This window comes from Brassica napus, chromosome C1 (assembly GCF_020379485.1).
Source record: "Brassica napus cultivar Da-Ae chromosome C1, Da-Ae, whole genome shotgun sequence".
Lineage (NCBI taxonomy): Eukaryota > Viridiplantae > Streptophyta > Magnoliopsida > Brassicales > Brassicaceae > Brassica > Brassica napus.
This window is the reverse complement of record NC_063444.1, coordinates 14,883,786-14,955,874: the sequence shown is the minus strand read 5'-3', so window position 1 is coordinate 14,955,874 and position 72,089 is coordinate 14,883,786. Positions and strand designations below refer to the sequence as shown.

Genomic DNA, 72,089 nt, shown 5'->3' with positions numbered 1-72,089 from the left:
ATATAAATATTTATAAACAAATATACTACAATAATTAATTGCTATTTAGTTTTAATTTTAAATTAATTTATATTTTGTATATATAATTTGAATTAATAATAATATATTACTTTAATTTTATATATGATTTTAGACATATTATATCTAATCGATTTTGTTGATTTGACAGTCGATTTAATTATCAGTTGGATATATAAGATTGCATATTTTCTTTGCATTCAACTATAATATTTTTATTCTAAATTTTTTTTTAAAATTTCTTATTTGTATTTAGGTTGGTTGTTGTTTTAGATATGTAAATATACTTTAGAAAGATAATTTATAACTTAAGACATGTTGTTCTTAGAATGAAATAGAGAAGATGAAATAATGTATCAGATTCTAAATTACACAATATAACAATACTATTCTGAAGTCTCATGCATAAATATATATTTTACAAAAGAACTAAACAGTAACAGTTGGTTAATTTTTTTTCATATATTAATATTTTTTGAGTCATCCTAAAATTTATATTTATGTAATTATATATTCTTATTGTATTTAAAGTTATGATTTTAGATATAAGTTGGATTAGTTGATTCACTTATATTGCGAATTTAATTATGTTATACATTCTTTCTAATTTATACTGAAGTACAATTATTTTTATTATAATTAAGTCAGATCAAATTAGTTTTTATTGATCTGTTAAATGTGCATGTATTTCCATAAAATTTAGAAAGATAATTTATAACTTAAGACATGTTGCTCTTAGAATGAAATAGAGAAGATGAAATAATGTATCAGATTCCTTTTTTTTTTTTTGATCAACAATGTATCAGATTCCAAATTACATAATATAACAATACTATTATGAAGTCTCATGCATGAATATATATTTTACAAAAGAACTAAACAGTAACAGTTGGTTAATATTTTGTTTTCATTTGTTAATATTTTTTGAGTCATCCTAAAATTTATATTTATGAAATTATATATTCTTATTGCATTTAAAGTTATGATTTTAGATATAAATTAGATTAGTTGATTCACTTATATTGCAAATTTAATTAAGTTATACATTAATTACTGTTAATTATGTCTTTCTCACCTTGTCAAGGAATTAGAAGACACGTTCTCAGAATCTCAGCAATGGAAGAAGCCAGTTCGCATTATGCCCTCGTCTATATTTTAAGTACAAATTTTATGTTATAAAATGAAAATATTTAAAAAAATAGACATTCCCGCGCTTTTTAGATATTCTCATTACTGTTAATTATGTCTTTCTCACCTTGTCAAGGAATTAGAAGACACGTTCTCTGTTGACATGAAGAATTAAACAAAGGGAAGTAGTGGAGGAAGTGGGAGAAGTGGCCATATCACTTACCAAATGGGGAGGAATGGCTAGTCCACTACTAGTTAGTGGAAGAAGTGGGAGGAGTGGTCATATCACTTACCAAATGGGGAGGAGTGGCTAATCCACTACTAGTTATTTATTCTTCCACCATTGAGTGCTTATTGCTTTTGTTTCCTTTAAATACACCATGTATGTTACACAATTAAACACACAATTCAATACAAACATTTCTTTCATTCTCTCAATCTCACAAATCCTCTCATTCTCTTAAATTCTCAAATTTCTCTTCTCTCTCAAATACTTACGGTTACTTCACTCCTTTTTACTTTGTTCGTGTGCTTCATCACGGTTAAAACACTTAGAAGCTCTCATAATCTCACAAATTATCATGGTATCAGAGCAAGGTTCAATCTTGAAACCTTTCTAAATTCCGCAAAATCAAAACTCTGTTTCTAGTTCTTAAACTCTACCTCTGACCAAGTAAATCCCCAAGATGGAGAACAACAACAACAATAACAACAACCGCATCAGCATACCTGTGACCCTGAAGGGGATTAACTACCTCTTGTGGGCCAGGATGGTGAAGATTGCCCTTGGAGGAAAGGGTTTGTGGAGTCATGTCTCAGCAGAAGCAGCTCCAAAACAAACCACCCAAGGAGAAGATGGACAGGAGATTGTGGTAGCTACTGATGAAGACAAATGGGCTCAGGAAGATCTCATGGTTCTCACAGTGCTCCTTAGCTCCCTAGAACCCGCCATCATGGAGTCTTACTCCTACTGTGAAACTACCAAGCAGCTGTGGGATACACTCTACAAAGTGTATGGAAATACCTCCAACCTTACAAGGGTCTTTGAAGTAAAAAGAGCTATCAATACCCTCAACCAAGGAGATATGGAGTTCCAGCCTCACTTTGGCAAGTTCCGGTCTCTTTGGGCAGAGATGGAACTACTCAGACCACATACTACCGACCCCGCCACTCTCTTAACCAGGCGTGAAGAGGACAGAGTGTTTGGACTACTGCTCACGCTTAATCCATCTTATGGGAGCTTAATCAAGCACATCCTGAGAGCTGACAAGTTACCTGACCTGGATGAAGTATGCGCTCAAATTCAGAAGGAAGAAGGCTCTGTGGGCTTATTTGGAGGCAAGGGAGACTTAAACATGGCACATCAAGCTGAACGAGCCGTGTCAAACAAGGCAGCTTACAAGCTAGATGAGAAGAAAAACTTGACATGCGATCACTGCAAGAAGAAGGGCCACATGAAGGACAAATGCTGGATACTACATCCGCACCTCAAGCCCAACAAATTTAGGGACAACCGCCCTCAATACCAAGATGCAAGAGCCAATTTCTCAACTGATGGTGCTGAGCCAACAACACCAATCACCATGGGTATAAGCAACCTAGGTGTGGGAAGAGCTACTGCCTCCACATCAGGCTATGCCACGCCAAGAGCCAATCTAGATGAGACCATCAAGAAGTCTGACTTAACCGCTCTCATCAAGGCTCTCAAGGAATCTGGTATATCTAAAACTCTTGGTATCTCCCTTAATGCTTCTCACAATGCAAATGGTTCTATGAATAATTTTAAATCGGCTAAGCCCTTAGTTATAGACTCTGGTGCTTCTCATCACATGATAAGTGATTTAGAACTGATTAAGAACATAGAACCGGCTTTAGGAAATGTGATGATAGCAAATGGAGATAAAATTCCAATAAAAGGTGTAGGTGAACTTAGATTGTTTGATAAAGAATCTAAAGCTTTCTATATGCCTACATTTGCCTCAAACCTACTGTCTGTTAAAAAAGTAACTAATGATCTCAATTGTCAAGTTACTTTCACGCCTAACAGTGTATACTTTCAGGATATTGATTCTAGTAAGTTGCTTGGCAAAGGTGTTACCAAGGGAGACTTGTACTTACTTGAGGACACAAGACCTGTATCTCAATTATCGTGTGTGTTTCATTCTGTTTCTGAATTCCCTAAAGATGAAATCTGGCATGCTAGACTAGGACATCCCCATTCTCGTGCCTTGAACATCCTGTTGCCTAGTATTTCTTTTAAAAATGAGTGTGAAGCGTGTATATTAGGAAAACATTGCAGAACTGTGTTTCCTAAATCAAAAACCCAATATGAAAACTGCTTTGATTTGATTCACTCTGATGTGTGGACTGCTCCATGTGTATCTAGAGAACAACATAAATATTTTGTGACATTCATTGATGAAAAATCTAAATACACATGGATCACTTTGTTGCAATCTAAGGATAGGGTGCTAGAAGCATTTAAAAATTTTCAGAACTATATTACTAACCATTTCAATGTTAAGATTAAAATTCTTAGATCAGATAATGGTGGTGAATATACTAGCACAGCCTTCAAACAACATCTAGCCTCACATGGAATCATTCAACAAACCAGCTGTCCTTACACACCCCAACAAAATGGTGTGGCTGAAAGAAAGAATAGACACTTGATGGAAGTGGCAAGGAGTATGATGTTCCATACAAATGTACCCAAGCGGTTTTGGGGGGATGCAGTAGTCACAGCCACCTACCTAATCAACCGCACACCTACAAGAGTCCTCTTTGATGCCACCCCATATGAGGTACTAAACAAATCTAGACCATCAATTGATCATTTGCGTGTGTTTGGGTGTGTGTGCTTTGTTTTGATTCCAGGAGAACTAAGAAACAAACTGGAGGCAAAGAGCACAAAGGCAATGTTCATTGGATACTCTACGCACCAAAAGGGGTACAAATGCTATGTACCAGAGACAAGGAGAGTCCTAGTATCCAGAGATGTTAAGTTCATGGAATCCAAGGCCTATTATGATGAGAAGAGTTGGGAGGAACTCAAAGATCTATCTCATTCTGCCTCGGACAGAGCTAACAACCTGAAGATTCTTATGGAAAGACTCGGCATTAACCTAGAAAAGGAACCAGAGAAAGGCCGGGACACTACTCCTTATAAAGAGACCATGGTTCATAACACTGAAGACTCTCATCCTGACCATGAAGGGGGGAATGAAGATCAACCGGCGCAAGCTCAACCTGAAGAAAACCCAGTATTATCTCATGATCAAGATGAGATGGGACAACCAGACACTGAAGCTCAAGAAGGAGAACCAAGCAGCAGTAATGAACCTGAGCAGACACAAGTCCTAAGGAGAAGTACAAGGATCAGAAGACCAGCCTCAGATTGGGTTAAAAATGATTTTGTTTACTACAATGCTCAAGCTGTGGCACATCCAGAAAGTGGATTATGCTCCCTAGCTCACTATCCAGAAGAACATCAAGTCTTTATGAGTTCATTGGACCTGGAATGGATACCAAGAACATATGCAGAAGCTATGGAAGATGATGAATGGAGGAAATCGGTGGATGATGAAATGAGGGCCATGGAGAAGAACAACACCTGGTATGAGACAGAACTTCCAAAAGGGAAGAAAGCCGTGACCAGCAGACTCATACATACCATTAAGTATCTTGCAAATGGGAAGCCAGAAAGAAAGAAGACCAGACTGGTGGCAAGAGGATACACACAAGTGTATGGAGAGGACTATCTAGACACCTTTGCACCAGTGGCCAAGCTTCATACAATCCGGATTCTACTCTCATTAGCAGTGAACCTAGAATGGGACCTTTGGCAAATGGATGTGAAGAATGCTTTCCTGCAAGGAGAACTAGAAGATGAAGTGTATATGAAACCACCTCCGGGGATGGAAGAAATGGTGAAACCAGGGAATGTTCTTAGACTCAGAAAGGCAATCTATGGCTTGAAGCAATCACCAAGAGCTTGGTACCACAAGCTAAGCACTACATTGAATGGAAGGGGATTTGTGAAGTCTCAAGCGGATCACACACTCTTCACTCTCACCAGCAAGCAAGGAATTACGGTAATTCTAGTCTATGTGGATGACATCATCATCACGGGTAGTGACAAGGAGGGGATCAGTTTAACCAAGACATTTCTCAAGGCCGCATTTGACATCAAAGACCTGGGAGAACTGAAGTACTTCCTTGGCATTGAGATGTGCAGATCAAAGGAAGGATTATTCATGTCCCAAAGAAAGTATACCCTGGACATATTAAAGGAGGCAGGAGATCTTGGAGGAAGACATGCCAAGACACCACTTGAAGAAGGTTACAAGGTATTGCGAGAGGGGGAGTATGAAGACACTCCATTTGAAGATGTCAAGCAGTATAGACGGATGGTTGGGAAGCTGATCTATCTAACCATCACTCGGCCAGATGTGTGTTTCGCAGTTAATCAAGTGAGCCAGCACATGCAAACTCCCAAGGTTCATCACTGGAACATGGTGGAGAGGATTCTAAGATACTTAAGAGAAGCGCCAGGACAAGGTGTATGGATGGCTTGCAACAAGAACACTGAGGTGATAGGATACTGTGATGCAGATTGGGCTGGAGATAGAGTAGACAGAAGGTCAACCACCGGTTATTGTACATTCATTGGAGGGAATCTTGTCACTTGGAAGAGCAAGAAACAGAAAGTAGTATCTTGTTCAAGCGCAGAAGCAGAGTACAGATCAATGAGGAAGCTAACCAGTGAGCTTATCTGGATAAAGGGGCTTTTAGGCGACTTGGGAATTGAGATCACCTCTCCCATGACCATGCACTGTGACAACCAAGCCGCAATACACATTGCATCCAACTCAGTCTTTCATGAAAGGACAAAGCACATAGAAGTAGACTGCCACAAGGTCAGACAAGCAGTGGAGCAGCAAGTGATTCTCCCATGTTATACAAGAAGTGCGGATCAGCTGGCTGACATCTTCACCAAGGCGGCCAGTAGCAAAGTTTGTGAGTCCATTCTTCCAAGACTTGGACTCATAAACCTTCCATGTCAATGATCTCCTCACCGTGGAGTATTCTACTCTTTTTCCTTTGCTTGGTTTTTATCCCAAGTGGTTTTTCCAAGAAAAGTTTTTAATGAGGGAATACTTCATGGCTTTCCAAGCTTGACACTCACTACTGTCAAGCTTGAGGGGGAGTGTTGACATGAAGAATTAAACAAAGGGAAGTAGTGGAGGAAGTGGGAGAAGTGGCCATATCACTTACCAAATGGGGAGGAATGGCTAGTCCACTACTAGTTAGTGGAAGAAGTGGAAGGAGTGGTCATATCACTTACCAAATGGGGAGGAGTGGCTAATCCACTACTAGTTATTTATTCTTCCACCATTGAGTGCTTATTGCTTTTGTTTCCTTTAAATACACCATGTATGTTACACAATTAAACACACAATTCAATACAAACATTTCTTTCATTCTCTCAATCTCACAAATCCTCTCATTCTCTTAAATTCTCAAATTTCTCTTCTCTCTCAAATACTTACGGTTACTTCACTCCTTTTTACTTTGTTCGTGTGCTTCATCACGGTTAAAACACTTAGAAGCTCTCATAATCTCACAAATTATCATTCTCAGCCATGGAAGAAGCCAGTTCGCATTATGCCCTCGTCGTATGTTTCGACAATCAATATTGTCCTTAATCAGTACACAGAAAAAATCATGATAGACGCTTGACCAACAATGTAACAGTAATGAGTATCTTGACCTTCTGTTTACAATCTTCTGATACAGATTCACACTGATCAATATCGATGGTGAAAGCGGTATCACAAAGTCCTGCAACATCATCATTCCTCCATGAGCACAAGTAAGATTAATTCTCTTGACATTGTGTATTCTATCCCCAACATACGGAACTGATCTTGGCGTGCCCTTGCAACTTCGGTCTTGCTCAAAGATTGATTCCTCATCTCTGTTAAACACTGAGCTTTTATAAACACGTTTTGCATGCTGGTGGAACATATTACCCCTTTGGTCAGGATCTGGTGGTTCCTCACACTCCTCTTGAGCTCTTCCGTATGGACAAAGAACTCGAAGAAAACGATTACTGTGACAACCACAACCTAGCTGTTCACATTGATCGTAGGTGACCGAACTCGAGAAATAATAAAGAGAAATATAGATCTCATCTTTAAAAATCTCGACGGTCATCACGTTCAGGATCATCGTCGATACCACATGGTGGAGTGGCTCCACATTGGCTTCTCGATGATGGTTTGTAAAGAAAAATTTGGCACGGCCTCGATCTGGAAGGTCACTATTGATCAACTGGCGCCAACTTGCAAGATTACTAGAAGTCAATGGGTTCCTCATATCGTCCATCATGTCAATTTTATTAATTTTCTCGCAAGATTCTGTCTCGAGTGCCTCCAAGAGATGATGTGAACGTCCTTTGTTGCCTCAAGCTGCACATCTTCCACCACGTGAAGACCAATTTCATAAACGCTCTGTTGCACATGTTCCTCAAGCTGCACATGTACGTCTTCAATTTGAATCAGAACTTCATAATCATAAACATCAAATATTGGATCTCCGATGATCTCTTTGAGAGCATTAACCCCTTCGTCAACCTCATCGCTGAAGAACACGTTATCCGCTTGAGGTGTAGCAGAAAGTCGTTGGTGTATATCTCCAGGAGCTTCACGTTGAATGTGTTTCTCTTGTAGAACTGTGGTTAATGCGTTAGTTACCGACGTTTGTAGTGCTGCTTGTAAATCCAAAGCCTAAGGAAAACAAGGAAGATATATATCCACGCTGCATCAGTAACTCATGGTAAGATGCACGATGAATGTCAGAAAGAAACTGAAGATCACGTTAAAACCAAGTGCTTTAAACCCTGAAGCAACGCAAAGCAATGATTAATGATATAATTGTTGTTTTTTTTTTGGTTTTTCATTGTTTTCTAACAATACCTCTGAATGTCTCCGGCCGATGGGTAGATGATACCAGCACCATCCGGGTCAAAGAAGGCTACATGCTGCTGAAGAACTTGCTTCTCTAGCAATGCAATTTCTGATTTGGATGTTTGTACCTATGATCTATTATATAACAAATTATTTAATTATTTTAGAAGAATTGGGAAATAAGAGCAAGGAAATAAGATTAACATGCAAGGTATAGGCTGGGAAGTGGAAGCTAGTAATAGTTCGAGCCTTCGAGGTCGTGGTAGACTTGAGTGTATCCATGGTTTTAAGCTTGCCAGTTGAATAGTTGATTCTCTCCGGCTCTGATCTCTTGCCTAAATGTGCTTTTAAATGCATTTATGTCTATTGTTTTTCGTAACCTCACATGAAAAAACTAGTCGGGTACGGTGTACCCATTATTTTTAAGTGCATAATGCGAGCCGGCAATGAACAATTTAGCGGACAATGAACAATTTAAACTCTTGGTCTTCAATATTGAATTTTCGTCTCTCACTGGAGCCTAACTTGATAAAAGGTGTTGTGATGAGGTGATGACTTGGGAAGTTAGGTACCAGACTTGAAGAGCAAAGCACCAGACTTGAGGAAGAAGGAGAGCAAGGTTGACAGCCTGTCATGAGCTGGCTTAGTCTACTCTTTGACTTTGAAAACCCTAATGTCTCTACCTATATATATTGTAATCACTCTCATTAATTAAAGACAAGCATTCTAGTCTCTTATAATCTCATCCTCAATCTTTATAATCTCTCTTAATCTCTTATAATCTCTCAATACCAATCTATATTCTTTAAAATCACATGGTATCAGAGCCTGGTTCTCTAAAAAGGGGAGAGTGTGATTTCGTTTGTTTTCATAAAATCTGAGTGTTCTTGAGTGTTCTTGAGGTTTTTCAAGAGCTAGATCTTTGAAAAACTCAAGATTGTTTCTGTTGGTGTTTATTTTGGAGATCCAGCTTCAAGAGAGTTCCTTTAGTTGTTTGACAAACTCAGATGGGTGGTTTAGCTTTGTGAGAAGCTAGATATGTGCCATTGGAGGCAGGTGGTTGCTTTCTTGGAGGTTTTGGAGGTCAGATCTGGTGACTACTATTCAATACAAAGATGGTGCTAAGATCTGGTACAACAACAAGGCATGAAGAAGAGATTGATGAGAGTTGGTCCAAATGGGCAAGAACAACTCTTGAGAGTTATGGGTTGTGGTGTGGCCATGTAAAGGAGGAACCTTTAATGGAAATGGTCATGAAAAAAGGCCAGACAAGAAGTCTGAAAGATGGAGATGAGGCTGCTCAAGAAAACACTATAAAGAGTGGGATTGAAGCAGCTCATGAAGAAAAATCCAAACTTGTGAAGATGTGTGAGGTCAAAGAGTTGATCCACAACTATAAACAAGGGAAGGATGAGATTTTTCAGCTTGTGGGAAAGCTGAGAGAAGTGTGGCTGGAGCTTATGGCAAGGTCAGAAACTATTCAAGAAAGGAGAGAACAAGATGGTGTCTTTAACTTTCTGGTGGCTAAGATATGTGAGTTTGTTCAATACACTTGTGATGTGTATGAGAAAAGGAAGGTATCAACTCAAGTGAGGGGTGGTACTAGTTTTAGAAGAAGAAGATTTAGAAAGCTCTCGAAGGGATGGTTCATGATGAGAAAGACTTGGAGAAGAGACAAGTAGTCAGGTCATCTAAGTGATAAGATGAGCTTGAAAATGATCAAGGAAGCTGCACAAAAGGTGGTGAGGGGAGAGTGTTCTTACTCTGCCTACATCGGGAGCCCATGTGAGGAAAGTATGGTGGTAAGGAAGCAAGAGATCAAAAGAGCAGATGAACTTCCCCCTATGATACCAGATGATCCTATCACAAAGAATGAATGGGATGAATTTGTTAAGTATGTGTATGCTTGGGCTACAACCCGGATTCAAGGAGCTCATGCCTTAGCATCCACAACCAAACCCATCATCATTGATTCTGGTGCAAGCCATCATATGATCAGTGATAGGAATCTGATAAGTGAGGTCAAGGCAGCAACAGGGAGTGTCATGATAGCTAATGGTGATAAAATCCCAATAGAAGGAGTGGGAAAGCTCAAGCTGTTTGAGAAGGATTCAACTGCCTTCTACCTGCCTCGGTTCACTTCAAATTTGTTATCTGTGAAGAAAGCCACTATTGACCTTGATTGTCAAGTAGTATTTAGACCCAATGAAGTTGAGTTTCAAGATCTGAAGACTGGTAGAGTTATTGGTCGAGGAGACAGCAATCATCAGCTATACCATCTTCAAATGGCTAAGAATCCTAAACCCATTGATTCTATGTGCTTGACTAGTACTGCTGATAAATGTGATAGTATTACTTGGCATGCTAGATTAGGACATCCTCATGCTCGTGCAATGGAATTGATCATGCCTAATATGTCATTTAATCACTTGGAATGTGAAGCTTGCATATTAAGAAAGCATTGTAGAACTGTCTTCCCAACATCTGAGACGTTTTATGAAAATTGCTTTGATTTGGTGCACTCAGATGTGTGGACTTCTCCATATGTTTCTAGAGAAAACATGAAGTACTATGTGACATTCATAGATGAAAAGTCCAAGTATACATGGATCACTTTGCTTCCTTCTAAGGATAAAGTGTTTGATGCTTTTGTAAACTTCCAAGCATATGTGACTAACCATTACAATGCTACTGTGAAGGTACTACGGTCTGATAATGGAGGAGAATATACCAATCATACCTTCAAGAATCACTTGGCTAAACATGGGATAGTGCATCAGACCAGTTGTCCTTACACACCTCAACAAAATGGAGTGGCAGAGAGGAAGAACATGCATCTTATGGAGGTAGCAAGAGCTCTCATGTTCCAAACAAGTGTACCAAAGAGATATTGGGGTGATGCTGTATTGGCGGCTTGCTATCTAATCAATAGGACACCAACCAAGATTCTCAAAGGTCAATCACCATTTGAGGTTCTCAACAAGGTTAAACCTATCCTAGATCACTTGAGAGTGTTTGGTTGCGTGTGCTATGTTATGGTGCCAAGGGAGATGAGAAACAAGCTTGAAGCAAGAAGTACTAAAACTATGTTCATTGGATATTCTACTGAACAAAAGGGGTACAAGTGCTTTGATCCAGATGCAAAAAGGGTACTTGTATCAAGAGATGTCAAGTTTATAGAAGAAAAAGGGTACTATGAAGGGAAAAATTGGGCAGAGCTTGAAGATTTGGCTAGACCATCTGATAGAGCTACTAGCTTAAGGAGAGTAATGGAGGGACTTGGTCTCAACATGTCCCCAAATCCTACACCTACACATGGAGCTGAAGAACCAACTCATCTTGATCATGAGGGGGGTAATGAACCTGAACCTGAAGCTGGAGGTCAAGGAGATCAAGGATCAGGTGTGCATGATCAAGATGGAGTAGGAGAAGAGAGTCATGAACCTGAACCTGAAGCTGGAGGTCAAGGAGATCAAGGATCAGGTGTGCATGATCAAGATGGAGTAGGAGAAGAGAGTCATGAACCTGAAGGAGAGGTCAGACTCAAGGAGAAGAAGAACAAGAGGAGGTGCAACTAGAACCAGCTCAAGAGGTTCAAGCGCCAGTCTTAAGGAGGAGCACAAGACAAAGGTATCCTTCCAACTGGGTAAACACGAAAGTATACTACAATGCCCAGGCTGTGGAGCATCCTACCCAAGCTGTGTGTTCTTTTGCTGAGTTTCCAGAAGAGCATCAGTGCTTCATGATCAGTCTAGATCAAAGCTATGTACCAAGAAGTTATGAGGAAGCTATGTTGGTGCAAGAATGGAGAGACTCTGTGGCTGTTGAAGCCAATGCTATGATAAAGAATGATACCTGGTATGAAAGTGAGCTGCCTAAAGGAAAGAAAGCAGTCACTAGCAGATGGATCTTTACCATCAAATACCTTCCAAATGGAAAGATAGATAGGCGCAAGACCAGATTGGTGACTAGAGGATTCACTCAAACTTGGGGAGAAGATTATGTAGATACCTTTGCACCAGTTGCCAAACTCCATACAATCAGAATTGTGTTGTCACTTGCTGTGAATCTTGAATGGGAGCTATGGTAAATGGATGTGAAGAATGCATTTCTTCAAGATGAGCTAGGAGATGAGGTCTATATGCTTCCTCCTCCTGGTCTTGAGCATTTGGTGAAGAAATGAAATGTTTTGAGACTCAAGAAAGCAATCTATGGTCTAAAACAATCTCCTAGAGCTTGGTACCACAAGCTAAGCACTACATTGAATGGAAGAGGTTTTAGAAAGTGCGAGCTGGATCATACTCTCTTCACTCTCACTACAAGCTCAGGCATCATTGTTATCCTTGTGTATGTGGATGATATCATCATCACTGGAAGTGATAAAGATGGTATCAAAGCAACCAAGAATTTCTTAAAATCTATGTTTGAGATTAAAGACTTGGGAGAAATGAAATACTTTCTTGGAATTGAGTTGTGTAGATCCAAGGAAGGTTTGTTCATTTCTCAAAGGAAATATACACATGCATCTTTTATACACTTGATCTTTTGAAAGATGCATGTGTTGATGGAGGCAAGATAACCAAGATGCCCATGGAGGATGGATACAAGGTTCCACGTGAGGGGGAGATAGAAGAAAGCAAGGCTTTCCATGATCCAAAGTTGTATAGGAAGATGGTGGGGAAGCTGATTTACTTGACTATCACAAGGCCAAACATATGCTTTGCTGTGAATCAAGTAAGTCAGCACATGCAAGCACCAAAGGAACATCATTGGCGCATGGTGGAAAGAGTTCTTCATTACTTGAATGGTTCAAGTGGTCTTGGTGTATGGATGGGGAGAAATGCAAGCACTGAAGTGGTAGGCTACTGTGATGCGGATTGGGCTGGAGATAGAGCTGATAGAAGGTCTACAACTGGCTATTGTACATTCATTGGAGGCAACTTGGTGACATGGAAGAGCAAGAAGCAGAAAGTAGTCTCATGTTCTAGTGCGGAGGCAGAGTATAGAGCTATGCTCAAGCTTACTAATGAGCTTGTGTGGATCAAAGGGATCTTAAAGCATTTGGAGGTTGAGCAAGCTACACCCATGACAATGCATTGTGATAACCAGGCGGCTATACACATTGCTACAAACTATGTGTTTCATGAGAGGACAAAGCACATTGAGGTGGGCTGCCATAAGGTGAGGCAAATGATTGTCTTGGGAGTGATCTTGTCATGTTACACGAGGAGTGAGGACCAGTTGGCTGATGTATTCACCAAGGCAGCTTGGCATAAGACAATGGAGTCCATACACATTCGACTTGGGCTCATTAATCTCACTCCTAGCTGGAGCTGATCCCCTTAGTCATGAGGTCTTTACTCTTTTTCCCTCATCAAGGTTTTGTTCTAATGGGTTTTCTTTAGTGAGGTTTTTAATGAGGAAGATCTCATGACTTTCCAAGCTTGACTTGTTTCACATGGTCAAGCTAGAGGGGGAATGTTGAGATGAGGTGATGACTTGAGAAGTTAGGTACCAGACTTGAAGAGCAAAGCACCAGACTTGAAGAGCAAAGCACCAGACTTGAGGAAGAAGGAGAGCAAGGTTGACAGCCTGTCATGAGCTGGCTTAGTCTACTCTTTGACTTTGAAAACCCTAATGTCTCTACCTATATATATTGTAATCACTCTCATTAATTAAAGACAAGCATTCTAGTCTCTTATAATCTCATCCTCAATCTTTATAATCTCTCTTAATCTCTCTTAATCTCTTATAATCTCTCAATACCAATATATATTCCTTAAAATCACAAAAGGTCGTCTAGAATAAGTAAGATTCCTAAAAAAAAATCAGTGACAACAAGAATCATCATAACAATAGAAAATCAGAAAAAATTAAACCAGATCCAAACGATAAAAATAATTACCGCCATATCTTTTCACTCTACTGTACTTATCACTCTCCATTGCAAGTAAAGTAGAGTTTAATACATAATTGGAATCATTCAAATTTGAACACAGGGTGGCATGTATCAGAAGCACTGAGCACATGCTTCAATTTTTTGCACGTCTTACGTCTTTGTTTCAATTTGTCAAGCTGGCCTGGTTCAATGGGATCTTGTTGCAGCAGCGTAATGGACAATACGAAGAAAGCAGTCAACACGAGAGTGTTTCTTCGACAACTCTGTTTCAATCTTTCTCAAAGAATGGAACGTGAGGCGATTTGCTTGAGAAGAAAGTCTCAATAACTTTTTTAATCAAAAACCGAATATAGAAGAACACAAACGTTCTCTATATATATTAGTCTAAAGATAACACCAAAAAGGAAAAAGGACTTATCTAAAATAAAAGACGTGAAAGAATTGGAACATTACTTCAAAACTTTCGATAGCAATAAAAGTAAATAAAATCACCGACAAAAAAGTAACTTCTGCTCCAAGCAAAGATATGCTACATCAGGTCCCCCCAGCTAAGAAAAAATTCGTCCCTGAATTTTCCACATCGTCAGCTGCATGAAATGGAGTAAGATGCTTCACATTGAAAACGTCTGCAGTGTTCATAGTAGCAGGAAGTTGAAGTCGGTATGCGTTAGAATTGATCTTTTCCAGAATCGTCAAAGGCCCAATTTTACGAGGTTTCAACTTGTTGTAAGTTCCAGGAGGGAACCTATCCTTTGTCAACACTGCCCACACCTTGTCGCCAACATTGAACTGAAGCTCGCGACGATGAGAATCCACTGCAGTCTTGTACTTTGCTGTTGCTGCCTCCAAATTATCACGAACTGACCTGTGAAGTTCCACGAAAGCATCGACGAGATCACAGGCACGACCATGGAAGCGAGACCTGTCCGGTGCAAGAGAAAGGTCCAAAGGCCCACGAGGAACCAATCCAAAGACAATGTGAAATGGACTGAAACCAGTACTGCGATTAGTTGCATGATTGTGAGCAAATTCAGCTTGACATAAAACAGAATCCCAAGACTTTATATTATCACCAACAAGGCAACGCAATAAATCACCCAATGCTCAATTAGTTACCTCGGTCTGGCCATCTGTTTGAGGATGGTATGCAGAACTCATGTCCAAACTAGTGCGCAGAAATTTCCAAAGAGATCTCCAGAAGTGACTCAAGAACCGTGAATCACGATCTGACACAATATACTGTGGCAAACCGTGGAGTTTATAAATTTCGCGAAAGAAGAGCCCAGCCACCTGAGTCGCATCAGTAGTCTTTTTACAAGGAACAAACCGAGCCATCTTAGAAAATCGATCGACCACGACCATGATAGAATCATGCCCCCGTTGCGTTCGAGGCAGACCCAGAACGAAGTCAACACTGATGTCAGACCACGGCTGTGATGGAATAGGAAGTGGCAAATAGAGACCGGCTTTGGTGGCATGTCCCTTGGAGGCCTGACAAACAACACAGCGCTGGACATAGCGTTCGACGTCGCGACGCAAAGACGACCAGTAATAAGATGATGAAACCAAGTGGAGTGTCCGATCTCTTCCAACGTGCCCTTCTTCATGTAACTCTTTAATTATCTGCAACCGAAGGCTGCACTCTGGAATGCACAGACGTGTACCACGAAAGAGGAAACCATCGAGTACAAAATAATCAGGACAACGCCCCTCAGAAGCATCCGACCACACCTTACCAAAAACAACTTCGGTAGGATAAAGCTCCGGCAAGACATGAAAACCTGGAACAGAAGTGTGCAATGTCGTAAGAAGTGTTTGACGTCGACTCAGAGCGTCTGCAACCTTATTTAGAACCCCCGCCTTATGCTTGATTACAAATGTAAATTGCTGGAGATACGCAAACCAAGACGCATGGCGAGCTGAAACCTTTTCCTGCGATCCCATATGTTTCAAGGCATCATGATCTGTAAACAAAACAAACTCACGATGAAAAAGGTAGTGACGCCAATGTTTGACGGCTTGAACCACAGCATATAGCTCAACATCATAAGTACTATAGCGCCCTCGAGATCCCGCAATCTTCTCACTGAAGAACGCAATAGGCTTGCCATGTTGGCTTAAAACAGCCCCAGTGCCAGTTTTGGAGGCATTTGAATGGAGCTCAAATGGAATGGCAAAGTTGGGTAAGGCCAGGACGGGAGCTGTAGTGAGTTTGTTCTTTATTTTCTGGAACGCCTCTTCTGCCGCAGGTGACCACACAAACTGACTCAGCTTGATACAATCGGTGATAGGTGACATTATGCTGCTGAAGTGTGCCACAAAACGTCTATAAAATGAGGCCAACCCATGAAAGCTTCGAACATCAGTAACTGACTTAGGCGTCGGCCAATTTCGTATTGTTTCGACCTTAGAGTTATCAACCTCCAAGCCACGACCAGAGATGATGTAACCCAAGAAAAGTACTTCTGCTACACCAAAGGAGCACTTTTTGGTTGCGGCAAATAATTTCTCTCGTCGAAGAACTAGCAACACATCACGAAGATGACCCAAGTGATCGGCCAGAGAGGAGCTGAAAATTGGAATGTCGTCAAAATAGACAACCACAAATCGTCCAATAAAGGGCCTCAAGGCTTGATTCATTACACGCATGAACGTGCTAGGGGCATTAGACAAGCCAAAAGGCATGACCATCCACTCAAAGAGGCCTTCACGCGTCTTAAAAGCTGTTTTCCATTCATCTCCTGGCCGGATACGAATCTGGTGGTAACCGCTCTTGAGATCCAACTTTGTAAATATAGTCGCTGATCCGATTTGATCAAGAAGGTCGTCCAGGCGTGGAATAGGAAAAAGATAACGCACCGTTATCTTATTGATTGCTCTGCTATCCACACACATACGCCACGAACCGTCTTTCTTTGGAATCAATAAGGCTGGGACCGCGCATGGGCTTAAACTTTCACGAACATAGCCTTTAGCCAGCAGGTCCTCAACCTGTCGCCGCAATTCGTCATGCTCCTGTGGGCTCATCCTGTAGTGAGGGCGATTAGGGAGCGGAGACTGAGGAGCGAGATCAATGCGATGTTGTATATCGCGGAGCGGCGGCAAACCCGCCGGGAGTTCATCCGGAAACACGTCTATAAATTCTTGAACCAGTGACTGAAACTCAATAGGGACTGGAAAAAATATAGGTGACATCGGAGGGGAAGCAACGAGAACCAATACCATCTCAGATGTTCGCAATTCTTCTGTGAACTCTGACTTCGAAAGCAGGAATATTGAACGAGTTGGAGGAGTTGGTGGTGGAGGCGTCGGCGTGATGGCTGGTGTTGCAGTAGTAGGAACAGAATCACGTGATGGTACCAAGGTGATGCGCCTATTCTCGAAAGAGAATGAGTAAGTATTTGCACGTCCATCATGTGTAGTGTGACGGTCATACTGCCATGGTCTACCGAGTAACATGTGGCATGCGTCCATGGGGACAACGTCACAGGTCAGCAGATCGTTGTAAGTTGCTCCTACTGAGAAAGGAACTTTTCACTGTCGAGAAATACGAATATCTGTTTGCTTGTTGAGCCATACTAGCTTTAAGGGTTGGGGTGCGGTTCCGCGAACAATGCTAGCTTGGCTACTGCTTCCTCTGAAATAACATTGGTGCAACTCCCAGAGTCTATCATGAACCTACAAACCTTTCCGTGTATTGTGCAAGATGAGCGAAAAATATTTGTTCGGAGCCACGATTCTTGTATCCCTTGGGGGCTCAACAGATTGCGACGAAGTACTAGCAGCTGGCCGATATCCCCATTGACAAGTTCTCTTGTTCTGTTTCGTCTTCCAACACCTCTTCCTCATCATAAATAGGTTCATCATTAGTGATCAAGGCACGCTTGGGACACGAGTTTTGGCGATGACCAATCTCTCCACAATTAAAGCACTTAAAGGTAGCGGGTCGCGCCGTTCTTTGAGCCTGGTCTGGCACGGGAGCAGGCTTTTCTTTGGTCAGCGGGTCAAGAGTAGTTGTTGCGGATTCTGCCGTTGAATTTGTACGAGCTCGTCCGCCGGTGGATTGCCAAGTAGCTTGAGAACGGATGTTTTGTTCGATCAATATGGCCCGTTGATGAGCTTCCGACACACTATTTGGATTGAACAACAAGAGATTGTTCTGTATTTGTTGCTGTAATCCGCCAATGAAGCGTGAGTCCAGTTGGTCCTGTGTTTCCAGAAGTGTATTACGTGAGAGAAGGGTGAAAAATTCCGACGCATAATCATCCACGGTTTTACTTCCTTGTCTCAAATTCTGTAATTGGTTATACACCGTACGTGTGTAATTATAAGGGAAGAACGACTTGCGAAGCATCCGTTTGAGTTTCTCCCATGAATTCACACGCTCTTTGCCTGCTCGGGCTCTCTGTTCTTTGACGTGTTGCCACCAAGCTGATGCCCTTCCCTTGAAGCGAGTAGCCACTAACGGTACACGCATCACATCAGGCACCTGTTTGAACGTAAAGAGTTCTTCCACCGAGCTGATCCAGTCAAGGAGCTCATCTGGCTTTAGACTACCAGTAAATTCAGGCAACTCCAGTCGAAACCCAGATTCCCAGTTGCGATTTTCACCCGAGGGGCTGCCATCACATCACAATTTTGTGGTAGGATTTGCTGCTCTTGCAGTCCCGCAAAAGGGTTCTCATCGGCAAGATCGTCATCTTCCTCCTCTGCAAGGTCTTGTTCCTGGCGACGTTGACGTTGTGGGGCTTGGGGCTGTGCTTCCCGCACCGTGCGCATTGCTGCTTCAATCGAAACCTGTAAGGTTTCTCGGAATTCACGGCGAAGATCAGCCATAGCATCACGAAAAGCTTCTGCTTGATCATCAAGTTGCTTCTGAACATCCCTCTTAGGCGGCATGATAAAGGATTCTTTGGCTCTGATACCAACTGTTGCAGCAGCGTAATGGACAATACGAAGAAAGCAGTCAACACGAGAGTGTTTCTTCGACGACTCTGTTTTAATCTTTCTCAAAGAATGGAACGTGAGGCGATTTGCTTGAGAAGAAAGTCTCAATAACTTTTTTAATCAAAAACCGAATATAGAAGAACACAAACGTTCTCTATATATATTAGTCTAAAGATAACACCAAAAAGGAAAAAGGACTTATCTAAAATAAAAGACGTGAAAGAATTGGAACATTACTCCAAACCTTTCGATAGCAAATAAAAGTAAATAAAATCACCGACAAAAAAGTAACTTGTGCTCCAAGCAAAGATATGCTACATCAGATCTGTAGAGAAAGTTGCATTTTTCAAGCCTCTTGCGTTCTTTAAAATGTATGTAGCCACTTCTTCTTCATTTTCTTTTCTCCAATCATATCTTGTCCAGATGTAACAACAAACATTCAGGGATGTCCTTTGGTTTATTCCATTCCCACCCGGACACACGATGTTTAGTATATTCCTGAGACAAACGAAACAGAGAGGAGAATTTAATGTATACCTAAACTAGACCATTAAAATAGCTACCTGAATAAAAATCAATAAAATGTCTTACGTCAACGAGTTTCAGAACTTGTAGTTTAGGAGAACGTTCGAGCATCCAAGTAAGTAGATCATACCAGTCTGGTTCATGTGTATAGATCTGTAGATATACTAACTGATAGAAGATACATCCACTAGGAGTCTATACATGAGATCAAATTATTAACAATACATACAAAACATTGAGATAACAAAACAAAAAAATCAAGTGGAAATATAAACAATGTTACCTCCGAGGGTGATAAATCCAAGAAAAGACTACTGACTGAAGCGAGAGATTCATTGATTCCAGATGAAACTCCAGCAATATTTGCCTCCACCAGGTCCGGTGCATTCAGAGAAAACTGTGGACATCTTAACTCCTCAATTTTTAAGTATTACAAAGAAGGAGCAACTATCGTATATCCAAAAAACTCTGTGCAAGAGTTGTCATCATAAATCACTAATCTCTTCAAAGAAGGGACTTCAATAGTGAAAAAAGAAACAGTATGCTCGGCAGATCGTCCCACGACCAATTCTTCAAGGATACGACAGCTTGATAAAAGGTTAAGGATAGATTCATCGTTTTGGTACCACGCATATGTATGTAGCGTTTTTAGAGATTTCATCGAGCCGGGTGAAGAGACGTCTACAATAATCATACTCCCGAGTTTCAAAGTCTCAAGTGTATCACAATTACACAACCTACTCGTAAATACGAAGTACTCGTCGTCATCGCTGATAAAATCGAGTACCAATGTACGCAACTGTCGTGCAAACGCAGTGTCAATCCAATTAATGTACAACATCTACTGGATCAACTTGATCTGATCCACAAGTGAGATGAAAGCAGTCTAGAACCGCAGCTTCAGATGAAAAGAAAGACTTGCTAACAACCTCTGGAAAGGTTTGGTGTTCACTCTCGTAATCCTCAGAATTGAACTCAAACTTTGGCACTGACTTCCAACAGTTTTTGTGACTGCCATTCTTTAGACAAAGAACTTGTGGATAAAACAGTTTTTGTTGGAAGTGACGACAATATTTTCAGAATCAAAGCTTCAGGCAGCTGATCTATCATGTCTGACACCTTTAGAAAACTTTTCACTGCAAAAAAAAAAAAATCGAAAATTAAAATAAATATAGATTTATGCGTTAGGGTTGGTATCAGAATACAAAAAGGTATAAGAAAACAAAGAAGCGTACCTTTTTCAATTGTTGCTGCTAATAAAATCCTTCAGTCAATGCAATTTGAGGATATTTCCTATCATCCGCATCGGATATATTTATATGAAATATGTTACATAATTCATAAAGCCAAGATTTGGAAAATATTTATACATTTATTACGCCTTTAAAGTATTTATATCATCTTATACCAAAAAAAGTACTACCTCCGTTCCCAAAAGAAAGATTTTCTAGATTTTAATCTTGTTTCACAAAGATAAATTTTCTATATTTTTAAGGTACTTTTATATACTTTTAAGAAGCATTAATAGTGAATATTTGAATTGATTAAATTTCATTGGTGAATAGTTATTAGAAAGTGTAAAGAAAAATAAATAATAGACTAAAAAGTAAATATTTATTGTGTTCTTAATAAACGTGAAAACTCTAGAAAATCTTATTTTCAGGAACGGAGGTAGTATTTATCATTTGTTACGCCTTTAAAGCGTATTGCCTTGATCTGAATTAAATTATATACACTAATCAGTTACTAAATACGACATTATCTTTTACAATAATTTAGGAGCTCTAATAGACTTACTAGATTTTGACCCGCACGTTTGTGCGGGTGTATTTTTTAAAAAAATATAATGTTATTTTCTTTTTATGTCACTATTTAGAGTTGAGCAAAAAACTCGAATTCGAAGAATCAAACCGATCACAATCCGAATAAGTAGTACTAAATCTGAACCGGAATTGATTAAATATCCGAATTATTCAAAATTTTGGTATTTGAAGAACTGGAACCTAATCCGATCCGAACCGAAATATTTTGGGTATCCAAAATAGATTTATATACTTATATATATTAATTATTTTTAGATTTAATGTATATAAAAACATCCAGAATATATATAATACTTTTAAGTTCACATAAATGCTTGAAAATATTTACAAATAGTTAAATGTAAATATCTTAAATAGTTAAAAAAATACTAAAAACTCAAAAAATACTTAAATAATTATTAATTATCTATCCAAATATTTAAACCAAACTTATTTAAATTGGTTATCCAAATCCGAACCAAATCCTCAAAGATCTGAACTGAATACGAAATCCCAAAAAGACCAGAGAACGAACCCGAACGCCCACCCCTAATCACTATTATATATCCTATATGTGACATCATAGGTTACAAAATATGTGTTATCATATAATTAATTGTATTTTATACGTACCATCAAATAAGTTTTCTTATAATTAATAATATTTTATACGTACAATCATATAAATAATCACATATATTATATTTTAAAATTTAATGTGAAATATAAAAACCATAATTTAAGTTGGTGTTTGAAGTTGAACTTTGTATTGTATTTTATTATATATATTGAAAACATTTTTATAATAGTTATTGGAAAATATGTTAGTAAAAATCAAATTTTGAATATATATATATATTTTTTTTTTTTTTTGAATGAATTTTTTATAAATTAATTTTAAATTATTATTTTGATTTGAATATATATATCAAGTAACATAGACCCATTACTTTTTAATATAATGGACTTCCAATTTTTTTAGTAGTATAAGCCCATTTTTTTTTCTAACTTAGTGCTATCCATGTTTCTAAATAGTACTATTTTTTTAGCTACTATTCATATTGCCAAACAATCCCAATGTGTACTTCAACTTCAACTTTAATGTTAGCAGGCGCGCGGGTGTATATTTTGAAAAATATGTTGATATTTGTTTTTCATGTAATTATTAGGGTTTTACAAAATGAATCCAAGGAACAGAATCGATACCGATCTGAAAATATAGTACCAAACCCGAACATAAATTGATTAAATATTCAAATTATTCGAAATTTTGTTATTTAGAAAACCAAATCTGATCCGAACCGAAGTATTCGGGTACCCGAATTTATCTAAAAATAGATTTATATACTTATATATATATTAATTATTTTTAGATTTAACGTATATAAAACATTAAGAATGATACTTTTAAATTGGTTTAAATACTTGAATATATATATATATATAGTCAAAAGTAAATATCTGCAATAGTTAAAGTATACTCAAATCACCAAAAATACTTAAAATAATTATTGATTTCGTATCCAAAATTTTAAATCAAGCCAATTGATATATCGTATACTGTCATCATATAATTAATCGTATTTTATACGTACCATCATATAAGTAATCATATAATTAATAGTATTTTATACGTACCATCATATAAATAATTACATATATCTATCTTATTAAAACTTAATATGAAATATAAAAACCATAATTTGAGTTGGTATTTCAAATTGGGCTTTGTATTGTATTTTTATTATATATATTGACAACATTTTTTTATAATGGTTATTGAAAAATAGTTTAGTAAAAATCCATTTTTGAATATATGTATTATTTTTTAATCAATTTTTGATATAAATCAAATTTAAATTATTATTTTGATTTGAAATATGTGTATAAATTTTAAATTTTGTTTTATGGTTAGTTTAGAAAAGAAAAAGTTTTAGGCAATTAGATTAACCCATTTTCGTATATTTTAAATCTAGGCCAGATAGATAGTTTCTTATAATATGATGGACTTTTAATTTTTCTTAATAACATAAGCCCATTATTTTTTTTCTTAATACTACTATCTTTGTTTCCAAACAAAATTAATTTTTTAAAAGACTACAATTCATGTTTTCAAACACTCTAAATTTTTTTAATAGCCCTATTAAAGTCTCCAAACACTCCAATTTTGTACTTGAGTTTTAATAAGATAGATGTGTTATATATTGCATTTTGTGTGTTATATATTGTTTACTATACAAGCAACTCATTTGTACTATAGTAGTTGATTGAAATAAAGATTATATAAATACTGAAGTATTTACGAAGATGTCTACCATTCTGCCTCACTTATAAGAAATGAAAATTTCGCTGACAAGAAAAAGGAATGCGGTTATCTCACAGAATCAATAAATTGTAGTATGTTTTAGTTTAAAGAAAAAAAGTTTCCCAGTGACCAGTGTAATTGGGTAACGTAACCGCCAATGGTCTCGAGAATTATGTGGTTGCCGACAATATTAACTTTCCTTTATTATGTGGTTGACAAGAAAAAGGAATGAGATTATCTCACATGATCATTTAATTATGTTTTAGGTTTTAAAAAATTATGTTTCGCAATGTAATTGGGCAACAACCTAAACGACAATGGTCTCGAAAATTATGTGGTTTCCCAATGTATTACTTTTATTTTATTTTGGGAACTAGTGTGTGAACTTCTGTTTTGCTACATAATTAAACGGTTAACGGTGCATGTTCGACCTATTCCTCCGAATGTGCTCCACTGCCACTGGTCAAACAAACGAGAATATTAACCTCTGTGTCTTTTACCAACCAAAAGGCATGAATCCCTATTTATTTTCTTTGATTTTTTTTATATTTCTTTCTGCACTGAAAGGTTTTCTTTGGAAACAGAAAGTTAATATGTTAAGGCTATGCTTATCGCGGTCCTCCGTGTTGGTCTTTCAAATATTTCGGCCCAAAAATAAATCGAAAATGGGCGAAATAGAGTGGGACGGGCTTTAAGTAAGGTCGACGTAAACGGGTCCTTCCTTACCACCTGTCGCGTGGAGACGAAACGAAGTTGGGGAAACACGAGTTTCGGTTTCCAGATCGATCTCGAAGTCTTCATTGTTTCTCTCGACGGCGGCGCAACTGGCGATAAAGGACGCCGGTAATTTTCTCCCGAATCCCTCACGAGATTCAACTCCCGTAGCTCTTCGTGGATCTCCAACCTCATAGTCCGCCGATTTCATCCTCAATCCCTCACGATTTCATCCCCAATCCCTCACGCCGACTCTCTCCCGCATCTTTCCTGAATCCGTCACCAGATTCTCAATAGATTCCCCTCTGGTAGCTCCTGGCGGCTCTCTCCCGCATCTCCAACCTCATTCTCCGCCGATTTCAATCTAAAAGGTAAATGTTCTCTCTTTCGCTTTCTAATCGTTTGGATGTCGTTCTCGATATAGTTCTTCTGCATGTTGGTTTCCTCTGCATTTTGGTTTTGTAGATTTTATGTTGTGATGATTTGTTGGGTAGATTAGTTTGTGTTTGTCGATCTAGTTCCTCCGAGTCAGATGTCAATATGTATTGATGAAATTAAGTTTCTTTACTGATGATGATGATCGGTGATGGTTCGTTTGTTATTGAGAAATTTAGATTTTTTTGTTCTCCGTTGGCTTGTTCCTTTGGCTTGTTTGGTTGATTAAGTATTGTTTCTCGATATGTATAGATGAAATTTCTTATCTTTACTGATGATGATGATCGTGATGGTTCTTTTGTTATTGTTAGAGGAGAATATTTCTTTCTTACAAGTATTGTTTCTCGATATGTATAGATGAAATATTTCTTTCTTACTATTGATGAAACTTGTTGTTTTGGGTGCTGTTATGTAACGAACTATGAATAATATGAAAACTTCCTTCTCAACTTCATAGATTTGTATTGTGTCGAATGGCTGTTGTTTTTGATTATTCTGAAGGAAACTTGTAATCTTTTAGTTATTTTTAGAAGGAACAAAACTTATTTGCTTGAAGTCCAAATAAAAGAATATAGTTATTTGACTTGCATTTTTCTCGGTTGGATTGGAACCAGATTTCCCTTTGTATAGTTATGTTTTGAACATACTTTAACGAGATTTCCATGTTAATAGATTTTGTAGTTGTATGTTATTAATAACTAGAGCTGATAGTTTGTACATAAATTAAATGATTCATTAAACTCTAGCGGATATTGTTGTTTACTAATAACTTCTGATTAGACATAGGTAGATAATGGTTAGGTGGTTATGTAGTTATTACTTATTAAAATTTCTCGTATTAAATCCCCTACACAACACTTCAGCTTTAGTAAAGCCAACTCGTCTTTCTCTTCTCTTTTCCTAAACCCTAAAATATCCCCGTTCTATTGTATCTCTTCTGGTCTTTTTCCAATGGATCCAATGTATCCATGTAGCCAGAATTCAAGTTATATGGGCCTTCTTCAGAACGTACAAAATAATAATGTTCAGGAAAACTTTCCTTATGAAAGTTTTCCTTCCAGTGTGGACATAGGAACCTCTGAAATCTCTCCTTTCAGTTCTCAACAGTCTGAGCCCCATCCCAACCTCAGGACACACATGTGGAGCGTATGGTGAGAAGGAAATGGACGCCGTGTGATGATGAGGTTGTGATAAGTGCATGGCTTAACACTTCAAAGGACCCTATTGTCGGCAATTCTATGAAGCTACGGACCTTCTGGAAACGCGTCGATGAGTTCTTTGCAGCAACGATGAATGAGAAGATAGAGAATGTTCATTGTAAGCAGAGGTGGCACCGAATAAATGATCAGACGAACAAGTTTTGTGTTGCATTCGCTGCTGCAGAGAGACAAGCAACCAGCGGTCAGTGTGACAGAGACATGTTAAAGCGTGCTCATGAAATCTTCTACTCTAATCAGGGACAGAAGTTCACCCTCGAGCACGCGTGGTGTGTCCTGCGCTATGAACAAAAGTGGATAAGCCTGAACACACCTACGCCGGCCGGTTCAAAGAGAAAGAGTGGTGAGACCAGTTCCCAAACTGAAAGCGCACATGTCGTTGAGGACAGCTCCGAAACTCCAAAGCGTCCTGAAGGTATCAAGGCTGCGAAAGCAAGCAGGAACAATAGAAAAGGAAAAGATATTGAGGACTATAAGACCATTATGGAGGGGAAGATGGAAGAACTCGATAAGAAGGAGAAACTGTCGAAGCTGGCGATATTGGATACTCTACTAGCTAAGAAGGATCCACTAAGTGAGAGTGAAGAAACTGTTAAGAACAAGCTGTTGGCCCAACTCTTCTAGTTTCTTAATTCTATGTCTCTTTCTGATGTATTAAAATCTTGCTTGTTGTCGTCGTGTAGGTTTGTGTAATGTGTGCTATGTCTCTGTCTAGTGTAATCTTAGATTTGTCTAATATCTATCGTTTATTAGACTCGTCTATTGATCTGACTGCCGACAATATCGATCGATGTTTTGACAGATTGTATCGATCGATATGTTTGTCGTCGATCAATTACTCTATTTGAGTATCGATCGATATAGCTTCAGATCGAATTGAATATATGTTCACCAAGATCATAGACCGGCTCTCGCTTAACCCTAGAGGATCTCAGCTTATACAAGATGATGTCAGGAGAATGATTTATGAATTAAATCCCTTCCAAGATCATATTCTAGTTAGCTACTCTAGAATAAGCATTAGGGTTCATTAGGGTTCATCAGGATAATGAGTATGCAACTCAACAATCTATAGTTGGAGCTAATCCCTCATAACTATTTGAACCCTAAATCTAACAAAGGAATCTACTCAGACATGGCTAAGTGATTCATAGCATCAAGGTAATAATAGAGATTCATAAGATAGAAGATTAAACAATTAAGTTTCTCTAGATAACAAATCTCTTTGTATCTTCTTCTAGATCTTAGGATTCTATAACCTTTGATGAATAGAGAATGAGATGAAAAGAATACTTTAGATTGATTAATGAAAAGTACTTAGAACAAAGCAAGTAAAAGAATAAGAAGCGTAAAAAGCATACTTTGCCAAAACACATAGGCAAAGGTATAAATACTGAGTTCAATTAGGTTAAAAACTCGTCAGGGGCATTATTGTAATAATGGGAAATCTTGGGCTTCAAGTCGATTGAGAATATTTATTATTCTTCTGCACGCTCGATATCGATCGATAGTACTAGGCGTACATCGATCGATGGGGTATCTCGTCATCGTTTCTTCGGATGCGTCGTCGATCGATTACACAGGATGTGTATCGATCGATATGTATCTCTGGATGTCGACCTTAACGTCTGATTTTATAGTCATCTCGGGAAAACTCTCCTTTAAGCTCCATAATGGCACCTAAAACGTCACTTTACTCCAAAATGCCCTTGAACCTGAAAACATACCTAAAAGACTCCAAAACATAGATATATATAGTAAAATCATAGAAATACAATGGGTAAAAGTGGGTCAAAATCATGGTATATCAATATTAAACCAATGGGTAAGTTGACCAAGCCACTTGCAACACTGTGCATTTTATCCGTTAAATTTGATTCAATTCATTATTCGTTTGGATTTGATCCGAAAACTTTGGATATTCGTAAACTATCGAAGCACAAATACTAAAAATTAATATCCCTTAAAATCGAAGAAAATCACAAATATTAAAAATTTTAAAAGCGGATATCCGATTCGATTCGTCAAAATACATGTATATTTTGACTATATTTAAAATTTTATATGTAAAAATTATATATGAAATATGTAAATTCGCTACTTCTTTTAGTTTTTATCTTATATATCATGTAAACATACATTTTATAATAAAATATTGTAAAAGATTTTTAAGATTATTTATTCTAATCAAAATATATGAAATATCCGTAAGTATTCGTAAATATTCGTAAATATTTATTTATTTTCCAGATACGTTTTTCTTAGTATCTATATTTTTCCGAAGTAAAGCAAATCGGAAAATTAGTTATCTGTAACATATGAAGCAAATCACAAATACCTTCAAAAACCCGGATATCTGATCTGTGCCCAGAGCTACTTTGCATATCTATAGTTTGCGGCATATATGGTTTTTTTCTTCGTTGCCTTGGCCTAGTGGTAAAGGGGCTCCAGCTGACGCTTCCGTCCTTGATTCGAGTAGCATTGACCACCCAGGCTAGCATTAAACCGCAAGAAAATGTGGAGTGCTGTGGGTTTCGTGGGATTAGTCTTTGGACCTAGAAAGCCTTTGCGATCCCACGGTTATAAAAAAAACAATATACAGTAATGAAGCTTGTTGAGACGATGATAGGCAAGTCTCACCGGTAGGCCTGGACATCCAGGTCCTCGGGTCGGGTTCGGGTCTTATCGGGTTCGGGTCCTTGGGTCCTGAAAGTTTAGACCCATATAGGTGCTTATAATTTTTTTGGTCGGTTCCGGGTCGGGTCTTGTCGGATCCGGGTCGGTTCGGATCTATAATTTTAAAACCTGTAAAATAACCATAATTTTTCGGTTCCAGGTCGGGTTCGGGTATTTAGACTCTGAAAAATACATGACATACTCAAACTCACTCAAATTAATCAATATTTGTCATATATATATATATATATATATCTAAATATTTACAAAATAACTTAAATTAAACTATTAATAATTAACATAAAACATATTTAAACTCTAAATTTTATATTTTAAGACTTCATATTACTTAAAAATGTTACAAAGTAATAATAAATATTGTTAACAAAAAATATTTCAATTAAACAAAAATAATATATATATACAAAACAGAACACAACAAAATCATAGTTTTGATTCTTGAATATACATGTTTTTAAGTCGGGTACAAATCGGTTCTTATCGGATCGGGTCTATTCGGGTCGGGTTTTTTCGAATCCGGGTCTGTTCGGGTTGGTTTTTTTCGAGTCCAGATCTGTTCGGGTTGGTTTTCTTTGGGTCCGGGTCTATTCGGATATAAAAAATTGAGATCCAAAAGGTACTTGTAAACTTTTGGGTCGGGTCCGGATCGGATATTTTTGGACCGGTTCCGGGTCGAGTCTTCGGGTCCAGGTTAAAATGCCCAGGCCTACTCACCGGTTCTCAAAACTGGGCTCCAAGTTGTGGGCTTATGATAAAATGACAGATTTTGAAATTATATAAAAGCATAACACTATTAATCGTACCTAGGCATGGCCGTTCGAGTATCTGTTGGCATTCGGGTCGGGTTTTTCGAGTTTTCGGATTTTCAGGTTTACGCTCCTAGGTCTCATACTAAAAATTTATTAGTACGGGTCGGGTTCGGATAATAACACTTCGGGTTCGGTTCAAAATTGTATTGCATCCTATAACCCATAAAGTAATCATATATCGTACGGGTTCGGGTTATATCGGTTCGGTTCGGATATAACCGAAGTAAAAAACAAATATTTTGAAACAAAACATAAAGAAAAATATCTAAATTAAATAAAAATTAATCTATTACACTTAAAATCGATAAAATAGCAATACAATGTTAAATCAACCATGGAAACGAACATCATTTGTAAACAATATGTATTGCCTTATAGAGAGTAGACTTTTAATTTTAATTAGCAAATTATAAAATAATTATTTATAAATAATTGTGTACTTAAAGCATTTATTAAAATTTTAATATTTATTATTATATCTCATATTACCACAAATATTGAATTTAATAATTGAAATACTTATATATATATATTTCAAAATATTTATATTGACTATTAATTTCGGATTTTTCGGGTTACCCGTTCGGGTTCGGTTAATAACACTTCGGGTTCAGATTTTTTTATACCATCCTACAAGATCCATTCGGGTATTTTTATATCTCAGGTCGGATTCGGGTTCGGTTCGGGTTTCGGGTTTCAAATTTTTTTCATACCTCTTAAGATCCTTCTATTCTTCCAATTGTGGGCTTTGGAACAATCATAGATGTTACATATGGTACATAGCCTATATAGCATGAGTCAAAAACATAATACAAAGTTGCTATTTATCTTATTACTAGTATTTTGGCCCATGCTATGGGCATAGTTATAATCCTTAACATTTTCCAATCTAAATTTTAACTGAACACAGATGTTTGTATCTGAATCAAATATTGACTATAGTATTATTAGTTATGAACAAAACATTGATAGAATGAATGGTTACAAATGAAACTGTGAAAATAACAAATTTTGAATAAATAAATTATGTTAATGCACAACTTGTAATAGACTACGAAAAACAAAGCCAACATATTTATTAAGTAACTAAAATATAAATCCATAAACAATGACAAACAATATTATTTAAAGAAGACATAAATTTGTATTTTTTTTTTCTTTAAATAATAATATTAGTTAATTAATCAGTTTTTTTTCTTTTTCAAAAAAATTATTTAAAGAAGACATAAATTTGTATTTTTCTTAAGTTTATATATGATTATATTTGTTATTAAAAAGATCACAGCGTGACAGAACCAGTTACAATCATATGCATTTGTTTATTTTTATTTTCAGATGAAATGAAATGTAAATAGATACTCATACTCAGTTTTTAATAAGAATTTCTTTGCAATTATTATTGAATTTATTAGTGGGTTATTTTTTGACAAATTTTTTATCAGGCTCTTCAGCCACTCTTTGATTAGCTTCTACTCAAAACCAGAAACAATAGTTTGATATCTTTCTCCTACTGACGTGTTGATTGCTTTAAAGAAAATGAAATATAGAAAAATGCTTGAGAGATAAAGGTAATGTTCTATTTCTGCTTTCAATAGTGGAAAGGTAATGTTCAAACAAAAAAGTTGAAAGGTTTTGCATCTGACCTATTAATCAAAACATGAACGGGGAGAGTCTTCATGTAAGTTGCTGTCAACTTCGTGTAATATGGGGGAACACTGATGATTCCTCTGCAAAAAAAAAAGAAAGAATTAAAACAAAAGGAATTCAAACTGCACAACAGAACATAGTTAATTGCTACGACTTAAAATATTTTATCACTTATTCATTAACGAAACTATACACCACCGTTAGACTGAAGATTCATCCAGAGAAGAAAAACAAAGAAGATAGGATCTTGCCGATATCAAAATTAAATTCTGAGAGAGATGAAAGCATTAGTTACTTCATGGGAGAAATTAACAGTTCGAAACCATTTTATAAGCAAATTTGCTCCATAACTGATTTTAATGTAGGATGGTGGAGATCGTGGCAAACAATTTAAAAACTGTTCTTTGTTTACGTTGAGAATAGAGATGAAATCAATTGTTTTGTCTAATTTTTTTTTAATATTTTTTTTGAAAAATGTAATTTCCATATGGCAAACTTTGATTGGTTGAGTGACTTGTGCTTTAGTATATAAGGGATATAAAGCTTAGTTTTCAAAATTACTAATTAACACGATTGCGACACATGGCAGTTATATATTTTAGATTGCGACTGTAAGATCATTATATATATATATGTATATGATCGTACAAGCAACACATATATAAACATTAAAAAGACATTTATATCAGTACGACCTAACATATATGTTGAACGTCATGTTATTGTCCATTGGATTATAGCACATCCTTGTAAATGATTTATTTTTTTTGTTTCAAATCAACCTTTCTTTCAAATTTATGTCATTAAGTGATATACATGCTATAAGTTTGACCAAAAAAAAAGTGATATACATGCTATATACATACATAAGCGTACGTCTCCCTGTGAGCACGTGCTTCTATACATGAAAAGAGGCAATCAAATCGTGAGTCTGTGTACTAAGTATCAAATTTTATGCTATTTTCATTCGGGTAAAGCAAGGAAAAATTAACATGAACGGCTTCTTTCATGCGTCCGTATACGTAAAATCCCCAAAAAACCCTAATTTTTCGAGCCACTTCTTAGGGAACAAACAAATCCACAGTATATATGCAACATACAGGGATAAGATTTGGACTGACGACAGTCGAGATGAAGACGTGAGAATAAGAAAACAAATCTAATTGAAAATCAAGAAAGCAGATAATGGATATATAGGCTCGATGTGAATATAAATAATATAATATGTGGTTTATGGATGAAAATAATTACCAAGAGTCGGTGGAATATTTGAAGAGTTTGCCTTTGGAAGAGAAGATAACGAGAGCAACCTCAGCATCGCAGAGAACAGAGATCTCATGAGCTTTCTTGAGCAAACCAGACCTTCTTTTTGAGAAAGTAACTTGCCTATTGATCTTGTTTTCTATCCTCTCCAGCTGAACCCTACCCCTTCCCATCTCTCTTTCTCCCCTCAAAAAGCTCAAGAGCAAGAGAGAGAAACGACAACCTTGAAATGTCCAAAGGATCTCTCTCTATTAATTCTTTCTTATCTCTCTCTCTCTGGGTATCTTTTATGTTGAATGTGTGATAATTTTTTCATTTCTTTATTATTATTTTCGTGGACTTTTGTTGGGTTTCGCGTGAGTCTACAGTGACTTAAGCGTGTGAACAGTGACGTAAGTGATGTAGGTATAAATACGGTACGTTGATGTGAACACATGGACAATGATATTTGTGGAAACAGAGAAAAAGCCACATAGAAAGTGGAAGAGACCAGAATGGAGATAAAGTTAAGGGCTGTTTGGGAAATAAATAATGTGACTTGTTGTCGAGTTCTCATAGGCTCTTTTCTACTGTAATTACAACTTGTTCGTTAGTTTTGTGCCTCCCCTTTGGCTTACGGTGTTTCCGTACCGTACGGAGTGTTAAATGTAATTGCTTTTAAGGTTACGAACAAATCAGTCAAGAACTAAAATGTTAATGAAGGAAAATACTCCCCTCTGTTTTAATATACATGATGTTTTAATGTTGTGCACAATTATTAAGAAAGTTGTTTTTTTATCTTTATAATATCATTAAAATATAAATTTAAAAATATTTAACCAGTTACAAGCTAGAAAATATCATTGGCTACACAGTTTTTGATAAAGCTAAAAGTACATTGATATATGAAAATATCATCTATTTAGAAACATCAAAAACTATCTAAAACATCATCTATTTAGAAACAGATGGAGTAACAATTAATTCCTTATATGTTTCCACAGTAAAACTATAGTATGTGAAATTATGATATTTTTATGGAGTTATAACACTGTCTCAGTATTTCAAATTTTAAATTGTTTTATATCCTCTCATCATGTGTTATAAACCGTTTATCTTGTGTTCAAGTATCTTGTATCATTACAGAAATGGAAGCTATCAATTGACCCAACTAAAGTTGAATCACAATTAAACTAAAAATTGAATTGTATATAGGCTTTTGGACCAACATGCATATGTACTATAAATAATTCAATTGATATATATATATATATATATATACAGTTTCTCTTTTGACCCAAAAAGTAGCCTATTTATGGGAAGCGAATCTCAAATGTATTTTTACTCTCATTGTTGGAAAAGCTCATTTAAATATTTAGGTCTAATAGACCCATATATAAGATACGGATAGGTGGATAAAAAAAAAGTTAACTTCTTTGCTAATAATTGGTAGTATATTGTTATGGTCACTCTTGTTGTTGTATTACTAAAGTATAACGCGCCCCAAGTATAACACTTGCTATAGTTGTTTTATCAAACACTAGGGCTATCTTTCGCTATAAACAATTTTTTATTTATTGCTAGAGAATAAGGTCGAAAGGTCCGTACATCCTTTAGAGCGAGGCTCAAACCATTTTAAGTCAGTCTTGTTAGTCGAAAAGACTCCTTCCAACGGGAATGAATCCATAACCCCTTATATATCTTCTGGATAGCTATACTAGATAATCTAAGAGTTTTATCTGGTAGGCCAACTCTTTGTTGGTTATAAACTTTTTGTCTCAGCGTTCAACATTTTTTGGTGGTTATGGAATAGTAAACGTGTTCCGATAAGAAGTTCACAAAACAACATTCAAGTCGGTCCCATGACTAAAAAGTATGTCCGACTTCTGCGTGATATACACGAACACCATAAACTGATCAGAAACCAAACTGAGCCAGTGAGATTTATAATTGAATGAATATTGAAATTCTGAAGGATTTATAAGTTAATAACTGATGGAATCACCACAGTTGTGATTTTGACCGTACTTCAGACGTTTAGCATTGGTATTCTATTGTTTGATCAGAGACATTTACATTTCAGTTACAAAAAAAAACATCTAAATTTATGTCAAGAGCCTTCGGAACAATAAATACATAGAAAAAAATAACCGTGAACAGTGCACTTTTATTTCAATGTCAACTTGTCAATGCCTCAATGGTACATTCTGGAGAGAGAAATTTATTCTAAAATTTATAAATTGTGATAAATTGTACTACATCAAATACATTCGAAGTGATTAGCATAGTCTATAAAGGAACAAATAAAAAGAAAACTTTTGTTTTTGTTAACAATAAAAGAAAAAACTTACTCCGACCTTCTTATTATATAATTCAAATTCCAAATGTAACTTTCAGAATAGTAATTGCCGTAACTTAGAACAATAGTGTACTCCATGACTATGAATAGAGTGTGCATCGTGTGGTATGTTCACAATCTAATAACCATAATCAACATTCAAATATCGATCCAGGCGCTTCCAAATCGTTCAATTAAGAATTTATTATGCATATACCAAGCTGCTCCGAATCCCTTACCACATATCAACTATATTTAACAATGAAATACTTGTTTTTGATATCAACAACAAGAATATTCATTTAATTCAGAAAATGTATAAGATACATTTTTATTATAAACCAAAAATTCAAACAGAAAACCAAATATAGCTTACAAGCAAATAAAATAGAATGCACACTCTCTAAGAATATTAAAAGGCATATGTAGTTGTGACGGACCATATGCACTCCTCGATAATATATATGTTCTACTATAGAGATCAAACACTCAACTAGTTAAACCTCTGTCACCAGATGTTTAACCCCTTACTTGTATGATATTGCCTGCTTTAAACAACGGTCTTTGCAGATTTGTTTCTTGGTCGTTACTTCCAAAAGACATGCTAAGTGGATTGGACCAGATCGATATATATTACTAAACAGAGAACTAGACTCACATTCCTCTCTAGAGTCAAGAGTCAAGAGTTATATATATATTAGATTTTATTTTGTCTAATTTCTTATGTGGTACTTGATTTGTCAATTTCTTCTAACAATAGTATATAATTCTATACGATTATATGTATATATATGTGTGTGGTATATATATACTTATGCTGTAAAATACACCAGGGTGCTCCGTAGCCTTTTTTTTTTGCTAGCTAGTAATTATAGTAAGCAATATTTTGGTTTAGATAAATACTCGCTCAAATCAAATGTATGTAAATTTTTATAGACTATATAGTATATACCAAAATTGGACCACGTGAACAAAAAGAAACGGACCACAATAGGGTGTTGATGAGCCCCATTCATCTAAATAGGTGGGTAGTACCTTAACGTATTTTATTTCTCTGAATCGTTATTAACATAACACTACAAGAAAACAGCAAGGATACTGAGGAAAAAAATCGTCGGAATTTCGTCGGAATAACGTTATTCCGACGACATACCGACGAAACAAGTCCTCGGAAATAATTCCTCGGAATTTCTTCTTTCCTCGGAAATCCCTCGGAATTTTCTGACGGAATTCCGAGGAAACAAATTTCCGAGGAAATTCCGAGGATCACTAGTTTGTCGGAAATCTCCTCGGAATATACCGAGGGAGAACTTCGTCGGGATATTTCCTCGGAAGTTCAACGATCGATGCGTTTTTGGACATATATCCATCGATCGATCCGTTTATAAAAAAAACGTTCGGAATATACCGAGGGACATCTTCCTCGGAATATTCCGAAGAACATGTCCCTCGATATATTCCGAGGAACATGTCCCTCGGTATAATCCGAGGAAAGGTGTCCCTCGGTATATTCCGAGGAAGATGTCCCTCGGTATATTCCGAACGTTTTTTATAAACAGATCGATCGATGGATATATGTCCAAAAACGCAACGATCGATCGAGTAAAAAATATAATTAATTTCCTCGAAATGTAAAAAATATTAATTTTTTTAAAAAAATAAAATTTTTGAAATTTAAATTCGAAAATATAAAATTAAAATTAAAATTGAAATCATAATAATTAATATTCAAAGTTTCACAAATAAAAATAAAACATTCCGAGTTTTTGGAAAAAAAAAAAAACTACGGGTCTGGCACGTCCGGGAACACCTCGTTCGGGTACATACTCTGCATCATCTCCATCATTTGCTGGTTCAGCCTCCTCTGTGCCTCATAGCCCGCCTGTTGAGCCGTCATCTAGGTCTCCAACAAAGATATGCGATCATTATTGTCCTTCAAGGATGCTGTCGAGGCCGGGTCTGATCATCATGAGACCTGTAAATTAAAAAAATATATTTAATAAATACAGAAATATATAAATTAATTTTTTTTTTAAATCCCAAATAATTTAATCACAAAAAAAGATTTATAGATATTAAAAATATTTAATAAATATATAAAAATAGTTCTAATAAACAAAAATTAGTTTTAATAAATAAAAAATAGTTTAATAATTACAAAAAATAGTTTTAGTAATATATATATATATATTAAAAATATTTTTAAATCCCAAATAATAGTTTTTAATCGCAAAAAAAGTCTTATAGATATTAAAAATATTTTGTAAAATCCAAAAAATCGAATTTATATAAAAAAATCGTTTGGTAAAATACAAAAATTGATTTTATAAATACAAAAAAAAAATAAAAAAATTACAAAAAATTCTAAATCAATTCAACAAAACAAATTATTTAACCAAATCACAATTCTAAACCTATTATACAACCAAATCACAATCCTAACCAATCACCCTAACAAAAATCTATCAAAACTAAACAAAAACCTAACAAATAGAACCTAAGAGAGTGGGATAGGGTCCTTACATGATTTGTGTAAGAGAAGGGGGAGATCGCCGGAGATATCGTCGGATTTCAGAGGGAAATCGCCGGAGAGAAGAGAGGAGTCGCGCAGAGGAAGAAGAGAGAAATGGGGAAGAAGAAGGGGCTCGTGGTTATAAAACCTAGGGTCCGACGGACATTATCCGTTGGAATTCTAATTTCAATTTTCGCGAAATATTTGCCCGGTAAAATGAAAATATTCCGAGGAAATTTTGACGAAATTCCGACGGATAGTAAAATATCCGTCGGAATTTCCTCGGAATATTTCAAGGAAATACCGAGAAACTAGTGTTTGGGGTTTCAAAACATCAATTTTTTTTGCCGTATTTCATTTCTTATACAATTGTAACGCATACCATTGAGGATTCTTTGTATAGATGAGCATAAACCATGAAATAACAAATTTCAAAACTAATTGAAAGTATTCCCTTTACCGTTCATTAAAAGGTATACGTGTTTCTCTTATGTTGTGGGATTTCGTTCATACAATCGGAAAAGTGTTAATTATACGGTAAGAAACAAATTTTTGACTTCATAATGAACGTAAGACACTTAATAAGGGTTATATAGGTGTTATTCAAACCGCAAAACGTTGTTTTCGGTTTAAAAACCCTATTTCCCCGGAATTTCTTCGGATTATTCCGAGGGAATTCCAAGGAAACATTTTTCTTCCTCGGAATTCCGTCGGAATATTCCGAGGAAATTCCGAGGAACTAGTGTTTGGGGTTTCAATACGTCAATTTCTTTAAACGGATCGATCGATGGATATATGTACCAAAACGCATCGATCGATAGAGTATATCAGGTGTTCCTCGGAATTTCCTCGGAATATTCCGAGGCTTTTCCGAGGAAACAGGGTTTGGGGTAACAATGTGATCGATCGAGAACAAAATCTCGTACGTTTTTTTATAAACGGATCGATCGATGTATATATATCCAAAAATGCATCGATCGATCACTAAGATGGACCAAAGCGTAACAATGTGATCGATCGATTAGATTATCCCATCGATCGTCGAGAATCTCAAGCGTTCCTCGGAATGTCCTCGGAAAATCTTGTAAGTTTTTTTATAAACGGATCGATCGATGGATATATGTCCGAAAACGCATCGATCGATCACTAAGATGGACCAAAGCGTAACAATGTGATCGATCGATTAGATTATCTCATCAATGGATCGAACAAAATCTCGGGAGCCTTTTTTAAATGCATCGATCGATCCGTATTTGTACAAAAACGCATCGATCGATGCGTGTGTGGGAAACATAATTATAAGGCAAAACCCGAACTTTTTGGATCAAAACCTCAGAACTCTCATCCCCTCCGATTTCCCCTATAATTCGACCCCCCCCCCCTTTTTGGGCTCCATTCCCCTTGATTTTTCGAGCTCTACCTGATTCCTACACTCGTTTTCACCCTAAGACAGGTATACTCCGCGAATCTCCACATTCTCAAATCGTGTTCTTGAGCAATTTTTTGGGTTTTGTGAATTTCTTATTTCCGTGTTGATTCCTTGATCAAATATGCATGAAACAGATGTTTAAACATGGAATAGAACACAATTGTCTGTGATCAACGAGTTTTCAGCTTTGCCTTGCTAGATAAACCAAATAACTAATATCTGAGTACCATTCTTTCAACTATCAACTGCAGGCTGTGAAACATGGAAAAGCCACAAACATTGATCAACCAACAACATCCATGGTTTTAAGAATGTTCAAAGGATTCAAACTGACTGACCACTCAATCTACTCAAATTTTCTCATCTTGGGGCCTTGTATACACTAGGTTCGCTAGTACTACCATGTTCATAATCAGTTTCCCCATGATGATACCAAATTTTGTAACTTCGTGTAAACCCACTCAAATATAGATGAGTCCAAACATCCCACTCTTTAATAACCTTTCTATTTTTACAATTAGAGCAAGGACATCTTAACATACCTGTTTTTGCTTCCGGTTGTCGGTGAACTAACCCCATGAATTCGGTTATACCTCGTTGGTATTCTTCTGTAAGCAATCTCGTGTTCGGATCCAAATGAGGTCGATCGATCCAAGAACGAAAATAATTTGAAGAAGACATATTTTTTATGAATCAAATTCGTGTGTAAATAGAGTAAAAGGGAGGATGAAGATATGGAGTGAATGAAGAGGAAGAATACTGCTTGTATTTATAGTTTAAATCTTGCCGACAGACCGAGGAAATTCCGACGGAATTCCGACGCCAACGGCTAGTTCGTCGGAATTTCCTCGGAATTTTGTAAAATCCCCCAACGGCTATAATATTTCCTCGGAATTCATCGGTTTTTTTCGAGGAACACATTTTTCCTCGAAATTTCCTCGGAATATTCCGACGGATTGATATGTCCTCGGAATTCTGTCGGTATATTCCGAGGAACCCAAATTTGGTTTCCTCGGAATTTCCTCGGAAATTCCTCGGGATATTCCAAGGATATCATTTTCCGTCGGAATGTCCGTCAGAATACCGTTGTTTTCTTGTAGTGTAAATTTGGTTCTCTCCTTAGTACCAAATATGTTTGCCCTCTTAGATCAAAACTCTGGATCATTTCTTCTTCTCATACCTTATGTTAAGTCCACATCTCAAAACCGCATATACCATATCGCACGTTGTCTTGTCAAACTTATATACCAATATACAGTGGACATAAACCCATCTTTTCCATTAATAATATGTCTATCGAATCATACTTTCGTGAAATTTTAATTTCAGACATCCATCGCTAAAAGCTTGTAATTTCACTAGCACATGTCAAAGTATGACCATTTAACATCACGCCTTGTCTTTGTGTGAATGTGTGTATGTTGTGACCACATTCGTACATGATATCTCGTGTGCACAAATATGGTATTGTGAAAAATGAACATTTCTGTGCCGTTATATATTAATATTCATAAAAGTTTCTTTCATCGGAACGGTCTTCATCATGACAATAACATTTGTTTTTTGCAGAATTTGAAAGTTTGTGGAGCCAATTATTATCATATACTTTTCCAGTTGAATATCTCATAAACTCTATTAAATTTAAAAATAGATATTAATTATCATGAGTTTGTGGTTTTGAGAGACTTAATTTGAAAATTTTCCAATATAGATACAATTAATGAGATTATGTTTCACCCATACATGATATAAAAAAAAACTTTTTGAAATGTTATATGTACCACATAAATATTTAAGCACGAAAATGATTTTAACAAAAATTTATTACTAGAAGAAAGATGAAATCATGCACAAAACACTTAGATCAACGAATTTTGATAATGACTTCGTGATAGTCCTTTGGCAAATCAGCTTTGCATGAGTTGCTGATTGCAAATAGCAGAACGATGCCAAACTGATTGCTAATCTTCCGAATTTTGTCGTCTACACTATACGTACGTGAATACATAGACAAACAAAAAACAATAGGTTACTAGACTTTTTCATTTTAAAAACTAATAGAAGAACATAAAAATTGTTAAATAGGACTAGTTTTTTTTTTGTTTAACCTGGAGGGACTTCCACCCCCAGGGGCCAACCCCTCGGCGCGAGGCGGACCATTTGGTACTATGGGGAATTAGATACCCCAATTGCCTGGCCAGCGGTTCGAACCCGGGTGCGTATTGAGGCCGTAGCTCTCTCAACACCACCAGGCCAACCCCGCTGGTTTAAATAGGATTAGTTGATAAAATATTTATGTGTTTATATAAAAAAGTTAAAGGTTATATAAATAAATTTTGTTTTCTAATTTTGTCCAAAAGGAAACATCATCCCTTCCTCGAAGTTAAATTATGGGAGTCAAAATTTGACGCGTAATAAGAATCTAGTGAGCTCTTAAACCAATTGAAATGGATGTTTACGAAGAACAACATCCACATCAGTCCTCTCTTTTTTTTTCATAAAAACGACAAAAGTACTTTGATTTGCCACTCGACAAAACCAAATGAGACATCCATGTGGAGTTTATTGAATTATTGTCCTAGACTCTTGGGAAGGCAGAAAAACAAAAAAAATTAATTGAGATTATCAGTCTGCTCCAAAAAAATGTTTGAGATTATAAGATAACTACGCCATAAAAAGGAAAAAAAGGGTAGGAAATGACTCCCTTCTTTTCAATTTTTTTACATATGTTTCGTACGTAACATTTTGTTTAAAACTCTCAAATAAATAAAAATATAGAAATGAGCTACAAAGTTCTAATACTGAAAACTCTACAAAAACTCTAAAATCAATGTGTAAATGCATATTTCTGTTAAACTGAACTGAAGTTTAGAATAAATATGTTACCTATGGAATCACTACAAAAAAAAAAGAGCATATTAAATCACTTAAAGTGTATCACAAAAATAAGTGATTGTATTTTAAATCATTTATTTATAAATGATACAAATAATAATAAGTTAGAAGTTTCTGCCGTCAAACTCTCTGCAATGATCGAACCTTCCACCTTTGCTAGATTTTTGGTTTTTCCCTTCAAATGTTTCATGTACCTCTCATATGGATACATCCATCCGTTGTGAACAGGTTCACGAAGTAATGCTTCGTACGGGAGATAAACGACTAGATGTTGCATCACATCAAAAAATGATGGAGAAAATATCTTCTCCAGGTTGCACAATATGATGGGAATGTTCTCCTGAAGTTGTTCGATGACTTCTTCCTTGAACGTACGTGTGCTAAGATCTCTGAAGAATGCTTCAATTGTTGTATGTTGCGAATATAACCCAATTAATAACATTTTATAAACATATGTAATATATTATAAATTAATATTTACCAGCAAGTGCCTCATGTACATTTGTTGGAAGGAGCTCAACAAAAGCGAATGGAAGTAGTCGTTGCATAAACACATGACAATCATGACTCTTCATTCCGGAAAACTTTTGACCACGTTCAACACATCTTGACAGATTTGAAACATAACCATCAGGGAACTTAACTTCTGATGAGACCCAATAAAACAAAGTTGTTTTCGCTGCTGATGACAACCGGAAGATGGGAACATGAACGCTGCCATTGCTCTTGATATGTAACTCACTTCTCCAGCAGATAGAAGGTAAGTCCATACTTGACTTTGTGTTATCTTTTGTCTTTCCTGGGACGTTCAATATTGTATTCATGATGTTGTCAAAAAAGCTCTTCTCTATGTGCATCACATCCAAGTTGTGGCGTAAAAGAAGATCCTTCCAGTAAGGAAGCTCCCAAAATATACTCTTCTTATGCCAATTGTGAGAGACTCCATACCCATCAGGCATATTTCCCTGAACATGTCAGTTTCCTCCACGCGGCACCGTTTCCAGAGCTCCATAATAATCAATTTCTGCTAGGATCTGTTGTCCGGTGAGATATGGAGGAGGACTATCTCTGACAACTTTTTTGTATCTAAACAATGTCTTATTTCTTCGGTACGGATGGGAGATGGGAAAAAATTGACGATGACAATCAAACCAACAACTCTTTCTACCATTCTTCAGTTGAAAAGCATCTGTCGATCCACGACAAATTGGACAAGATAATCTTCCATGAGTTGTCCACCCAGACAACATCCCATAAGCAGGAAAGTCACTAATCGTCCACAGTAGAACTGCTCGCATTGTAAAATTGTTTTTCATGGAATAATCATACGTTCTCACCCCTTCTGACCACAAATTTGTAGCTCTTGTATCAATGGTTGGAGAAAAACATCAAGCGACCGTTTTGGATGCTTCGGCCCAGGAATTAATATGGTTAAGAATAGAAATTCTTCTTCCATACACATGTCCGGCGGCAAGTTATACGGCATAAGAATGACTGGCCACAAAGAATATTGCCTCTCAGACATTCTGAATGGACTAAATCCATCAGTGCTTAACCCAAGATAGACATTCTGAATATTGTTAGCGAAATCTGGGTATACCTTGTTGAAATGTTTCCACGCTCTTGCATCTGATGGATGAACGATCTCGCCTTCCTTCTGGACATGTTCAGCATGCCACCTCATCGATGCAGCAGTTCTCTCAGATTGATATAATCTTTTTAACCTGTCTTTAATTGGTAGGTACCACATCCTTTGGTACGGTACCCTATTCCTTCCACGTCCTTGCGGTTTGAATCGTGGTTTCTTACAGAATCGACACTCTTCCAGGTTCTCATCGTCCTTCCAGTAGATCATGCAGTTGTCGATGCAAACATCTATCATCTCTGAAGGCAATCCCAGACTATAAACCAATTTCTGAATCTCATAATAAGATTCAGTCGACAAATTGTCTTCTGACAAGTACTCTTTCAACAACTCCGCCCAAGCATCCATGCAATTCGCAGATAGATTATGATCCGTTTTAATATTCATCATCTTAGCTGCTAGAGACAATTTAGAGAGACCTTCTCTACAACCAGTGTAGATTGGTTGATTTGCAGCATCTAGCATTTCATAAAACCTTTTTGCATCCAAATTAGGCTCTTCTACATTCCCAGTTTCATGAGCTATTGTTGTAGTTGTTTCTAAAAATGCATCAGTAATCATGTCTTGAATCCTATCATGATCTACCATCTGCTCATTCTGATTCGGTTCTTCACTATTACCAGGATTCTCAAAATGATTATTACTACTACTAGCTTCATTTCCACCATAACTCTCTCCATGTTGATACCAATTACCAAATATAGTAATGTGGTGTGAATCCTCTATTTACTAAATGCTTCCAAACAGTTTCACTAAGTGCAAATTTTGAATTCTTGCATTTCCGACAAGGGCAAAACATCTTACCGCTTTCCTGTGTGAGCGGTGTAGAGCCTGCCTGCTGCATGAATGTCTCTAGCCCACTCAGAAAGGTATCTGTCACTCTACCGGCGGAATCTTTATGTGAATACATCCAACTCCGTATCTCGTAGATATTGCATCCAACAACCATTTTTTTTAGTTGTTTTTTTCAGTTTTTCTTTTTTCTTAGATTTGTTGGTGTGTTTTTAGCATTGAGAAATGACATATATATAGAAGATTTTCGAGTTTGGTAGGTAAAGGTTTAACAAGTATTTTACAACGCAATGTATTACTACGGATTTACAACTTTTTTACAAGGATTTTACATCCACTATACAAGGAATTTAGTTAGGTATAAAGCACACTTAATACACGTTTCGACCAAGTATAACGGTAACCCGATTCGTTGTAAAATACTTGTTAAATTACAACGTCATTACGAGGAAATATAAGGAAATAGGATTCCTCGTAAAGTCCTTGTAACATTACAACGTCTTTACGAGGAAAGATAAGGAAACAAGATTCGTCGTAAAGTCCTTGTTACATTACAAAGCGTTTACGTGGAATTTAATTTTTCACGTAAAAGCGTTGTAACTTTACAACGACTTTACGACGAAACAGTTTCGTTGTAATATTACATCCGCTTTACGACGAAACTGCTTTTCGTTGTAACGTCGACGTAATCTACTTGTAAATTTACGAGGAATTATGTTCGTTGTAAAACTTCGTTGTAAAGCCAGTGTTTTCTTGTAGTGTATGTCTTTAAAGTATTATATCTATATTTTTGGTATTAAAAAGTTATAAATTTTGGATTTTGTTAATATAAACTCATAAATAGAATATAATTTTTTTTTTAATTTATTAGTGTTTAGGTTTTTTTTTTTAAATATGTTTTGTAAAAATTGTAAATTTTGCTAATATGTGTTCCTACAAAAACTCACATTTCTGTTTTACTATATCGATACTCGATTACATGTCGTATGAGAACGTACAAAATACAAGCTTATAAATAAAAAAATAATTGTTTTAAAACAAAAGAGATCTCCTAAACATTTTGAAAATATTGCTGGAATTATTTATTTATTGTATATCATAATTTTGGAAAATAAGATAAGAGGAATATATGTATATACATATATTTGTTGTTATTTGGAAATAATATTTTTTATTATGAAATTGAAAAAGTAAAATAAAAAACATTTCATAATTATATATTAATTAAAAATATTTCTATAAAGATATGTTTAAAATTATTTGTAATATGTGAGTGCTTTAAAGAATTTGACTCGGTAAGAAACATATATATTTTGATGAAAAACTATCATACCTAAATAATATACTGTTTGATTTAAACTTTTTGAGAAAATTTAAATTAATAATATCTTATCTATCAATCTATCTATCTATCTATCTATAATAATAAAGTAGAGTTTATTCTCTCTACAAGCTGCCACATCATCAGAAAGCATGGGACATTTTTGGACACCCGTCATCATATATTTTCTTGTGTTCTTTTGATTATGAAACAATGAAACGAAGAGTTTTTAAACTGGACTACTATTCTCTTATCTCTAGCTAGGCCCGAACTCCATTTTTATTAGGTTTAAGGCTTACCTTCGTTACCAAAGCTGCTCCGTTTAATCGCCGTGACTCTTGGGATATCGCAACCTCCGACTAGCGCCTCTGTAACGTAATCAGTTTAAGGCTAGAAACTGCATTTATCCAAGCATTGACGTTTTTACCACTATTCCCACTCTTTCGCATAAACTCGGCCTCATCATGCACCGCGGAACCGTTCGAAGCTCTGGCTATATATGTGTTCCCCACCTCCCCCCGCCTTACACAGCCTCTCACTGCAAAGAAATCCCAAAGGTCAATCACTGTTAAGAAACAACTCCACCAATGGCGAATTGCTCCTCGTGGATGAGAAGGTAATTTCGGCGAGCCATCATTTTTTATTATAAACGATTAATACAAAGTTTACAACTCTGAAATTGTAATCTGTTTATTTGTTCTTCCTAAACAGTGAATGCTTATCCAACGAACTGTAAACTCCAACCGCCTCCACACTTTACGAGACCATCTCAGTGAGGGTTCTGTTTACATCTCAAGTGGCTTTGACTTCACCCGGAGCAATAACGATTTTCGTCTGTCTGATGCCCATGTCTCCATTCGCTTCAATGATGGTACGTCTTTCACTGAAAGAAACAATTCAGTTAAGTCAATAATAACTGAAATATTCCGGAACCATACGAGGTATTGTCATTGTCAAATACTTGACTAGAGTTTAATGTAAGTTGTGTCCATTTCTAACCTATTCTTAAATTGATTATGCTTTTTTTAGGTGAATTGATTTAGATTGTAAGATCTCAGTGTAGATCCTTGGATTGGTTTCATTGATCCAGGTTCTATCAGGTTTACTTTTTAGTGGATTGTCTTCCTATGATGAGATATGGAACTTTCAGTCAATGATGTTAAATTTACTCCTGAAGAGTTGGCTGAGCTGATCGCTGCAATGAATGTAACATTAGCGGCAAGAGTGGTAAACATGTCAGTATGTACATAGTTTTCGATTTGGATCAATGCTATTTATTCAATCTTTGCAGATATTTTTTGAGCTCTTGGCCAAAGGGGAAACTGTCCAAGGGATGATAAAAGCAAAAGACTTGGGTTAGGCAAGTACAAAGAAGAAACATATTTTAGTTTTCTATGAGCCATTTTGAATGTTCATTGGCAACATATTTCAATGCTTCAGGCTTACCTGCACTAGGATGGACTTTCGGATAAAAAAAGTAAGCTTACGATTGTAATTCTTTTTTTGTTCAAGTAAAAGTTTGACTATTTAAAAAATATATATGGTTTCGAGGAACCAAAATTTTGATATTATAGAAACTAAAGCAGAAAAGGTTTCAATAAAATTTCACAAAAAGGTTTAAAACTAATTTTGCTCTGTTTTTACAGGTCTATGGTTGACAACCGTGGTTTTATTGTTTTAAACTTAGGAAATCTCTCTTATTTAAAGATGAACATTGTTTTGATTAAATTTTACTCCATCCAAACATATCTGTTAAACCTCCATCACCTTGGGTTATTCAAATGCTAATTCTGAAAGATAATTTACATTTGACTGATTCAGCCTCTTTTTTGTGCTGTTGGTGATGCTGTGATCATGCAGGTTATGAATGTTACTGGGAAACACGTAGGAATCAGAGTGGAGTACTCAACTGCTGCCTGGTTAAACACGTAAGTTTATTTCAATGAAGTAACATTATATTGTCTGATAAAACATCAAAGCCAATTGTAGCTGTTGCTTGAATGAAGGTAGCTAGGAATAAAGCGTACATAGCCGATTCAGCAAATTATCTAACCAAACCATTTGTTTCTATGTACTTCGGTGTAGCCTATTTTCTTTGGCTATCCGACTATGAAAGACGGTAAGCCTTCCACTTTTAAAACATATCAATCTTATTCAGTGGTCTCATGAATTTGTATAACTGTATTTGTTCAAACTATGCTCAGGGAGAGAAGTAATTAGTTCATTGTCCAAGCTTGTATCAAAGGTCCTGACCACGTTGATCTTGAGACATCATCATGTCCACTTTGGCTCACGTTTGAGCAAGCACTGAGTTCTATGAAGAACCGAAGAGGTATCAACGTTGATGACCAAACAACTTTGTTTTGGTTTTCATTTTCTTTCAACTTTGTTTTGGTTTTCATTTTCTTTCCCTTCTGATATTATTTCATCACCGATATAGAAAGCTGCTTTATTCTATGATACCATCGTCTATACGTACATACACTATGTCTAAGAATAAAGGGTTTAGCTTGGATTCGTGTGTTTGTGACTCATTATTTATTCAAAGCGCAAACCTACTCAAGTGTTAGATCCTAATACAAATTTGGCTGCCATCTCTACTTCTTTCTCCCATTCATTGAATCATTGGTTAAAGAAGCTGTTCATTGGTTAGTGAAGTTTAAAGGGAGTATTTTCGGTAGCAGTTTTGCTGTCCTAAACTCGGGTTTAGGATTTGATATCTTGCATATTTCTATTGTTTTATCCATTCATCCATGTGCATTTTGATCATATAGATTAGGATTTAGCCATGTTTAGGTTGCATTTTGCATACATGAGTCCTTATCAGGTATTGGAGTACCACATGGAGTACTTGGAGGCATTTGGAGCTCAAAAAGGAGTGTTTAGAGTGGTCATTGGGCGAGCAAGGGATGGGAGCGACCAGTCCGGAGCGACACCACCAAGTCGCTCTGATCACCAGTCTGGAGCGACCAGTCCGGAGCGACACCACCAAGTCGCTCTGATCACCAGTCTGGAGCGACCTCACTAGAGCGACAGGGAAGAGTCGCTCGCGTATTGATCACCCGGAGACAACGAATCCGGAGCGACCTCTCGCAGCGACACAGCGAGGTCGCTCCCGAATCCGGAGAGTGAAAGATGAACACGGATGAAAGCCTTAAAGATCTTTTCTGAAGCTCAAAATTGGTGGAGACACTGGAAATTGAGTTAGCTTTCCAATGGAAGTGGTTTCAAGTCATTTGGAGCTGTATTGGATAAGTTATAATCGATTTACTACAGGTGTATCAACCCTTGCCGGGGACCACTGGAAAGTTGATGGGATTAACCAACTTCCCACTTTCTTCCACCCACCTTACCTTTGCACGATTTTTCTTACTTTTATGTATAATATCTGCTTTCTTTTTATCATAAGAGTGGGCAAGAAACATCATTATCCAACTTTGTAATAATTTAACTTGTCAAAACTCTCTCTCTTTGAAATATCATTGTTCTTAGTGTTCTTGAGCTGTTCTTCAATTGTTCATCATCTGTTCTTGAGTTTTAATTTCGTTTTGCTTATTTAATCCTTGTTTATCTTTATTCTCTGTTGTATCTACTTGAATATGCTTCAATCTATTATGAGATTAAGTGTTTTCATGAAGATTAGTGAGTAGTTTCCTTAAGAATTCATGGGTTAGGGAGATTAGAGTAACTTAGTGAAGATCTATGGTGTTATTGTATTAGATCCTTGTATGAACTTGCTTGTTGAGTATTTTTAATGCTTGTTTAGTCTTGATCACTCTAAACCTGATTTCTAAACACTTCTCATCAGACATGATTAGATGAAGTGTTTGAATCAACTCAACTAAGCTCTAGTGAGATTAGCCAAGGACACTTGATGTTAAAATTGCTAGATAGTTATTAAACTTGAACTTAAAGATTGCTTGATTGAATTAAGCCAAAGACATTTGATGTTTAATGATTTCTAAGCAAATGGACATTTACCTAGACATAGGACTTGTCTAAAATTGTGTTTAGACTTAAGAGATTACTTTGATTGAAAGCTTGTCACCTAGATTGGATCTTAGTTACTTGAAGTCAATTCCCAATACCCATGGATTCACTTGTCTAAATTGATTAAAACCTTGTTGTATTGCTCTGTTTGCTATTGTTACTTGTCACACACTCACAACTATTGAATCTGCTTAGCTTAAGAAATGACTTGTATTCTCACTGATTCACATCACTAGGACTGGTTCGACATTCACCCCCCTACACTACAACATTTGCAATAGGCAGAAAAACCTATTATCAATTTGGCGCCGTTGCCAATCCTAGTCTGATTGTGACATTGCGTTTGAGTCTTTGCTTGAGACTGAGTTTTACTTTGTTTTTAAGTTACTAATTATCTATCTTCATATATATTTGGATGACAGGTGCATGAACTTGAGAAGCAAAGGATCAACAAATCTTGCACCAAGAGTGGACAACATCAAAGCCTTAGAAAGAGAGTTGGGAAGACAGAGAAGAGAAAGAGAAAAGCAAGCCCACTTACATAGATTGGGGCTTGAGATGGAGAGAAACCCGAATCAACCGGAAGGTGTCTATGAAGTTGATGATCATAGACAAAATGTCCAAGAAGTTCCTCCTGGAGCTGCTCAAGAGGGCAATGGTCAAGGAGCTGCCAACCTTCGACCTAGACAACCACAACGCCAAGCTAGGGCCATCGGTACATATGATCAACCTAACATAAATGGGAATAGGTTGGGCATTAGGGGACCGCCAGTTGCCAACAACAATTTCGAGATCAAGTCCAGCCTCATCAACATGATTGAAAACAACAAGTACCATGGACTTGCCTTGGAAGACCCACTAGATCACCTTGACAGATTTGATAAATACTGTGGCTTGTCAAAAACAAATGGAGTTTCAGAGGATGCTTTCAAGCTCAGATTGTTTCCCTTCTCTTTGGGAGACAAGGCTCACACTTGGGAGAAAAACATCTCAAGTGATACTATCACAACTTGGGATGAATGCAAGAAGGCCTTCCTCAACAAGTTCTTCTCTGCTACAAGGACTGCAAACCTTAGAAATCAGATCTCTGGTTTTCAACAAAAAGGACTTGAAGGATTTTCAGAGGCATGGGAGAGATTCAGAACCTACTTGTCTCAATGTCCCCACCATGGCTTCAACAATGAGAGCTTGCTAAGCACTTTCTACAGAGGAGTCTTGCCTAAATTCAAAAGCCAGCTTGACACTGCAAGCAATGGAAACTACTTGGGGAGGACTGTCGAAGATGCATTAGAACTCTTGGAGAACATGGCACAGAGTGATTCTGTCTACAATGATGAATATGACAGAAGAGACAGAAGTGGGGGAGGAGAAGATATGACCACAAAAAGAGAACTGAAAGCAATACAAGAAAAGATTGACATGCTACTATCAGAAAAGAACAAGAAGGAGGAGTTACATATGGTTTCTGAAGCTGATGGAGTAGAATGCCAAGAAGATATGTACTATGTCAATGCTCAGGGTACATGGTACAAGAAGGAACATGACTATCAAAACCAGAACAACTACCAACAGAAACCCTTCTACAACAACCAACAGAAGCCATTCAACAACTACCAGCCAAAACCATTCTACAACAATCAGCCTAAGCCATTCTACAACAACAACCAAGGTGGTTACCAACCAAAACAGAACTTCCCTCCTGGATTCTCACCAAAACCAAATCTACCAGCACAAGAACAAGCTGGATCATCAACACAACCTCCACAAGAGAGTAGTACTGAAGCGATGCTAAAACAATTATTGGAGGGACAAGCAAGAAGTGAGAAACAATTAGGGTATGAGCTGAAAAATCTACACAACAAGATTGATGGGAATTACCATGATCTAAACAACAAGTTCAAAAACTTGGAGAACCAGTTTGTCTCTATGACAGCCAGCTCAAGTCGCCAACAAGGTACACTACCTGGAAAGCCTGAACAAAACCCAAAGGAGACAATGAAGGCAATCACCCTAAGGAGTGGAAGAGAGTTGCCTCCTAAAGTTCTCATTAAGGATAATGAGAAACAAGGTGGGGAGGTGGTCATCAATGTAGATGATGATGTGGTGATTGTGGATGAGAAAACTAATGAGGAAATATTGGAGAAGATAGTTGAAGCTAAGGGCAAGAGAAAGATTGGAGAGGAGAAATTTGAGAACAAAAATGAGGAGGTTACATCAACAAAGGAGAAATTGTTCACTCCTCCTCCCTATGAGCCAAAACTTCCCTTTCCTGGAAGATTCAAAAAGCAACTCCTAGAGAAATACAAAGCCTTGTTTGACAAGCAAATGAGTGAAGTTCAGCTCACCATGCCCATAATTGATGCATTTATGCTGGTTCCACAATACAGCAAGTTCTTGAAAGATGCTGTAGAACAAAAGAAGAAAGAGATGGAAGGGATGGTGATTCTTACTCACGAGTGCAGTGCCATTATTCAGAGAATGACTGTCCCAAGGAAGCTAGAAGACCCTGGTAGTTTCACCCTGCCATGCGCCATTGGACCTTTGACATTTGAGAAATGTCTATGTGACTTGGGAGCAAGTGTCAGCCTCATGCCACTATCCATTGCCAAGAAGCTTGGGTTTACACAATATAAAAAGTGCAAGATCTCTTTGGTGCTTGCTGATCGATCTGTCAAGCTCCCCATTGGCATCCTAGAAGATCTTCCTGTAAAGATAGGAAATTGTGAAGTGCCTACTGACTTTGTAGTGCTTGAGATGGATGAAGAGCCTAGAGATCCTTTGATCTTTGGGAGACCTTTCTTGGCGACTGCTGGAGCAATGGTGAATGTGAGAGATGGCACAATTGATCTCCACCTTGGAAAAGATCACATTCTCCATTTTGATATCAAGGAGATGATGAAGAAGCCCACAACTCAAGGAGAAATATTCTACATTGATGAGATGGATGCCTTGGCTGATGATTTCCTTGAAGAGTTAGCGATTGAGGACTCTCTCCAACAGGCCCTGACCATTGAAAGAGAGACCCAAATGATTGAAAACAAAGAGAGTGATGAGCTAGTAAGAAGGCTAGATGTTCACCTTGAGGAGGATGGAGAAGATGAGTTCATGGAGTTGCCACAAATGACACAACATGCTGCCTCAGCAGACATTCAAGAGAACCTCCATCAAGCTGATTGGAGTGAGCTCAAGGCACCAAAAGTGGAGCTTAAACCTCTTCCCCATGGTGTAAGGTACGCTTTCCTTGGACCTAATGAGACATATCCTGTCATTGTGAGTAGTGAGCTGACTGAGAATGAATTGTCTATGCTTTTAAATGAACTTAAAAAGTATAGAAAAGCACTAGGATACTCACTTGATGACATTAAAGGAATCTCACCATCTTTGTGCATGCATAGGATACATCTAGAGGATGAATCTAAAACTTCAATTGAACACCAAAGAAGATTAAATCCTAATTTGAAAGATGTTGTTAAAAAAGAGATAATCAAATTGTTAGATGCTGGTGTGATCTATCCTATCTCTGATAGCAATTGGGTTTCACCTGTGCATGTAGTTCCTAAAAAAGGTGGCATAACAGTTGTTAAGAACGAAAATGATGAGTTAATACCAACAAGAACAATAACTGGACATAGGATGTGCATTGACTATCGAAAACTGAATGCAGCCTCTAGAAAGGATCATTTCCCTTTACCATTCATTGATCAGATGTTAGAGAGGCTAGCTAACCATCCTTATTATTGTTTCCTTGATGGATACTCTGGATTTTTCCAAATCCCTATACACCCAAATGACCAAGAGAAAACGACATTCACTTGTCCTTATGGTACCTTTGCATATCGAAGGATGCCATTTGGACTGTGCAATGCACCAGCAACATTCCAAAGAGCAATGATGTCAATTTTCTCTGATTTTATTGAGGATGTAATGGAGGTGTTTATGGATGATTTTTCTGTATATGGTTCTTCGTTTGCTACTTGTTTGTCAAATCTTTGCAGGGTATTACAGAGATGTGAGGACACTAACCTGGTGCTCAATTGGGAGAAGTGTCACTTCATGGTCAATGAAGGGATTGTTCTTGGACACAAAGTTTCTGAGAAAGGAATTGAAGTGGACAAAGCCAAGATAGATGTCATGGTTGGTCTAGCTCCACCAAGAACAGTGAAGGATATAAGAAGCTTTCTGGGTCATGCCGGTTTCTATAGAAGATTCATCATGGATTTCTCTAAGATAGCTAGACCATTGACCAGGCTGTTATGCAAAGAAGCTGCATTTCACTTCGATGAGGAGTGTATGGAAGCTTTCAAAAACCTGAAGAATGCACTCATCAGTACACCCATAGTTCAGCCGCCAGATTGGGATCTCCCCTTTGAGATCATGTGTGATGCAAGTGACTTTGCTGTAGGAGCAGTCTTAGGCCAGAAGAGAGACAAGAAGTCACATGTGATCTACTATGCAAGTAGAACACTTGATGAAGCTCAAGCTAAATACTCTACAACTGAGAAGGAGCTATTGGCCATTGTCTTTGCATTTGAGAAGTTCAGAAGCTACTTGGTTGGGTCAAAGGTGACTGTCTACACTGATCATGCTGCATTGAGACACCTCTTAGCCAAGAAAGATGCAAAACCAAGACTGTTGAGATGGATTCTGCTGCTACAAGAGTTTGATCTTGAGATCAAGGACAGGCCTGGAGTTGAGAATGGAGTAGCTGATCACCTGTCCAGGTTGAAGGTGGAGTGTGGAATCCCTATTGATGACAGACTTCCAGAAGAGCAAATGATGGCTATTCATGCAGTGGTAGCTGTTTGTGAGACGGGAAAGAAACTTGAAGAGGTGAAGGCAGCTGATGAGAAGGGTCCTTGGTATGCTGATATAGTCAACTACTTAGCTACTGGAAAAGAACCATTGAACCTTGAAGGTTATGCCAAGAAGAAGTTCTATAAGGATGTGAAGAGATATTATTGGGATGAGCCTTACCTCTACATACTTTGTAGAGATCAACTCTATAGAAGGGCAGTGGCTGAAGAAGAAATTGATGGGATCCTTACACATTGTCATGGATCATCCTATGGAGGCCACTTTGCTACCTTTAAGACGGTTGCAAAAGTCCTACAAGCTGGATTTTGGTGGCCTCACATGTTTAAAGACACCCAAGACTTTGTCTCAAGGTGTGACTCTTGTCAAAGAAGAGGAAACATCACCAAGAGGAATGAAATGCCTCAAAACCCCATCCTAGAAGTTGAAGTGTTTGATGTCTGGGGTATTGACTTCATGGGGCCTTTTCCTTCCTCTTATAGCAACAAGTACATACTGGTGGCTGTAGATTATGTCTCTAAGTGGGTGGAAGCAATTGCAAGTCCAACCAATGATGCAAAGGTGGTTCTAAAAATGTTCAAGAGCATAATCTTTCCAAGGTTTGGGATTCCAAGAGTTGTGATCAGTGATGGAGGGTCTCACTTCATCAACAGACTGTTTGCAAACCTCCTTAAGAAGAATGGTGTGAAGCACAAGGTTGCAACTCCTTACCACCCCCAAACAAGTGGTCAAGTTGAGATTTCCAACAGGGAGATCAAGTCCATTCTGGAGAAGATTGTGGGGGTTACACGGAAAGATTGGTCCATCAAGCTTGATGATGCATTGTGGGCTTATAGGACAGCTTACAAGACACCTTTGGGGACTACACCTTTCAACCTTCTCTATGGAAAATCTTGCCATCTACCAGTTGAGCTTGAGTACAAGGCACTATGGGCAGTCAAGTTGCTGAACTTTGACATCAAGAGCGCCAAGGAGAAGAGATTGATCCAGCTGAATGAACTTGATGAGATAAGACTTGAAGCTTTTGAAAGTTCAAAGATCTACAAAGAGAAAACAAAGGCTCTCCATGACAAACATATCCTGAAAAGAGACTTTAAAGAAGGAGATCAAGTTCTTCTATACAACTCCAGACTGAAACTGTTTCCAGGCAAGCTCAAGTCAAGGTGGTCTGGTCCTTTCAAGATTAAAGAGGTTAAACCTTATGGAGCAATAGTTTTGTGGACTTCTGATGGAAGAGAGTTCACCATCAATGGACAAAGGGCGAAGCTTTACTTGGGAACCAAATCGGAAGACCTGGGAGCTTCAATTCCACTGTCTGATCCTACCCCGGCCTAATCTAAAAGGAAGCAAAGTCAAGCTCGGGACTTAAAACATGCTCACTTGGGAGGAAGTCCCATGCGTATCCTTGTAAATATTGCATTGGTATTTTCATTTTTCATCTTATTGCATAAAAAAAAAAAAAAAAAATATATAAAAAAAAAAAAAAAAAAAAAGGGAGAGAAGATGTGTGCAGGTGCTTGATCGGTTCAGTTTTGAGCAGGAGTTGTGCATGAGAGCGAGGTCTCACAGCGACACCTCAAGGTCGCTCCACCTGGGAGCGAGGTTTCGAGAGCGACACTACAAGGTCGCTCGCGATTTCGTTGCCGGATCAAGAAAAACCACGCCAGAGCGAGGTCTCGGAGCGAGGTGGAAAGGTCGCTCCATCTGGGAGCGACGTTATGGGAGCGACACCTCGTAGTCGCTCGCGTATTGATAAACCGGAGCGACACACTAGAGCGACACCTTGACGTCGCTCCAACTCAGAGCGAGGTTTCTAGAGCGATACTCCAAGGTCGCTCGCGGTTTAGTAGAAGCACGACGCAGGGAAACTACTCGGGAGCGACCTCTCCCAGCGACACCCTCACGTCGCTCCCGCACCGGTCCAGGTAAGTTTCCTAACTCTAAACCCCGGTTTAACTCAAGTAAACCGACCCTAACCACCCTAGACTGAACCGGACGACCCTAAACCTACCCCAACCCCCGCGACTCCATCTCTATCACTCTCCCTTCCTCTCAAAAACTCACAAACTCTCTCAAACTCACCCACACCAAAATTCCCAAAACCTTCTCAATTCTCACCCAAATCAACTAGTTCTTGTTTCTAAATCCAAGCTTTCGCCCCTGTAGTCTATTCTTCACTACCCATTCACCATTTCCTTTCATCCAGAGCAAGGTATTGAGTTTTTAAATTCAAATTCGTAGGTCCATGAACCCTAGAATTTGAAAGTCGAAATTTGGTTCTTTTCTTGCTAGATTGTGGTGAAATAGACTAGGGAAAGTTTATCTATCAAGTTGGGTTGTTGAATTAATGGTGAAATTGAGTTTAAATCGCACTTAGGCAAAATTAGGATTCATGGATTTGGGGGTTTTTCGAATTTGATCTTAATTGGGTATGTTTGTGGGTGGACTAGATGCGTTAAGATGTTACATTGTTGCATTGTGTTGAACTTGAGTTTAAACTGAAAAATTCACCTGTTAAGTTCACTTTTGCAAAAATTTGATGCTGAAAATTCTTGCTTTTCTTTACTTCCATCTACTTATCCCTTTCCAAGTTTGTAATTTTTCAGGTTAAAATGGTTAAGAAGACAAAGGGAAGGTTGGAAGCTGAGAGGCAAGAAGCCGAAAGTCAAGAGTTTGCACTAAGAGGAAAAGCTTTAACCAGCGAGCCAACTGGCTCAGGGACGCAGAGGACTGTGAGACAGCAGACGTTGGCTGCAAAGAAATCGAAAGAACACGAGAAGAGGGCAGGAAAAAGCGTACCAGTTCCCACCCATGAGGAAGGTGAAACTGAGAGTGAAGATGAGCCGGCACCTACGAAGAAAGCCAAAATGTCAAAGGGCAAAGGGGTTGCTGTTGATCGAGACAGAACGAAAACTCCATCTGTGGAGGAGCTATATGACCATTTGAAGAATGGAGTCACTTGGGCTCCAACCAGGTTTGCCGACCTCGGTTTGCTGAAGGAGTTGGGTCTAGAGTCTGATATTGAGACGATGCTGGGACATTTGAAGATGCCAAAACTCCTCACCATGGCTTATCCTTTCTACAAGGATGTCACTTGTCAGTTCCTATCCTCTCTTGTGGTCACTTACCATGACACGGCGCACGTGAGACAAGGATGGGGAAAAATCAGGTTCAAGGTCAATGGAAGAGAATTCAACATGAACTTCAAGGACATTGGGAGGGTCATGGGGTTCCAAGACCTAGAAGACCACTCACTTCCCAAGTGTGAGAACCTCCCCACAGAGCTCTGGAAGTTGATTACTGGAAACAAACACTCTACCGGGGCAGACAAGAACTCACACATCCGACACCCGTCTGTACGCTACCTCCACAGATTGCTAGTCCATGCTTTTTACCCACGGAAGCAAGCTGGTACGGTTACTGAGGAAGACATGAGACTGCTCTGTCCGGCTATCCGTCCCTACGCTCAACCTGGAGTGTTACCCCTTCCCAGCACTGACATCTATGCTACTTTTGGGATGGTCAGTTTCTTTGTGGGCCGTCTCGAGCACTATAGAGATTGGGCGTGGTACACCACTGATTCGCGCCCAAAGATGGGGATAGGCGGAATGATCACACCACTGCTCCAATTTCTGAATGTTCCCTTGGGAAAGGACGCAGCGGGGCCTAGGTTCATTGATGGCACCTACTTGAGGATTGCCACATATTTCAGTGGGATGTATGGGAAGGACTACGTCTACCACTACTACTTGCAGGGCAAGCCAGTCGAGGTGGTTCTTCCAAACCGGAACGTGACGAGTTTAGAGATACCTGGAGCTGTCAGCTTCAACATTCCCCAGGAGTACTTTCTCGGAGAACACGGGCCTCTCGATCCAATTCAAGCAGCTCCATCAAGGAAAAGGAGTGTCCCTACGCAACCTGACTCGCCTGTTGCAGACACATCTGAGCATATCTATGGACCTCCGCGCTACTACTTCAAGCCCCATGACGGAGTCCTTCCACCTGGAGCTCTCCGTGATGCTCACGACCACATTGGTCGTCTCCAGAGGTGGAACAAAGCTCAGGACAGAACGATAGAAAAGCTGAAGGATAAATGCAAGGCGCTAAGCAAGACTGTGAAGAAGCAGGCTAAGACTTCAGCCAAGTTCATGAAGAAAGTAGCTGATGTCTTAACTAGGGGAGGAATAGCTGGATGTAGCTCAGCCGATTTCGCTTTTGCGAACACCTCAAACCCCCAGCCTCCACCACCGCCTGATGCTCTTGGTTTCCCCCTCACTGCTGCGCAGCTTCAGCGTAAGTGGAGGAACCCACCCACTCAACCTTCCACTTCAGGCAACAAATCCCCATCCCTCGCTTCTTCAGACAGTGAGGACGAGATTCACGAGGTTGAGAGCCAACCATGGTATGGAGGCTCCGGTTCAGCATCCGGTGGTTACTACACCACCTTCCCTCCTGACGACGACGATGCTGGGGCATCTGCCCCCACATACTATCCATAGGAGGTACTTCTTTCTCTCCCTTGTACATACCATTTCATTTTTGCAAATTAGTTTTCTTCTCGGTATCTCTCTCTTTCCTTGAACACAGAGACTGTGTATCTAAAGTTTGGGGGAGGTACCAAGCATTTGATCATGTTTGCTTTCATTGTGTTACATTTGAGTCATGCATTGAACACCTATTTGCATAAAAAAAAAAAAAAAAAAAAAAAAAAAAAAGATTTTTCATTTAGATTGCATCATTTGCACCATTAGGAGAGTCTAGAGCATATAGGTTGCATTCACTTGCATTGGGAGCAATGATTTTAAATACCTTGTAAAGAACACTACGTTGCACCTGAGTATCCATGCACCTCTCGAAAAGACTTGTATGTTTCGAGCCTTGAAAACTCTTCTCGAAACTTATTGATTGTAGAAACTCAGTCTTTGAAGCCAGCTACAACCTTATTTGAACTGAATGAACTTAATGCTTCTTGCTTAGGGTCTCTTGTGTACTGAGTCATGGCTATACACACTTGAGTTGTCACATCTTTTATGCCATTCTTTTTGACAAACTCTAGTGGTAGACCACTCCCAAAACCTTTCCTTCCTTTTAAGCTTTCATTGTTTGATGAGTGAGGCCTTCTTCGGAAAGTTTTACATGTGCATAATGTTGAGAGTATCGGGAACGACAATGCTTGATCTTCATTTTTGCTGGATTGGACACTCTATTGTCTAGCTATAGGTGGGAGGGTGAGCGTTGTAATCATGATTTGGGAGAAATAAAAAAGATAGATTCTTGTGCTCAAGTGAATTGATTTATTGGGATAAGTAGAGAACCTCCAGCTCTAGTTTTGAAAAGTCTTGGCCCCCAACCAAAAAAATAAAAAAAAAAAAAAAAAAGAGAGAAAAAAAGGGGCTAGCAAAGTTGTTAGGAGCTGAGAGACATTTTGAGATTGTGAAAAATCCCTTATAGATTTCAAAGAAAAAGAGCTGATGTTTTTAGAATCTTTTGGTGAGAGGTGTGAGTTGGGTTTGACATTTGAGAGTGAATGTGTAACTTATATGTTTGGGAAAAGGGTAGAACAATGGAGATTGAGCATTGTATGCATGAGTTGGTCCCTTTCTTAGATATATTATGTGCAATGTCAAGGCTACTTGTTTTGAGAGTAAACCACCTTAAAGATCATATGTTTTGAACCTCTTGAATCACTTGAATAAAAGCCTTCCCTTACCCAACCAAATGACTTGGACCAACTGACCATTTGCAAGAATTCACTTGATATCTTATGCTTAATGAATGTGAGAGTTGGCAGATCTGAATGTGTGGATGCTTGATGATGAGTGTAGGGACAAAAGGAGTTGAGATAGGCCTAGAGAAGCTAGAGTGTAATAAGAGAGTGTGCTAATTGTGTTTGCTAGTGGTGTTTCTTTTGGTTATGAGCTCCCACCTTCAACCTCTCTCCCTATGAGTTCTAGAAAGTTCACTTGTGGACAAGTAAAGAACAAGTTTGGGGGAGTTGATATCTTGCATATTTCTATTGTTTTATCCATTCATCCATGTGCATTTTGATCATATAGATTAGGATTTAGCCATGTTTAGGTTGCATTTTGCATACATGAGTCCTTATCAGGTATTGGAGTACCACATGGAGTACTTGGAGGCATTTGGAGCTCAAAAAGGAGTGTTTAGAGTGGTCATTGGGCGAGCAAGGGATGGGAGCGACCAGTCCGGAGCGACACCACCAAGTCGCTCTGATCACCAGTCTGGAGCGACCAGTCCGGAGCGACACCACCAAGTCGCTCTGATCACCAGTCTGGAGCGACCTCACTAGAGCGACAGGGAAGAGTCGCTCGCGTATTGATCACCCGGAGACAACGAATCCGGAGCGACCTCTCGCAGCGACACAGCGAGGTCGCTCCCGAATCCGGAGAGTGAAAGATGAACACGGATGAAAGCCTTAAAGATCTTTTCTGAAGCTCAAAATTGGTGGAGACACTGGAAATTGAGTTAGCTTTCCAATGGAAGTGGTTTCAAGTCATTTGGAGCTGTATTGGATAAGTTATAATCGATTTACTACAGGTGTATCAACCCTTGCCGGGGACCACTGGAAAGTTGATGGGATTAACCAACTTCCCACTTTCTTCCACCCACCTTACCTTTGCACGATTTTTCTTACTTTTATGTATAATATCTGCTTTCTTTTTATCATAAGAGTGGGCAAGAAACATCATTATCCAACTTTGTAATAATTTAACTTGTCAAAACTCTCTCTCTTTGAAATATCATTGTTCTTAGTGTTCTTGAGCTGTTCTTCAATTGTTCATCATCTGTTCTTGAGTTTTAATTTCGTTTTGCTTATTTAATCCTTGTTTATCTTTATTCTCTGTTGTATCTACTTGAATATGCTTCAATCTATTATGAGATTAAGTGTTTTCATGAAGATTAGTGAGTAGTTTCCTTAAGAATTCATGGGTTAGGGAGATTAGAGTAACTTAGTGAAGATCTATGGTGTTATTGTATTAGATCCTTGTATGAACTTGCTTGTTGAGTATTTTTAATGCTTGTTTAGTCTTGATCACTCTAAACCTGATTTCTAAACACTTCTCATCAGACATGATTAGATGAAGTGTTTGAATCAACTCAACTAAGCTCTAGTGAGATTAGCCAAGGACACTTGATGTTAAAATTGCTAGATAGTTATTAAACTTGAACTTAAAGATTGCTTGATTGAATTAAGCCAAAGACATTTGATGTTTAATGATTTCTAAGCAAATGGACATTTACCTAGACATAGGACTTGTCTAAAATTGTGTTTAGACTTAAGAGATTACTTTGATTGAAAGCTTGTCACCTAGATTGGATCTTAGTTACTTGAAGTCAATTCCCAATACCCATGGATTCACTTGTCTAAATTGATTAAAACCTTGTTGTATTGCTCTGTTTGCTATTGTTACTTGTCACACACTCACAACTATTGAATCTGCTTAGCTTAAGAAATGACTTGTATTCTCACTGATTCACATCACTAGGACTGGTTCGACATTCACCCCCCTACACTACAACATTTGCAATAGGCAGAAAAACCTATTATCAGGATTTGAAATGGGTATCCTTCTCAAAGGACTCGGCGAGGAAGAGCAATAAAACCAACTCAAAAGTACTAAGAAATGTAATGGACCTTTGTTAGAGGGAGGAAAAAATATGGGTCGTAGTGGCGAGGAAGCTCTTTACCAACCATATATTTGTTAGAAATACATGATTCTCAATTGTAAGACCTTATCTTCAATTGTAAACTTTGGTTACTTTAAAATTTAATGCATCAAGTTTAGTAAAAAACCTCATTATTTATTTCTGCTGATTCTTTTTTTTTTCTCTTTTCATAATTCTTTGTGTTTTTTAGTTTATAAAAAAATAAAAAAATCTCTGTGTTTTTTACCCCTCTGTTAAACAACGATTACAACAAATTTGAGGAAAAAACCTGCAAGACACAGATCTTTTGTGTTTATTATTTAGATAAATGGAAGAACAGAAAAACATATAATAGACTACACAAATCTGATGCGGTTCATTGAGTTGGCAACACTCACAGATAATTTTGTATCATTAATTTCTTAGCTAAACGTGAAAAACAATTATATATATAGTTCGTTAAATGAGTTTAGTTGTTATTCGGTTAGTAGAAAATTTATTACACGACCCGATTGGTTGTCTATATACAAAGTATGCATTTATACCTCGGCTATGAATTCACGTGGACAAATGGGATAGCAAACCAAAGTTCATACGCCGAGTGCAGGATATCCCATTTTGTTATGAATTCACGTGGACAAACTACACTGCATGGACTAGAAATATTTGAGGTGGCTTAAATTGGTTGTCTATATTGTTTTTTTTTATTCTTAGAAAAAACTTCGGTTACATATCATATCATGCATTATCATGTGTAATCCAAAGACAACTATATAAACTTTTAAGTACATAACATAATTTGTTATACTTTGTCAATAACTATTTTGCTCAACAGCCAATTATGAAAAAAACAATAGTATTTTCATAATATGATTAAGGTCATTGTTCAAAATTGATTATATATAGCAAAAAAAATATAGATGGCAGAAATAAATCAAAAATAGCTCTAAGATGAAGGGGAAAAATTGATTATAAATATATCAAAATAAATTTTCCAATTCTCTTGAAAGTTATGAATTTAACGGTTTTAAACCCAAAGTACACTTTTAATAATTATTTATATATAATCAAGATAAATTAATATCCAGATCATAACAAAGATTCTATTATTTTTATATATTTGTATCATATTGTAGTATTTGTCGTAACAAAAAAAATCACAAATATTAAGAACTAAAAATTTAAAAATCAATATGAATTAAACTTATATTCTTGTAACATATGTCAATATACATTATAATAAAATATACTTGCAATAATTAAAATTAAAAAAAAAAAACAGGAAAATCCCGGGCCAACGGTAGTAACATATAAAAAAGGTCGAGACTCTTCTCCGCAATTCACGTTCAAAAAATAGTTTAACCAGGGAAGGACACGTGTCCAAACGCACGTAATATTGCGTTTCATTTAATCGATCATCTGTGGGTTTACGTTTCTTTTCTTTTCTCTCTTCTTATAAAATTGGGGTTTTTAAGTATTTGGGTTTATCAGTCTAATTGGGCCTCTCACACATGTTATTATACGCTGTGTTTTGGCTATTAGGTTAGGCAGGGAGAGACTACACCTTAGCGCCGTCGACGTCTCATCTTCCTCAAAACCGATCGATGACCTTCAAACCTCCCATTAAACTCGGCCACGATGTAGATTCAATGCGGGATGGATTTTAATTGCAGATGACGATGGAGTCACTATATAAAGGTAAGCTAGCTTGATACATTTCATTTGTACTCTTGCTCTTTGATATGGCTAACGTTTTGGTTCTCCTTTCCGATCTCCAGTGCGCTTGCTCCGCTTCTGGGAGGCCAAGAACGTCTGCCGTGGTGGAGAACTCATGGGTGCTGTTAGTTGATTCTCAGGTTTGTTCTAAAATCCCCATTTATTTAGCTTTACCAATTGAATACTTTAAATTGTGATTTCAGTTATGTGTGTGTGTTTTTTTTTATGTTTTCATCTTAGCGCATCTTCCCTCTGATTTGTTAATAAGATCTCTGTTTTGTTTTGTTTCCAGTCGACCATGATGCCGGCTACTGTGAATGTTAACCGTCTCGCAGCACATCAGCCTAATCTGGAGGCGGGTTCGGTCTACTCTCTCACTGGATTTTGAGGTCACACGATGTAACCAGAACTACCGTCTGTCGGACTCCCATATTTTGATCCGTTTTGCCGAGTCAACCTCTTTCAAGAAGATCGCTGAACCGTAACTACAGTGAGCTGCTTGGACTTGCTAATTCCAACAACCAGCTTCCGAGCTGTTTTTGAACGCCACATCCGACACGCATATCTATTTTGACAAAGCAACATATGCGGGCGAAAAAGATTGTTTTACGAGTAACGTTTCGCGAGACTTTGTTTTAAGCATTATCTGATTATATTAATTCCGATCTGTACATATGTCCGTTGTTATCTTTGTTTGCAGGTTGGTTGAGCAAAGCACGGGACTGGCACCAGTGGCTCCACTGCTGAAGAGTTATGCTAAGGTGGAGAAGTTGAGCATATCTGAGCTCAACGATTTTGTCCTCACTGCTGCGTCTCAGGTTTGCTACCATAACTGTGATACTCTCTACCGAAATTTAACAAAATTTGTACGTAATGTTCCCATGCAATTAGGCCGTTAGGTTATTGTGTTAAGCTTTTTTTTTTTTTATCTTGACTAATTCGTTTAAGCTCATCCTTTCACAAGCCCCTGCATCTTCTATGATATAATTGAGGTATAGAAGTATAGAAAATTGTTTATTTCACGTCACTACTTTGGTAGCATGCAAACTTCTAATGTGTTCGTCTCTGCATTGATACGGTTCTGCATCTATATAGCTAGCTAGACCGGAGCGTTTAATACAATCATCTAATGTGTGTGCCTTTACAATCATGCAGGACATTGATTTCATTTGCAGTGGAAAGGTTACTGGAGTCAAGTTGGACAAAGGGTGGTGCTATGTTTCATGTTCAAAGTGTTTCAAGAAACTCCACCGGTCTGTCTCAACCCTCACGTGCCAGTCTTGCAACAATACCAATGCGGTTGGTGTTCTTCGGTACGTCCTAACTCTGAGTAGTTTTATGATTTACGTTGGACCTATTGTGTGAGTTGATACATTTCGCTCTGATCACTTTTGAAATCTCCATTGGACCAACCGTGTGATTTGATACATTTATGCTAGGTACCGTGTGGAAATGTCCATTGCAGACAGTACTGGTGAGGCTTTGTTTGTTGCGTTTGATGGAGTTATGGCGAAGCTGTCAACCTCTTGGTACGTTCTTCTATATTGTGCTTTTTTTTTTTTGAATTGAATGTCTACTAATTGAATAGTTTCGTTGTACCTTCTTCTATATTGTGCTTCTTTGTGAACTGAATATCTACTTAGTGAATAGTTCGTTGTACATGCAGGCTGGTGATGGTGTCAACCCCGAAGAAGCTGACGCTCCCCCGTTCGTTCGAGACATGGAGGGAAGGTCATTCACATTCCAGGTGAAGGTGGGCCCGTATAATTTCACGGCAAATCATCAAAGCTTCACCATCTCACGCATTCTCAGCGAGGGCGACCGCGAGCCACAGCCTGATTTTGCTGATGATGTAATACTTTTATATTATCCCCATCGTTTCTATTGTGCATGAAACTAACCTGATTTCACTGTATAGGGTGGTGACGATGACAATGGAGGTGACAACAACAATGGAGATGACAACAATACTGGCTTGGTGAAGCGTAAGATGGACTTTGGTGGAGGTAGCAAGTCTGGAGGACCATCTGCTAAGGTGAAGAGGGCTCGGAAGGCTTAAGTGACTGCAGGATGAAAGTTGCATGTTTCCCTTTTCTAATAATAATCAAGATGTTTTCTTTATGAGCAAGTACGCTTTTGCTATTTATACTCTGGTGTTTTGACTCTTTTGGCATTTGAGTTTGCTTCTTTATGGACAAGTTTGGGTTTTTATTTTTTTTCTGCTTTTAGATTATTGGCTTATGCATTTTTCATCTATAGCAGAATATATGTTGTTAAATAGATTTTGTTGGATTATTAGCTTATGCAATTTTTTTTGTTTTAATTTTAATTTTGATTATATATTTAATATGTTAAATTTAATTTAGATGTATAATATATTATAAATATATAAGTAGTTAAGCAATTATAATATTAGTTTAAATTATTCATTATTTTTCTTTTACAAATTTTAAAATTGTTACAATCTTTTTTAACAAATTATTTGATATGATAGGGTATGAAACTCAAGTAAAATAGTAAGTTTAACAGTTTTATTTTGTTAAATAGATTTTGTTAGATATTATCATTTTATACGTGTTGTTATGAATATTTTGCCCCTTTTAATTTAAACCGATATTTTTTATAAGCCAATAATCTAACAAAATCTACTGAGAAAGATTTATGGGTATTCAAAAGTTTAAGCTCCATAGCAATTGCTATTCAGCTATGAGTAAGCAATTCGTTTTCTGCTTTACTTTCTGATTTCCATTTGGCACGCATAGAAAACATTTACATAATAGCATTTAGAAACTACAGAACTAGAGAAATAGCTTACATTACAACTGTAGTTTGAAGACATACTTGGTCAAGTCATATGAAGATGAGGGCCCCAAGGGACTATATGGCACATGCTATTCTTCATTTTTTTATCAATCTCTAATATCGGAGTCTGGCTCCTCGCCGGAAGAGCGGCGGCGGCGGAGAGAGAGGAGCGTAAACCCGCGCTGCAGGAAACTCGCGAGAGAATTCTCGAAGCAAACATCACAGAGAAAAGAAGGCAGAGATCAAGACGAAGACGAGATGATAATCGAATCGAATTGTGTTTTGAGGAAAATGCTCAGGTCAAGAGGCGGAGGCACACAGACACACAGAGACGTGGTTTAGTGTAGAGAAGAGAGTGCTTGTTTACGTAAATACCCCCACCGATGCACGACTGATGCCGTGGACTGATGCCTGAGCTTGTGAGGGTATTATTGTCAATATAGCAACTAGGAGATTTGAGAACCCTCTTCTCCGATCAGAGGCGCTCGTCCTAGTATATTTTTTTGGACAGACAAAGACCAACTTTTTGGATAAGCTGTACGATGTAACTTATGCCCGGACTTCTTCTCTCTCGTGTTAACTTCTATGGATTCTTTTAAGTGTTTACTAATGATGTTTTCTGAAGAATGATTTGTAACTTTTCCTGATGCTGATGATGCTTTTACTTGGCAAAAATTATCAGCATGTTTATATATAATTCAGACTAGAGATTGACCCGCATGCCTGTGCGGGTGTTAATTTTTACGGTTTTATAAATTTTTATTCGTTATTTTATCATTAGTGTTATATATTTAAGATATGTCGTCGTATAACTAATTGTATTCAAAATATTTGGATTGAATCGGGTAATAAGATTATTTTTGGTACAAATATACAAACTCTTTTCAGATATATTGGTTAATTAAATATTTTTATGTTTCTACACATCAAAATCAAAAATCCAAAAAAATTAATCCTGAAAGAAACAACTTGTACCTCAATGAGTATCCGAATGTCCATACTTAACTGATTTTGCAAATAGTTTAAAAAAAAAACTTGTACCTCAATGAGTATCCGAATGTCCATACTTAACTGATTTTGCAAATAGATTAAAAAAGAAACTCTTTCTATATATTTGGCAAAAATAAGAAAAATAGAAAGAATTTTTTATTTAGTAAAATAGTTATATGAAGTGAAACATTAAGTGACAGTAAATGTAATACTTTTTAATTATTTTGATTTAAATTATTATCTTGTTCAGATAAACTATGCCTTTGAATTATGTGTTTTGCTATGTAATTTTTCACCAATTGGAACTAAGACAAAAGAAAGTTTTAGTAAAACATATTAAACCAAACTATTAACCATATGCAAAACTCAGTTATTTTACATTTTTATTTTTTTATAATTGCACAAAGTTAATATTGATTAACTAATAAATAAAAATCTACATTATTACTTTTACGTTAAATATAATTAATGATGTGATATATTGTTAAAGTAATATAATTAATGAAATTACTAAAATAAAACTATACTTATATTTTTATACATTAATATTTGTTTTTTATAATTAGTGTTTTATATTTTAGATATGTCGTAATATAACTAATTGTATTCAAAAGATCTGGATCGAATCAGATAATATGGTTATTTTTGGTACAAATATTCAAACTCGTTTCAAATACATTGGTTATTTAGATATTTTAGGGTCATATATATCAGAACCAAACTCATCCAGACTCAAAAGGATCCAACTCAAAACCTACACATAAATTTATAATATTCAAGGAGTGAGTAATTTTAAAACAAAAAAAACGATACCCGAAAGAAACAACTCGTACCTAAGTGGATATCTAGTGTTCATGCCTAACTGATTTTATAAACTAATAGAAATGATATTTTTATGTGTTTTGCTAAATTAAGTAAAATAAAAAGAGTTTTTTTTATTTAGTAAGCAATTATATTGAGTAAAAAATTAAGTGACAATGAATGTAATTCATTTTTATTATTTTGATTTAAGTTATGATTTTATTCACTAAACATGTCTTTGAATTATGTTTTTGGCTACGTAATTTTCCACTGATTGAAAAAAAAATTTCTAGTAAAACAAACTAAAACAAACGTTTAACCTTATGCAAAACTCAATTATTTTACTTTTTTGATTTTATAATTGGCACAAAATTAATATTGATTAACTACTAAATAAAAATCTACACTATTATTATTATGGTAATATAATTAATGATGTGAAATATTGTTAAGACAATATAATTAATATGAGTGAAATATGGAAATACAATTAATGTAATACTACTATCTTTGTTTCCCAACAATTTTCAGTTATAGTACTATTCATGTTTCCAAACAGCACTAAAGTGTACTTCAGTTTTAATAATATAGATACTATTTTAATAAGGTAGAAAATGTCATTGCCTAATAACACATTAAACCATACAAAATTGAAACACATTTTGGTTGCAATATTGTTAGTTAAGATGCTGAATTACTTAGAGTAGTTGAGTAGGTCCTGACTTCTTTTTGAATGGGACTAAGTCAAAATTAATGTTCAACTACTTATTAGGTATTATAACTCAACAGCTAAATAACCTGTTAATGGCTAAACACTCAGCCGAAAACAGAGTTATTTGCTATACATTCTTACTTGCATTTTTTTTTTCATTCAATGTCTTTCTTGGTCATTTTAACCTGGACTCGAAGACCCGAACCGGAACCAACTCAAAAATATCCAACCCGGAACCGGATCAAAAATTTACAAGTACTTTTTGGGTCTAAATTTTTTTTACCCGAAAGAACCAGGACTGAAAAGGAACTGACCCGAATAGATCCGGATCCGAAAAGAACCGACCCGAATAGACCCGACCCGATAAGAACCGATTTGTACCCGACTTAAAAACATGTACATCTAAAACAACGAATAGTTATTACCCGATTCAATCCAAATATTTTGAATACAATTAGTTATACGACGACATATCTTAAATATATAACACTAATGATAAAATAACGAATAAAAATTTATAAAACCATAAAAATTAACACCCGCACATGCGTGCGGGTCAATCTCTAGTCTGAATTATATATAAACATGCTGATAATTTTTGCCAAGTAAAAGCATCATCAGCATCAGGAAAAGTTATAAATCATTCTTCAAAAAACATCATTAGTAAACACTTAAAAGAATCCAGAGAAGTTAACACGAGAGAGAGAAGAAGTCCGGGCATAAGTTACATCGTACAGCTTATCCAAAAAGTTGGTCTTTGTCTGTCCAAAAAAATATACTAGGACGAGCGCCTCTGATCACAGAAGAGGGTTCTCAAATCTCCTAGTTGCTATATTGACAATAATACCCTCACAAGCTCAGGCATCAGTCCACGGCATCAGTCGTGCATCGGTGGGGGTATTTACGTAAACAAGCACTCTCTTCTCCACACTAAACCACGTCTCTGTGTCTGTGTGCCTCCGCCTCTGGACCTGAGCATTTTCCTCAAAACACAATTCGATTCGATTATCATCTCGTCTTCGTCTTGATCTCTGCCTTCTTTTCTCTGCCTTCTTTTCTCTGTGATGTTTGCTTCGAGAATTCTTTCGCGAGTTTCCCGCAGCGCGGGTTTACGCTCCTCTCTCTCCGCCGCCGCCACTCTTCCGGCGAGGAGCCAGACTTCGTGGCCATTATATATAAACAATCGCTAACGTGAATAGTGGTCTTTGTTAACCTTAATTATTAGGTTAGTTAATTTTATTTAGATTTATAAGAATATAAATCTCATAGAAATTTATAATGAAGAATTTGGAGACTATATGTACTAGAGATTTTTCCGCCGTGTCCGGATTTTTTTGCCATATATTTTGTTTAAATGTAGATTATTTTAGAGCTTATATTGGTGTTTTTCCAAACATGTTTTGTATTATCATTACTTTGTAATACTGTCTGAGAACCTATGTTTTTAGCTTTATATTGTATTTCTTAATACTCACAACAGTTACTACTTACTATTGTATAATGCCTTGAGATATCCATGTTCTTTGTTAACCTTTATTATTAATTATTCTGAAATTATTGAAAATGTTTTAAGTGGTGAGTTTTGAAGTGATTTTAGAGTGTTCGAATGTTTTTCTTAGTTTTAAAAAATAAAAATCTAAATATCATAGTTTTAGATGAAATACTAGTATGATTTAACAAAAATCATATTCCATCTATTTCAAAAGACTCGATGTTTTGAATGTATGCATAAGAATTAAGGTATACATCATTTCTTAAAAAAGTGATATTAAAAATATAAATCAAAACTAATTTAACCAATCTTTAAAAATAAGTATTAAACATCATTGGTCACATAATTTTTAATAAAACAAAGATTAAAATAAAAATATCTAACATCATTTATTTTTGAAACATCAAAAATTCTTCAAAACATCGTATATTTTGAAACGGAGGGAGTATTAAACTTTCAAATCATAGAAAGTCATCTGAAAACTCAGAAAAATCAAATCTCTTCTAATTCGTTAGTGACTACAACACCCCTGGATGATATTATTTTGATGATTTTAAAATAACTTAAAAAATCTATTATCTATATATATAAAGTTGGTTTTTTCCCTTCTTATGACATGTGGAAGGGGGGTTTGTTGACATGTGTCCTCATGTTTTTTTTTTTGTATTTAAATTCTTCTTCTTTTAAATTATTGCAATTTTCTCTATCAATTTTTAGTTTTGTATTATCTAATCCTTCTCACATTTATTGGTCTCTAAAATTCAAGAAATAAATAAAATAATATAAATATATTTTAAATATTTAATTTATTCACACCTAAAAATAACAAGACTTTTCATCATTTTATTATTTTTACTAATTTTTATTACTTCATTTACAAATTATATTTATGTCACTATTAGTATCATAAGATAATCAAATTAAGAATAAGAAACTAGACAACCAACGCATAAACTAAGAAAGCGGGCCAAAGGGAAAATAATAATCGAAAGGCCAAAGCCACCAAAAAGCAGAAAAATATATGCCTAAAACACCGGAATCACTATCAGTAGCTAAAAAGTAAGAAACACCTCACAAACTAAACAAGAACATACAAGCCGACATGCAACTGAAAAACCACAAAGCTCTGGATAGAAGAGACCAAAACTCCAAGAGACTAACTCCGCACACCTATACCAAGAAAAACATGGAAATAAAAGAAACAACTTGAGAGAGGGAGAATGGAATACAACCACCAAAAAATCAGAGACTAAACTTGAGACCAGAAATAACCTTCCAAGCCCACATAGCATACACGAACGAAAACATTATCCAAATCTCGAGTGGCAAACATGGTGAAAGGGAGAGCCACCAGAGATGCAATGAAAGCTGCAAAGAGATGCAAGAATAGAGAGGGAAAGGGAGACGGAGCGAAATCAGAAAAATATGGAGCCGTCCTCGAGCTATGAAAGAGAGCATAGAAGTCAGAACACCAAAAACTAAATATTGAAAACCAAAACGAGAAGAGACTATTGACGGTAAGCCAACGACGAGGAATACAAAATCAAAGATGAATAAACTCTGACCCAACCAAGGAGATGCAGTTCCTAACATCACCTGAAATCTAAGGAAGAAGAGGAGCAATCAATATTGACTGGAACAGCCTACAATGCCGTGGGAAGCAACCGAACAACTGAAAACTCATAAACCCAATCTGCAACAAATACCATATAATCTCATAGGTGAAGAAGGCAAGAAGAGCAAGAGAAAAATGTGAGCCTTTTTCCGGTGATGGTGAGAAGCACTGCACACCAGAAATGTAACGAAATACATAGACGG

At 37.0% G+C, this 72,089-nt stretch overlaps 1 protein-coding gene, 2 long non-coding RNA genes and 1 other non-coding gene across 7 annotated transcripts; 3 read left to right on the top strand and 1 right to left on the bottom strand.

Annotated features, from left to right (window-relative positions):
* The first annotated feature begins 25,892 nt into the window (after positions 1 to 25,892).
* Positions 25,893 to 26,585, top strand: LOC106403217 (glutathione S-transferase T3-like). Its single transcript, XM_013844066.1, has one exon. It carries the CDS (start codon positions 25,893 to 25,895, stop codon positions 26,583 to 26,585), a length of 693 nt encoding a protein of 230 aa, XP_013699520.1.
* An 18,756-nt stretch (positions 26,586 to 45,341) lies between these two features.
* On the top strand, positions 45,342 to 48,784 carry LOC111204691. Of its 4 annotated transcripts, none has more exons than XR_007317905.1 (6): positions 45,344 to 45,904; positions 46,000 to 46,515; positions 46,580 to 46,765; positions 47,149 to 47,216; positions 47,295 to 47,407; positions 47,493 to 48,784. It is a non-coding gene; the product is annotated as an uncharacterized LOC111204691 (long non-coding RNA). The 4 variants fall into 4 exon arrangements; XR_002657215.2 differs by having other exon boundaries at positions 45,348 to 45,904; positions 46,000 to 46,159; positions 46,379 to 46,765; XR_007317906.1 differs by having other exon boundaries at positions 45,342 to 45,904; positions 46,000 to 46,765; positions 47,299 to 47,407.
* Positions 48,785 to 50,346: 1,562 nt separating this feature from the next.
* Positions 50,347 to 50,453, bottom strand: LOC125581077. The gene has a single exon (XR_007318788.1). It is a non-coding gene; the product is annotated as a small nucleolar RNA R71 (small nucleolar RNA).
* Positions 50,454 to 63,240: 12,787 nt separating this feature from the next.
* LOC106428261 lies at positions 63,241 to 65,797 on the top strand. Its single transcript, XR_001285596.3, has 8 exons — positions 63,241 to 63,456; positions 63,537 to 63,614; positions 63,767 to 64,086; positions 64,175 to 64,292; positions 64,630 to 64,787; positions 64,914 to 65,003; positions 65,141 to 65,326; positions 65,393 to 65,797. It is a non-coding gene; the product is annotated as an uncharacterized LOC106428261 (long non-coding RNA).
* The last annotated feature ends 6,292 nt before the right edge of the window (positions 65,798 to 72,089 follow it).

Bases quoted from the DNA above. Each gene is read 5' to 3' on its own strand.
- LOC106403217 (XM_013844066.1), top strand. From the start codon at position 25,893: ATGGTGAGAAGGAAATGGACGCCGTGTGATGATGAGGTTGTGATAAGT.